The 60,578-nt window shown below is 39.1% G+C and overlaps 5 protein-coding genes across 14 annotated transcripts in view; 3 read left to right on the top strand and 2 right to left on the bottom strand.

Moving 5' to 3' along the window:
* The window catches only part of rab11fip5a (RAB11 family interacting protein 5a (class I)), a 24,890-nt gene extending 13,154 nt beyond the window's left edge, over positions 1-11,736 (bottom strand). The window contains exon 1 of one of the 3 annotated variants that reach the window (XM_027013068.2): positions 10,853-11,736. In XM_027013068.2, the coding sequence (XP_026868869.2) occupies positions 10,853-11,229 (377 nt within the window). In that variant the 5' untranslated portion in view covers positions 11,230-11,736. Of the gene's footprint in view, positions 1-10,848 lie in introns of all 3 variants that reach the window. The other 2 variants (XM_027013070.2, XM_027013069.2) reach the window with 2 other exon arrangements.
* A 19,200-nt stretch (positions 11,737-30,936) lies between these two features.
* mavs (mitochondrial antiviral signaling protein) lies at positions 30,937-37,033 on the top strand. Of its 6 annotated transcripts, none has more exons than XM_027023534.2 (5): positions 30,937-31,191; positions 33,370-33,499; positions 33,653-33,833; positions 34,027-34,706; positions 34,823-37,033. In XM_027023534.2, the coding sequence occupies exons 2-5, from the start codon at positions 33,377-33,379 to the stop codon at positions 35,702-35,704; spliced, it is 1,866 nt and encodes a 621-aa protein (XP_026879335.2). In that variant the 5' UTR covers positions 30,937-31,191; positions 33,370-33,376; the 3' UTR covers positions 35,705-37,033. The 6 variants fall into 6 exon arrangements, with proteins under 6 accessions (XP_026879335.2, XP_026879332.2, XP_026879333.2 ...); XM_027023531.2 differs by having other exon boundaries at positions 31,455-33,499; XM_027023532.2 differs by having other exon boundaries at positions 30,937-32,053; positions 33,192-33,499.
* Positions 37,034-37,716: 683 nt separating this feature from the next.
* On the top strand, positions 37,717-43,122 carry pank2 (pantothenate kinase 2). The gene is made up of 7 exons (XM_027023495.2): positions 37,717-38,549; positions 39,155-39,507; positions 39,608-39,861; positions 40,045-40,221; positions 40,524-40,647; positions 41,487-41,612; positions 41,706-43,122. The coding sequence occupies exons 1-7, from the start codon at positions 38,327-38,329 to the stop codon at positions 41,754-41,756; spliced, it is 1,308 nt and encodes a 435-aa protein (XP_026879296.2). The 5' UTR covers positions 37,717-38,326; the 3' UTR covers positions 41,757-43,122.
* Positions 43,123-43,274: 152 nt separating this feature from the next.
* loxl3b (lysyl oxidase-like 3b) lies at positions 43,275-56,038 on the top strand. Of its 3 annotated transcripts, XM_027023493.2 has the most exons (17): positions 43,275-43,516; positions 45,660-45,980; positions 46,141-46,304; positions 46,903-47,120; positions 48,677-48,733; positions 50,256-50,330; positions 50,651-50,858; positions 51,011-51,191; positions 51,324-51,478; positions 52,236-52,406; positions 52,659-52,814; positions 53,268-53,427; positions 53,999-54,242; positions 54,414-54,529; positions 54,626-54,762; positions 54,859-54,970; positions 55,125-56,038. In XM_027023493.2, exons 2-17 carry the CDS (start codon positions 45,662-45,664, stop codon positions 55,196-55,198), a joined length of 2,547 nt encoding a protein of 848 aa, XP_026879294.2. In that variant the 5' UTR covers positions 43,275-43,516; positions 45,660-45,661; the 3' UTR covers positions 55,199-56,038. The 3 variants fall into 3 exon arrangements, with proteins under 3 accessions (XP_026879294.2, XP_026879292.2, XP_026879293.2); XM_027023491.2 differs by lacking the exons at positions 48,677-48,733; positions 52,659-52,814 and having other exon boundaries at positions 43,276-43,516; XM_027023492.2 differs by lacking the exons at positions 48,677-48,733; positions 50,256-50,330; positions 52,659-52,814 and having other exon boundaries at positions 43,277-43,516.
* A 100-nt stretch (positions 56,039-56,138) lies between these two features.
* LOC113585783 (serine protease HTRA2, mitochondrial) lies at positions 56,139-59,620 on the bottom strand. Its single transcript, XM_027023494.2, has 8 exons — positions 58,967-59,620; positions 58,408-58,612; positions 58,079-58,273; positions 57,822-57,854; positions 57,583-57,691; positions 57,425-57,494; positions 57,226-57,321; positions 56,139-56,844 (listed from the first exon to the last, which is right to left on the bottom strand). Exons 1-8 carry the CDS (start codon positions 59,425-59,427, stop codon positions 56,679-56,681), a joined length of 1,335 nt encoding a protein of 444 aa, XP_026879295.2. The 5' UTR covers positions 59,428-59,620; the 3' UTR covers positions 56,139-56,678.
* Positions 59,621-60,578: the final 958 nt, after the last annotated feature.

The raw sequence follows: 60,578 nt of genomic DNA, 5'->3' as shown, positions 1-60,578 counted from the left end.
TAGGGAGATGATGTTAAGGATGATTGTAGCCATTCTGTCCTTAGTAAATGACACTGGAAACATCTCTCAGTATGAGTCACTTTGAAAGTAATACAATAACATGATTTATGCAGTCAGTAAGGATACTTGGGTCAGTCAGGCTAAAGTACATACTCTTCTCTTGAAAATCAGAGAACAGTACCAATCTTCACACATAGCTTTGGATTCAGTAAGCAAAAATGCCTTAACTAGACAAAAAGATTTCTTAAAATGCATTGCTTAATCAGGCAACTAATACTGAATAACATCTCTAAATACACAAATGTTCATTAAAACACTGACAGATGAATTTACACTTCTACTTAGAAGTGTGAACTTTGGTTCACATGCATGCGTTTCACACCAGTGTAGTGCTAGTGTTGCTTCTATGGGTCATTATGGGTCATTATGGAAAGTAAAACCTACCTGAAAGAAAACAGGTATTTCGGCATAACTTTTAAGTAAATACACAATATTGGAAATGGCCCATTGAAAAAAGTTGTTTTTGAATTTCGATAGCATGTGTTTGTGTTTGATTATTGCTTTTTTGGCTATATTACTCACCTTTGTAGGGTAAAAGTTAAACCTGCTCTAAACTTGGGCACATGGCAAACTCAACAAGACTGCATCAAGGAAAGCTGGTTACCAAAGGTGTTAATGTCTATGAGCCCAGTAACAATGAGCTCTACAGTGATGGCCAGATGTATTGCAGATTTAACAAGGTAATGAGTGGAGATGGTGGATTGAATTCAACTGGTTGAGTGCACACCCAAATAGTTGAGGTAGTTAATTTCACCTGGACTCCTCTCTAATTCTTGGATGTGCTCAACATCTCATTTTTCAAAATTTCACTGCCAACTAAGCAATTCTGGATTTAGCTTTAGTCAGTCAAGTCCTACAAATACAACATCAATAACTGACCCAAAGCTTCAAACCTGTGTAAATACAAAAATTGAATATCCCCGATGTGCTTTCTAGTAAATGATGATATCGGTATGCAGGTGAATGTGATTTCTTCAAGTAGAACATGCTCTTGAATTAACATTCTTTTTGTTGTTCCTGGATCAACATTTTTTACCAAATCACTGCCATGTGACATCATGAAACTGTGCAACTCCTACTCCTCCAACTCCCTAGCGAGATGAAAACCCTCCAAAAATCAAAAGTTGATTTAATTTCAAAAAAGTTTTTTTTAAATACTTTTATTTATTGTAGTTGAGTATTTATATAATTCATCCAATTAAGTACTCTTGATCCCAAAGTAGTTTACTTAGTAGCTACTTTTATGTATAGCTAACTAACCTTTTCCAGAGTCAAAGCAATGTGGCTTCACTAGTCACTAAAAGCATATTAAGCAAAATACAATTTCACTGAAAATATTGAATCTATTTATCATTTATTTAATTTAACTCCCAGTGGTGGCATATCTTTCTAGCCTGCTTAGCTAAATAATTTAGCTAACTAGCTAGAGCAATTCCTATTTAAGATAGCATTAGCTAGCTAATGTCATCAAGTTGGCTGGGGATCATTAGACCAATGAATTAGTTTTATAACAGTATACACACTACTTGGTAGTTTTTAAGATATATAGTTGGCTGAGCTGGGTAGTGTAGTGCCTGTTTTCGGTAATGTTAATTTGCTGGCTAAAGACCATATATTTCTGCTAGTTAGCTTGCTCATATCACTTGCTAAACTAGAGCAGGACAGGTTGTTATGAATAGGTCCCTCTACAGTTCTGGACAGGGCCAGAGTCCACAGTCTACAGTCCTGTTATTCCAGAATCATTGTAACTAGACTCATAAATGGAACATTCCCACCCCTGTTCCTTGTTATTTTGTTTCTTCAACCACTGAATAATAAAAAATGTTGGAACTTAAATTGGTAGAGGCAGTTTTGCAGGTATGTACCTGCAAAACATCATTGCTGAATTTTGAAAATGTATTACCAAGAAGAGGTAAATACTAATCATACATCTTGCATATCCTGACAATGACTTCAAGCATTGTGGTATTATACTTCTGCTACATCTCCCTCCTGGATTACTTCCTGTATCACTTTGTTTTAGTGATGTGGCCAGGCAGATGATCTTTTAACCAATCTCACAACATCATGCTCCTTCCATCTTTTACAAAACATTTATTTGTTAGTTACTGGACAAACATCTAGACATACACACTCCATCCATTTTTCTCAGGCAACTTCTTTACCAATATTTCTTGTATAAAATTTCACGGTGAAAGTACAGGATTGTCTTTTTTCAGCTATGTACATATATGCACATATGTATGCATGAGCATGCAGAACACACAGGCACACAAACTCAAATACATACAAACTATTAAAGCTTTCTGTCCATCAGTAATATCAATATACAATCATGCATGTGTCATCTTAAGTTTTATATATATATATATATATATATATATATATATATATATATATATATATATATATATTTATATATTTATATATATATATATATATATATATATATATATATATATATATATATATATATTTCTATAACAACAAAAAATGTTTGTGTGTCACCTTTTTATATAAACTCTTACACACAGCCACAGGGGTGTGTGTGTAGGACGAATGTCCTAGATCTTTATTCCCACATTGTCATATTGCTATGGTAACAGAGCTGTTGCACCAAATGAAGAGCACACTGGGAATTGTAGTTTAACTACATATGAATTCATGTTTGCTCATGTCTAACAGTTACAATGGGGGGGGGGATGCAACTGAATCTATGAGTATTCATAAACCCTTTGGAAATATTAATTTAATTTATCTAAAAATGGCTACTAAAATGTGATCATCATTTGTCACAGTCACAAATAAAACCAATCTTATTTAACAAAAATCACACATTTTACAGTGCCTTATCTATAATGACTATTGTTAAAGTTTTCCCTATTGTGTTCAAATCTGACCTATTTCTAATGCCATCAACTATTTGGAGCCCATTAGCACCTGTAGCTCCTTGTCCTAGATGCAGTTCACACCTTCTGTCACAGTTTAGTCTATCAAAGTTGGATGTCAGTGGTTAGTGAGGAGAAGATAGATGACCTCATGCCTAACATATATGAGCTGTGCTCTTCATTGGGTTGTCACATCAGCAAATAAAATATTTAATGCATGAATCTGTTTATGTTTACTGTGATGTTCCTATGCAACCTATGAGAGTTGTGTTTTAATAGGTTGGCAAGCCAGCAGCAGTAAGAATATCACTCTTTGGAACAAGGAGTGAAGTCAGATTAAAGATTGAGTACATTCTGAGTTTGCACCACCCATCTTTCGAGGTAAGGGTTAGACATAGACTTCACATCAATTTTTAAAAACTTTTTTTTTTTTTGGATAAATATTTGAATTTTGAAGTCAGACATTTTCCAGCCAAAACTGACCAATAGCTAGTTAGACAAAGTGACACAGGTGGTTTTGACTCCCTTGTAAATGCAGTAATAGCTCATCTTGGATTACCAGTTATGCTGGGGTTTTTGCTGTATGAATGACAGAGAAGTTTGGTTAATTTTAAAGGTTTGCAATTTCTGCAGTGACTATTCTGCGGTTAAATTATTAACAGTGTAGTTAGAATTAACTTCCAACTACAGTTGTATTTGGTCACATGGGTTGTCTATGAGAGTACAGCCATGGTTGCAATGTGGTAAGACCTTTAAAAGTATGTGAGGTCAGGGCCTCGAGTGCAGGACTTTGTGAGGTCAAGAATTATAGTACCAGATTTGCAGAATAGAAAGGATAGCAGAACAAACTGCAGGTTGGGTAATACCTGTAGATATGGGTTGTTATAATGTCTTTGCTTATGGCCCATGTATAGTGAGAATCTGTGGTGGAGGATGACTTTATACAGAGTAATGATGTGAAATAATAATATACATTAATATACATATACAATATGACAATATACAATGCATTGCATAAACCTTCAAATAACTGTGACAACACTTTGGTTCACTTCCCAAGTGTATCCTAGAGTGGTTATGGCTGAATAGACTGAAGTTGGTGCCTGTTGAGGACAGGATACCATTTTGCAAATTTATAGCTTCAGCTCTAAAGTTCACAGTTCTGATCCACTGGATTGTAGTGTTGAACATGTCTTACATTTAAATTCTAGTTAATACATAAATACTTCAGTTGTATGCCAATTTGTTACAAGTCTATTGCATTAAATACAGACTTAGAAAACACATGGCATGACATAGCTACATACAAGCCTACATCTAGACTACTGAAGTTGCAGCTGTCATATCAATAAATGACACACAGACTCACAAAGAGGGAGCATGTTACCGTTTCATTTTTTTTTGTAAATGGGAGCAGATTCGCAAGTTGTGTGATGGAAACACAAGACGGTGAGCTTGCTAGAGGTGGCCATTTAGTTGGTCACTAAAGGCTCATGCATATAATCCAAACCAGTTGGATTATATGCAATAGCTCAGTCTTGAAAAATTAGGGCAGACTATGGTACCAATAGTTACACTGACTCATTATACCTCTTGAGTGGTGTTTCACACTGTCTAAATTTATAGGCAAGCAGAGGTTTCCTGTCTACAATACAAAAGGAATGGTGCACAATTCACACCACGCAATTCATCTACTAAAATAAATGGTATAAAGTCCATAACAAAGGCATGGACCCCCTCACAGTAGATACAAGGTGGGTGACTCAGGGAATGTTAATTTGGAGAGACAGTAATTATGTGGAGCCAGGAGAGACAGTAATACTGTAAACAGACAGTAATACTGTAAAGTTTATTAATGGGTACTATGTATAACTCTATGTATAACTCTATAGATCATGATGGACCAAGATAAATGGTCGGACAGACATGGTAACGATGGTAAGGGAAATTCTATTTATATGGCACACTTGGAACCAATATGCTTTACAATTGATGGTAAGAAAAAATTCCAACGATGAAGTCATGAGACTCCATGAAATCAGTCTCATTTACACATAAAACTGCATACCATACCAATTAATTCAACATTTAATAAAAGCCAATTGGGAAAAATGTGCTTTGAGCTTGGATTTAAAAATTCACTAAGGATGCCTGTCGGACATCTATTGGCTATTGGCTGTTCTAGTTGGCTGTTTCAAAACCTTGGCCTAGCAAGAGCAAAAGCATGATCTCATTTTAGTCTAAGCACAGACCACGAGAGTCATGCATAATTGAGAAGACGACCTTAACAATCTTGAAGAAGAGCATACCAAGAGAGCATGTCCATATGCTCTCTTGTCCATTCAGGAGCAAGGCCATGTACTGCTTTAAAAACAAAAATCACTTTTATACTTAAGTCTGTAATGAACCGAGAGCCAATTAAAATATGCTTCAACTGGAGTAATGTGATCTCTTTTTACTGTATTTAGTTAATAATCAGGATGCAGCATTTGGACCTAGCTGTAAATGAACAAGAGATATTTAATTGACCGCAAGATATAGCAAATTACAGCAATCCAGTCAAGATGCAACAAATGCATTAATTATTTTTTCCATATAAGAACCTACCTCCTCAATGCCTAACTGATGAGCAGAAGTTATACTGAGATTTGGAAAGCATTTCTATAAACAGCTGCAAACTGGGTGGATGAAGAGGTGCTAAGAGACTGAGTGAAGTGTTCTGACATTTTAATAGGCACATATTGCGTAGCTAGAAATAAACTAAAGATAACAGATTGATCTAGAAATGTTGTTTATTTGATTTCAGCATTGTTTACTATAAATCCAACCAAAAAGAGACTCCAATAATTGGTTAAACTCACTGACCACAGGCTTATCAAGACTACAAATGTGAATATTAAAAATCAGATAGAATCGAAATTCTATCAACAATTACAGATATAGATTACAAAGTCAGAAATTTCTTTAATAATATGGTTTGATTTATGCGTAGATAAGGACACAGGACCAAATACACAGATTCCAGTTTTAAAATAATCCAAAGCCAAAAAACCTTTCAACAGCAAGAGCAAAGCATTTGTATTAATTCCAAAAATGACTGCAACCCCTCAACCTTGTCTGGGAGTCTGCTGAGAGTAAAGAAGCTACAGCGAATAGAACATAATCCTGAGATTGTACTTGTACTATCAACATGCAACCACGTTTCTGTTAGAAATACAAAATCCAGCTTGTGAGCCATAAAGTGTCATTTAAAAGAAAAGACTTCATATAGATTGATGTCACATTAGAGAGGACCAAAAAACTGAAACTCCAGCACTGTGTTCTAGTATCCAAAGAATACACTGTAAGAGCAAACTAGCAAAAACACAAATACACGAGACAGGTAACCTAACCCTAAAATACCCACAAATCCACAAGACAGGGAGCAGTTGAGCAGATAAGACCCAACGGCATGCCAACAAACACACTGGCACCATCTTGGCGGCACCTGAAGCTAAAGACTAACGACTGATTATGCTTACAGTGGAGTTCTCTAGGTAACAGGAGTCAGCACCGAGGTTCCAAATAGAATGCAATTGCTTACAGAATGAAAAAGCTTATATTTGGTAATTAGTGTTACATAATACTTTCTGCAGAAGCTAGTCTGTCCTGCCTAATGCTTGGGAGGTATTTTGGCCCATTGTTCTACACAAAACTGTTTCTGATCATGCTTGTTTTTGTGATGATTTGCATGAATATCATGGAATTATCTGCTTCAGCTCACACCATAACATTGTAATGTGACCGCAGTCGGGAAATACCCATTCTAAAATACATCTGAGCCAATTTATTGTTGTCTTAGCCCCATATTCTGTTGCAAACAGGGTAAGTCTTTTATCCTGACATGTCCCTCTCCTGAGGCAGAAATGTTTTTCTTGTAGTAAACTCATACAGATGTTATTAAGTACAAGTGAGGGTTGCAGATCCTCCCCTACATTCTCTGTCATTTGTTTAAGGGTTCTAAGGTATGCCCTTGTGCTGATCTTTGTAGAAATCCCACTTTTAAGAATAGTATTTAGCCAGATTTCCTTCATTTGTAAACTATCTGCCTGGGGCCCCAATTCTTTTAATAAATCATTTTATCCCAGAGATTATTATCATAGACGTTCACACACAATGACTGTTTACATAATTTTTTCAGTAATGATATAGCAATATAAAATCTGTGATGTTTCTTAAGCCTGTCATTATTATGACTTGAAGGAAGCCCATGACTGTACATAAAAAGTAATTAGCAAGTGTATTATTACCTACTAGTGTACCTTCTACTTCCTGAAGAATAGTGTGGCTTTTTCTCTTTGCTCTTCAGTTGTCCTCACTGACTCATTTATCTCATGTCAGATTTAGCAGTCAAGTGATGTTACTCCAGCTTTTTTTCTGTAATTTCCTTCACTGACACAATGTGCACACACAAAGGACAAAGGTTTTGGTCGTCAAAGGTAAAGACTTAAAATACACACCCATTCACCCCACCACACCTGTGAGGATATCAAAGACCTCCAAACATTACCCACCCAAAGACCTATAGGCATAAATAGGGTTGGGGGTACATATTTGGCAGATATACATGTTCTCCGTTCGGTATTAAAACAGGCTCAGAATAGAGGAAAAATTCCATTGTAACACGTCAACAGAAGCTAACAAAACAAAGCAAGATATCATGGTTTTCTTTTCAGCCTTAAAGGCAAAATATAAGCCCATGAAAAGACAAATATAGTTACTTGCTTGACGGGATTGTGCACCCTTTGTCCTATATATGTTTAAAACATGCTAAGATTTTGTAAGGGTAATACATAAGATTTTAATGTTATTTTTAATGATGGTCCTTGAAGGCATCAATACAATTTCTCAGCCAGTGGATGAGATATCCTTTACCCCTGAGAAGTGAGCTGAAACACCAAAGCAAGCCGAATCATTGCAAAGGCAACGATGAGTGTCACTGCACAAAATATTTATGTTGTCTTGTCTATAGGGATTAAACTTAAATATGAACTTATAGAGATAAGTATTAGGATAACATGAGTGGGGTCAGCATATGCATTTTTTTCTGGTTAATTATGATGAGGGAAAGAAGTCCAAATTTTACATACAGATAAAAATGTGCTGCAGACAATTCATAGCACAAGAACATTAGCAGCCAATGCAAGGAAAGGCCCAACAAGCATTGAAGAACGGCAATCTTAGTGATGCACAGGACTGGCAGGATTTCACATATACTTGAAGTAAATGCTGAACAACACACAGAGTAGCAGATAAAAATGAAAGGGTGAGACAGGGGCTCTCACTGTGATTGCCTCTCCATCCCCCATGTCTGTTTCTGATTTACTGTGTGCTGCTGTGTGTTTAATAATATTCACTTTATTTCCACTTCAAAGTTAAGCCACACCATTCCATGCAGTGTGGTTAGACCTTTTGACCTTTTTTCTAAGAAACAACATGGCTATGACTCACTAAAATAGGCCTGCCTTCTGAAACAAGTGTGAACGCGAGAAAGACGACAAATACTGTCCTCCACCCCCACAACAGCCTGGACAACAACAAAAAAATAATAAAAAAAAAAAAAACAAACAATCCAAGATATTCATATTAGTGCAAATAGTTAGTTGCTACTCTACCTATTTAAGATGCCAGAATAAAATGTCTTGCATACCGTCAGAAATAGTCATCTGTGGCCTCTGGACCCCATCTACATCTTCACAAGAAGAAGAAATGCCAATACAATTCAAAAATTAAGCAATCTCTAACAGTGAGTCATGCAGAGTGAAAACAGGGCAACAAAAATAAATAACATGATAAAACAAATTACCATATACAGCTGACAAGTGAGCAGACCTGCTCCCACCTTCATCTGCTCCAATCACGGAGCTATTGTGACTAAAAGGTTGACCATGACCTATTGTATTTTCTCCTTGGCTACTGCATAAATCCAGACTGAGAAGCATTCAACTCTAGAACATTGCAACATCACATTTCTGAGTCCTGATGTTCTACAAGGTTGTATTTTTGCCCTTTCAAAAGTAATAAGGTCAGCAATTAGGTTTTAAAAGTCAGCATCAATACAAAAATATGTTTACACAGCTGTGACAGTCACCAACCAAACTGATTTCCTGTTTCCTGGATATACAAAGGAAGTGGGCAGGATGAACATTTGTCTCAGTAATTATACTCATCCCTGCCACATAGGCAGTCATATTCATGCACAAACGCACACACATTTAATGTGTGTATTTAATTCAGCTCTGTACAACTCACTAACTGAAAATTATTTTTAACTGGGATGTAAATGCCAAGGAGAATTTACCTGATCTATTCTGAGCTAGCAAGACACTCACCAAACACACCTGTGTTTGACCACTGGCTGCAAACACATCTGCTCACACAATATGACAGTAGCCAACAGGTACCAAATATTACACGAACATAAAATATTACATTGCAATATCACATTTCCATATTCTGTGTTTGTGAAAACATTGTTATTACATAATGCTTATGCTGTGAGTGTTAAAGAATGGTTACATGATTTTAGTCTATTTGACAAGTTTATGATTCATCAGAACATTTGAGAACATCTGTAATGGACAGTTTGTTCACAGAGCAAACAATGGAAACATCTGTCATTTGATATAAAGTTGATCTGGTGGATATAGTTCACTGCTAACCAGGTTTTTAAAAAAAAATTACAGTTTACTGTTTTAGCACATGTTGTGGTCTAAAGTGTTACAGGTTCAATTCAATGGAAATCAAACAAAGAAACCATAACACCCTTTGCTCTTATGCTGCTAAAATAAAGCTTATAGCAAAACTATTCATCATAACATAAGAAAAAACTTTGAGAACTCTTGTTAGAGATATTGTTCTTTTCCAGGCTAGATACAACAAAAGCAGGCTTTCACTGGAGATGTTCACATACAAACATTCATTATTAGCTAAATGACAGGCTGAAACAGTTGAACAAGAACAAATATGACTCAGAAGCACCAGATTCAAGCATTCTGTCAACCAAGTTGCTGCCATCTTTTGCAAAAGCCAACACTGCAGTATCTATATAAAAAAATAAAAAATAAAAAAACAAGATGTATATGAAATGTTCAGTACAACCAATCAGCAAATTAGCCAAACCCTGTACGTGTTCTCGGTAGGTTGTTAACACTGCACATCATGCAGGTCAGTGAATATGAAGAGACATCAAAAATGTTAAAAGGGTCAAACTTAATCACACACAGAACTAAATTAGGATTTATAAGCAGCCCAACACTACTTATTTAAAGCTGTTTATCAACAGAGCTGAAGGCCTGTGATTTAGAAAGCAAGTATGATTGTGGACTGAGCTGAATACAGCAGCATTATGAAGATTATGAAGAAGCCAGATGAGAATTGTTTTATCCCTGCATATACATTATTATATAATCCAAAATCAGAACCCGTGGAAAATAAGATCTGGAAAAATAGGTTGCCTGTCATCTTCACAGCTGCAACGAGAAATTTTGGCGTCACTCCACACTCTGCTATTTACGCTATGACCTTGAGGCAGATTTGTATTCACTTGAAAGCAAATGGTTATATACATATATACACCACGCACTCAGTGTCAGTGTCCTCCTTTAACAATTCTCTATAGCAAGCTGAAACGAGGAGGGCGTGACTGCGGAAGAGTGGATTGCAGCACTCCCAGCAAGCGCTAAGAGATCCCACACGAAGAGTGCTCACAGATCAGAAACCCAGCGAACGCGATGGCTAGATTGCTAATCATGACTTGCTCTTACGACAACCCTTCACGATTCCTGTGATTCTGTGCAAGAGCTCGGGGCATTGACACTACCGTTAATAAGCAAAGCAAATAACTAATGAAATGACAAACCTACTCGTTTTTCATGCATGTCCTGTCGTTGAATGCCTTATCCAACGGTATAACGGCCTGGCCCAGGAACACATCTAGCCCGATAAGAGCTCGATGCATCACGGTGAGGGTCAAATCACAGTTCCCTGGAGGACATACATCGCGGCCTCCTTCCTCCAGGATTCCCGGCAACAGCTCGAACGAGCATTCCTCTCCCCATTCCGGCTCTGTGGTTTTCTCCATAACGCACGTGGAGTATTTCTCCTTGCCCACTTGGATAAGGGTGTATACATCGCTCGTGCCATGTTTGCCTTTGGCGCGTAACCCACGAGCCCGTACTACTAATACCTGCACGTGAGTTGGCACCCATCTCTGCTCCTCATTCTTGTTCACCGAGGACATGGCCACGCACGCTTGAAACTCGGAGACATAGACGGCGAATGGACAGCGGCGGGGATAGTCTGTCGGAGCTATGTGAACCCCCTAGTGCGGCGCTGCAGAGTTTATCACCAGCCTAAACCTGTGATTCCTAGCAAAGCATTTTCATCAATCGTCACTGGCTGTTGTCGCTATTTTAGCCTGCTACAACGCAGTATCAAGTGAATGAACTGTGCTCTCCCGGCGTCTCCGCGTTCGTTCTTCAGGTCGGTCGAAGGTTTCCTTCGTGGCGCTGTTACCACCAAACCAATCCGCCGACGTCACGATTTCATCCTCTCCACAGGACAAGGAAGTGCCTAAAAGCGTGTTGCATCGGATTGTAGTTTTCTAGCGATAATCTAAAATATTTAGAATACTTTAAATCACTTGTCTACAGTTCAACTCAAACCTTTTCCTTATCACGGAGCATTAAAACTTTTATTTTGTTGTCCTTTTATCCTTATTATACCTGGCATTTCCTAAATTCTTAGAAGACCCGTAACTAGTGGCGACGTCTTATACGAGAATTCTTCTGCCGGGTGATGACATAATGTTGCAGACGCGTTCACTGCCTCTAAATACATACATTAATATTTTACATAGATGATTTTTCCAGTCTGCAGCTCAGCTGAAACATATGACAAGGCAATATCACGTACAATAACTTAATTACTTAGAAGTAAATAAACTATAATTCACTCTAAATAATTCTAGAAAATTTCTTCTTTATCTCGAGCAGAGTATATCATGTATTGAATATGCATCATTATCATACAGATGTTGAGTTTGCCCTTATCTTCATCAATATCAGTAAAAGATATAGAGCCCTTTAAGTGATAATAGGATTTCTTTCTTACTTACATAGCGTGTTTTGGATACAAAGCTTTTGAAGTGTTCATGGAAGAAGTGACAGAGAAATTACTGGAACTCACAGACGAAACTGAAATTTTACAAGAGTGTTTTTTTTTTTAGCATACAGCCGAATTTGCATGGAAGAAAAATAAAAATGTAACAATTTTGAAAATAAAGAAATTTATTTTAAAGTTTTGATATGGCACATCCTGCAGTATTATAGCAAGTAGAAGGGTCAGAAAATATATACAGAGGCAACAGCAATGTCCTTAGGTTAATCTCAGTCACTCTTTTTGACTCTATAATGGTCTTAAATTAAGAAAAAGAAAATGAATTGGGTCCCCAATGAATCTCCAATGAGTCCCCTTAATTTCATCCCAATTAACAGAAGCTATTCTTAGAGAGTAGATGTCTGTCTTTTCTCATCAGCCACTCATTATCTCTGATCCATATCAGGAGCTGAGGACAATGGCTACAGCTGATACATAATCATCTCTATTTAAATCCTGAGTGAAGCACATACTCTCTCTCTCTCTCTCTCTCTCTCTCTCTTACTTACTTACTTACTTATCCATCCGTCATTCAATAACCCATGCAGTCACATGTCCATTACTTGTTTTATACTCATGTTTCATCAGGAAATATACTTGCAGTGCAGTCCTTCATGTGCATTCTACTCAAAACCATCCAATGTACTCTGTAAATTCCAAAGGACAGGCAGCAGGTGGAAGCTGTCATTTATAAGCACATTATTTGAACTAAGAGAAATATAGACAACCCGGGCAGATTGCACTACACAGAACATTCATTCACTCATATACATACTCTAATCCAGGCAGGATTCAGTTCCAGCATCAAAGTGGAACTAGACCACTTACAGTCTAAACTGGGTAATTAGATCCCTAATCAGGGATCAGAACCATAGTGCAGCACTACTTAATGAAATTTCACACTCTTGCTCTTGCACAAAAACTCATACACATAACCTGACCTAATCAGTTCTTATTCACTCATCTTTGAACAGCTGTCACTAATATGATTCCTGTCATTCAAGCACACACACATAAAGGGATAGGACAAAATAAGGGAAGCATTGAATACATTTCAAATAAAGAATATATTCAGCTTCATAACAGCTTCAATGATTCTTGAAATGCTTTTCATACAAGTCCCAAACTGTGCAGTATGATACTGGACCATTCTTTAAGGAAAATGTGTTCTTGTTTTGGTTTGTTTGTTTATTTGTTTGTTTTGGTTTGTTTGGGGGTTGTGTGTGCCCCAAAATGTTAAATATAGGTTTTCTGGATCTGATTACTGAAGAGGCCATGTATGTCATTCCTCCTGGTGTTCATGAAACCACTCTTGGATTTGCTTAGCACTGTGTACATCATCAGCATTGTCCTGGGATATGGGAAGAGTGTTTGTCATATGATGCCCCTGGTTCTGTATAATGGCTATTATACAGCCATGCAGCACATTGAGTCCTACAAGATGGCTGACCATACCATTATGGATCCACCACTGTGTTTAAGAGCTAGCAAAAGATATAGGTTGAAGGCCTCCTTTGGCATAAACATGGATTGCACACAAACACAGACATATCTGTACACAGATACAGACACGTCTGTACACAAACACGTTTGTACACAAACATGCCTGTTCACAAACACGTCTGTACACAAACATGCCTGTGCACAAACATGCCTGTACACAAACATGCCTGTATACAAACATGTCTGTACACAAACATGCCTGTACACAGCCATTCCTGTACACAAACACGTCTGTACACAAACACGTCTGTACACAGACACGCCTGTACACAAACATGCCTGTACACAGACACGCCTGTACACAAACATGCCTGTACACAACACGCCTGTACACAAACATGCCTGTGCACAGACACAGACGTGTTTGGATGAAAGAAGAAAAGAAAATGACCAAATCATGCAATTTTATTCTATTCAGGTGTCCAGGTTGTGTGCTCCAGGTTTTGTTCTTTTTGTATATTTGTCTTAGTTACAAACAGTTTATTAACAGCAGCTTCGGCTTTGTAATGCTTTTGTTTATGCTTATATAAATGCATTTCATTATTTTATTGATCCTCCCTCACAGATGTGCTGGTTGGGTTCTGTGATGATTTTGCCTTTTGTTTTTTTTGAGGGGGTGGCTGTAGGTTTTGGTGAAGCTCAAACATATGTGATTGAATGTGACCACTTGTCCAACACCACTAATGTGGTCAGTCTATCTTTGGCATTAAGCTTTTAAAGTTTAAAAAAAACCCACTACCTTATTAAATATTGTGACTGATGCTTCTCCATCTTGAGCGTTGAGTTTGACTTCTAAAGAACTCTGTTGGTTGCCTCGTGTTACTTTGAAAACTCACATATCAAAGTGCTGATTGTAAGCACTTCTGATATAGCTGATACTGGTAATGGCATTCAGTCCAGTGTAACTGTGTCTGTAATAGTAGCCTCAAATTCTTTATGTTTTTTAGTTACTTTAACGTTAAATATTTAAAGGTTTCATTACACTGCCTGTAGGCTATATGCTAAGTAACTTCCAGTGTTGAATGAGAATGGGAGAATACTGCTTTTCAATGAGTTTTCAACAAATTCCTCAGCAATACATATTTTATTAAAACTGGAAGGTGAACCACTTGCACATAATTCAGTTCAATTCAAGACTCAGAAGGGTTATTCAGAAAGGAAGCAGTCCTCCTCTGGACAGCCCCACATAAAACCAATTTACTTCTATAATTTCTTGGAATCATGTTTTAAAATGGTCAGGTCAATGATTAGTTTGTAAAAATGTGACAACACACCAAGCCTACAGCACAGCACCTACTTCTTCATTCATGAATTCATTAATTCATTCGTTTGTTTATTCTGATTATTGGTTGGTTGGTTGTTCTTCCTTAGGCTATTTCCAAAGTGACCTGCGTTTGTGTACATTAAGGTATGTCTGTGAATTTGGGGTTTTACTGTGGTGTATAAATGGTGTTTGTCACATAAAGAGTCTTAAATAGCCAGTCCATTTATAACGTATGTAGAATACAAATTCAGGTAGGCTACTTTGCTATAGGTTACACTACGCACATATATTACGGGAATACAGGTTTTTTTGTCCTCTCACTGACTGGTGAGAGGAAAACCTAAATTAAGACGCCTGATATCGTGCTGCGCTTTCCCTTTGTTAGTAGACGGATTTTACCTTGTAAAAACAGCTCCCAGATTACAGACACGCCTCACGGCCGCGCCCTACTGAATCCTAGCTTCGCGAGCCGTATCGCAAGGGCCATAATTGCTCTGTGCCAGCGCACATTTGTTTGACGCAGCTGACCACATGCTGCGCGTCTCTCTGTTTCAGGGCTTATTGGTGGTGTCGATTTACGTGCTTGGGCCCGCGAAATTCTCTTTGAACGGTTTAACTCGATTTAGATTTTAATTATCCGCTAAACTGCGCGCGGAAGCCATTTGTGGGAACAAGCAGTGGCCTGGCAACCTCTCACGTCAATCACCCGATAAAATAGGCCCCCCCATCAAAACCCACACCACCCCCTTAAGCTTTCAATAACGGACTTTATGGAGCATCTCATTATCCCTATGAATGACAAACAAAGAGGTATTAAGTTAATTTTTGATTTAAAATTTCAATGTGAATTCCGATTAAAATAATGTCGAGTGGATTCAGTTAAAATTATTATCTAAGGCTTTTTAAGCAGCCTATTACAATCTATGGTGTGACATGAAACTGGCAAATAAACATTGTTTTATTATATTATATTATATTATATTATATTATATTATATTATATTATATTATATTATATTATATTATATTATATTATATTATATTATATTATATTATATTACATAGCCTAGTATTGTTGGGCCCTTTTGAGAGGAGCAGGTACTATGTAGGACATCATGTGCTAAAGGCATTATTTTCCTTCTCTAGTCGCAAACGTCTGAGAGAGGGAAGTGAGAAGGAAGTATGCTACAGCTCATTCAGTTACAGTCATTTGTTTCATTGCTTATGAGTGCATATTCATTGCTTCCTTACATTAGGTTATGCATTTTGGTTTTCTCTTTTTTAGCAAGGTCACACATACACACACACACACACACACAGAGAGAGAGAGAGAGAGACATATATATATATATATATATATATATATATATATATATATATATATATATATATATATATATATATATATATATAAAAATCATCCTAATCATAATTAGCATCAAATTTACTTTTATCCTTAAATCTCGATGAAGGTTTTTTCTGGACCTCTTTTGTAAAACATATGTTATCACTTTTCTGTATTTGGCAGATTCAAATGGCAGTACTCAAACTGTATACAGCATACGGACTGAAACTCGTTACTATGTCGCGAATTCAGCAAACTGTAACAGACAGTTTCACTGACATAGCTCATTTGTCAGAAAGGTCTGTAGGCAGTTTGTAGTGCCAAATATTATAATAGGTGCGTGTCGCCCCCCTCAGGCTGACTCTCACACTGTGAGAGAGATTTGAGGACTCCAACAAAAAAGGGATTGTTTGCGATTCAGGCTTCTTGAGTGTATAATAACACTGTTAAAAATGTATAACCTTCTCCTATTTGTAACACAATTCAATTTAATAATTTATTTTGATGGATTTTAAAACTGCTACAGTCTCATTTTATTTTAGCTATTATTTTATTAATTGGCATATCATTTTGCCCTGTGATGCTTAAACTTAAACCCACACAACATATGCTCAGATACAACAAATGTTAATTGTTTCATTTTATGCTAGAAAACATCATGTGACACAGTAGTCATGCGGTACCTTTGCCGTTGACATACCCCTGTGTAGCCTCATCCTCCAGCCAGCCTAGTGACTGGTTATACTGAAACGAGTAGTGATATGGTTTTCAATTGTAACTACTTCCTTCACTCCCTTCACTCTTTTGTGACTACATGCTCAAAAACTGCAAACAGATGTATCATTAATATAGTCTTACATAGTTGCCATGAAACAATCACCTCATGAATAACAGACAATAAAACCTACAGATTACATTTACTTTGGTTGTTCTTGTTTGATTTTGACTGAAGGAAAGATGAGGCTATACAATGCGTCTCCAGTGTTAGAATGATAATGGTCCAATCTGCCAGTGAGGATGCACTGTTTATCCACCAGCTTAGACATAGCAGACAGACTCCTGCGCTTGATCCTAAAATCCATTATGATTGGCTCTGGCTAGAGCAGACCTATTTGGTAAGGTGAAAGGTCAGAGTGTGGCGATCACAGGGTCTGTGGTCATGATCGGGGGGAGGAATTCTGTCTCCTGTTAACATCACAAGACCAAATACTTGTCTTTTTAAAAGATTTGTGTGTGTGTATGTTTGCACAAATGTATGTGCTTTGTTAGCAATATTATGTTTAATGCATGCACACACACGCACACACACATGCACACGCACACACACACACACACACACACACACACACGTACACCTTTACCCTCTTCAGTGCTTCTAGTTAGAGGTTTAATGCCATGGTCACTACCAGGTCAAGGGGACTGAGCTCAGACAGAACCTTTTTCTGCCCTTGAAGTTATGGGTTTTGTTAACACCTATACAAAAGGAAGGTAGCTACAACTAAACAAAGGTGTGTTGATGCATGTAAAAATTATGAAAATATCATTAAGATTTTAGATCTAGAGCTTAATGATTTCAACTAAACTGTTAGAATCCATGGACACTCATGAACACTTTAGAGGGGTTCAGGAAAAATATTCCATTAGAATCATAAGTCAACTCTCCCTCACAGGTCCATAACTGAGGTTGAAACAGAATCCAATCACATCTTTAATTTAGTTCCAAGCCTTTCAGTAAAAACAATTATGAGCCCAAAGTCAGTTTCAACATTAACAAAAGACCAATTTTTGATGCAAGGTCATGATGAGCTTGAATATCGCTACTTCCAGTCATATTGTTTGAGCATTCTCTATAATAACAGTATTAAATTGTCTTTCTGCTTAGCATGTTAAATGTTGTGCTGAGGCCTGATTGACTCACCTGGCTTTGGCCCCAGGGCAAGCATAATTAGATTGAGAAACAACTAAATAAATTGATAAGGTAAATTAAAGACCTCCAGTTAATTTGTTATTTTCACCTTCATTTGTCTGAATGGGAAAGTTTTTCCCATGCTCTTCTTCCTGTCTTTCATTGTCTGTGCTCTTTGTCAAGTTATAGAGATAGTTTTACTGAATAATATCCTCAAATTAAAGATGATGAAAAAATATCAAGACAATTTTGCAATTACTAGAGTAATATGTACATGCCTTACAGTGTGTTGTAACTTAATGACTGACTATTTAATAAGCAATAGTCATTTGAATTACAAAGATATAAAATGTTAAGAAAAATGCTTAAGATGAGTGTGGTGTGTGTGTGTGTGTGTGTGTGTGTGTGTGTGTGTGTGTGTGTGTTTACTGAGAGAAATGAACATCCACCGGGTTTTGATATGGATTCTTCTAGCAATGTTATATTTTCACAGTTACCAGGCTTAAGTCATTAGACCAATAAGACTGCAGTTGCCTATGTCAGTGATAGGTTACCCCACCCTTTTTCTATTATACCTGGCATTTAAAAGTTCATAGTATCCAACATATGTGACATTGCTCTTTGACCTTGCACCAGCGACAAAACGAGTATCTCATGTGTTATGGCTGATCAAACAACGTCTGCAGAAGTAGCAACATTTGTTTAGTGAAAGCTCATTATGACCAACAACCTGCCAAGATCTACACACAGAGTCAAAGGCAACCCTCAGTGTGCATTAATCATCGGGATTTTAGAAGATCGTTTATAAAGACGTGCACTCAGGCCTAACGTTTCAACACAGAGCCGTTCTAATCTGTCTTGACCACTCTCTCAGCCACCACCCTTCATTTCTAATTGATTTGTGTTCAAACAAGTCTTGCCTTAACCCTGAGTGCTCTTTGAATGTCAAACGTGTCAAAATCCTCCAAACATCGTTCGATTTTTAACAGCACATTATCCTATGATGTTAGGCATATAGGAATACACAATGTCATGACAGTGACAGTTTACGTAAGAAAAATTGTTTTATATAATTTTATCACAGGAAACCTCCATGTTCTAATATTTATACCCTCAAAACCCCTCAATCTACATCAGAGAGATTAGAAAAGGTATGAATGGCCCTTTTTAACAAAAGACCTAAGTGAGAACAAGGTCCATCTTCATCTGAGAGTAGACAAAAGATTTTGCCTGGATGTTTTGCCTGGAATTGCTTAAGCAACACTTGCATTTATTGTAACTGACTGACTATTGTGTATAAATACATAGCTTTGTTTCTATAACCACAACAGGGTCATAGAAAAGGTGGATGTTAGCCATTGTGGGCTGAAATTTAGCACAGGTAAAAGTGAGATCAGAGAACGTTTAAGAATTTCCAGTGAATGTTTATAGAACGCTTAGGGGTTGAAAACATCAGTGAGGGATTAACAGAGCAGAGCACACGAAATGACATTTAACTTGTTAATATTTTCTATCGTAAAATCAATGATAAGTTGTCCATTATTTTTTTCTTAAAAGCAATAGATAAGACACAGGTTTGGCCCAGGGGGCGGGCTCCACTATATGCAAAGTGACAACCAATTATAAAGACAGAATTATGGTAACGATGTCGTGGCTTTCAGCGCCCAGTTTAGCGTAATGACTTTTCAGTGAATCTACTGATTGAAATGTAACTTGCTTGGCCGCAGGCTTAGAGCAAGAAATGGATATAACATTCTCGAAGACAATCAGTAGCTATAAAACCAAGTATTTCCCCTTCACCCCTAGCATTCTATCCATGCTGCCATTCTGTCTATAGAGGTGGTAACCTATGATGTAAACCGCTGAGGTGGAAATATATGCATATACTGATGAAAAAATTATTAAACCAGGAACCGCTTCCAGCAAATACATATTAGCATATTCAGAGTAAATATGCAGACCATTTGTGATAATAAGGGGTGGATTATTCAATTCAATGAATGTTAAATAGATGAGGAAATTGTGTGCGTTATCTGCAGTGGCTTCTATTTATTTTCATCTCTTCTCACTTAGACCCCTCATCCGTTTCTCTTTTTTTTTTGTCGTTCCATTTCCGCTCTCCTTTGGAGGCTTCCTGGTGTCGGGAACCAGGGCTACGCGACACGTGCGTTGAGTTGCTTTTCACCTATTCTGGCAGCAATCTACTGTCTGGAGCTATACGTGGCGCGCCCTGCGGCCAACGTGCGGGATAAGCGCTTTTCATTATATACCACCAGAGATAACGGCCGAGATTAGCATGCAGTCAGTATGCATAAAAGTGAAAAAGTGGATAACTTAAGATGGCATTCGCGCTTATGCATTTTCACTGTACCGCCATATTCTCCTTCTTCTCCTTCTCCTAACTTTTCCACTTTCAAGTTTCACTTCACAATATGTTGTTTTCCCCAATTTTGACTTTTGATTAAGTATTTTAATGGCAAATTTAATTCAGCTTCCCATATCTTAAACTGGGCAAGCATCTCAAACTTTGCCTTATGCAACAAAACAACATTAACCAGCAACATTAAATACTTAACTAATGTTCTGCTTAGTCATGATTCTTATAGACGTTATGGAGTTGCCTCAACTTAGTGTATATTCTCTGCCAAATGTACAGTTGTTTTATTCAAAAAGCTTTGGCTTATCATAGTGTAACTGCACCTCTGCACTTACACCTCTGCACCTCGATAACTCATTTAAAATACTTTTTTTCTATTAAAATACAGCAACTTATTCCATAACTGTGGACTGTGCTGCCCTCTCGTGGATAAATCACACAGTGTTCTTACAGACTTCGGAGACCCTCATAATTAATGAATACAACAAAAAAACACAAAATTTAATATTGTCTTATTGGGTTTTTTTGTGTGCGTGTGTTTGTAAGTTCCTGATCCTGCCTCGAAAAGAAAAAGGTATTTATTAGCCTCATAACCTTGCCTTATACACATTAAGGTAGTTTGTGGCACCAAGTAGAAGTCTTGTCCTCTAGAGCAGTGAATAAACCCCTTTTTTAACAGGTGAAATAAATTTCACAGCCATGCTGCATTATTAAACATACACTTAATATGTTTCCTGTTCAGAATAGCATTGCTAGTTACACCATTCGTAATTATTGCATAAAATCAGTCAGTGTCAGTTATGAGATGGGGGATAGAGTGGTGCAGGTAAATATTCATAATATTGTATTAATCTCATAATGAATTATTAAAGCTCCAACAAATGCCAGTTGTACCTCTTTAACCAGGAACCCATAGTGACTGCCGGTTAATGTGTGTTAATATCCATTGTTGGCTAAAGGAGTTATGCCCCAGAAAAAGGTTTGAAGCAGAAAGAAAGAAAGAAAGAAAGAAAGAAAGAAAGAAAGAAAGAAAGAAAGAAAGAAAGAAATATATAAACAATAGCATTAATGACAACTTTGTATATATGACACCTTTGACCCATTTAAAATGCAGTTCAGTCTCAGAACACTTTCTGGAACAAAGTATGGTTCTCTCATAAAAGAAATCAAATTGATATGAAATAATTAAGAGAAAGCATAAGAAAGTGCTAGAAATATAAAGTTGTAAAAATCAAGCAAGTTAAAATAAATAACGACAAGAAGAAAAGTATTTTATGGTTTTAATACTTGTAACAAAATACTGAGTGGAAAATGTTAAACTGTAGTTTGACATAATTGTAATATACAAATATTACTTCTGTAAATGATTACTCCTCACTGATTTCTCTCTCTCTTGCACAGTCTTCCACAGGAGGTACCTGGTCCACTGCTCCTCACGAGTATGGTAGAAGGAGGCGCAGATTTTGTGGCGGAAGCGACGGGCAAACACCTCCCCCATCAGCATGAAGAAACTAATGATCAGGGAGACACAGACAGAGATCACAGTGGAGCTTTCTGGTGCAGAGATTGTGTGAACACACTCCTGTGGCAGCATTGGCACAGTATATGGATAATGTTGAGTTACTTTTTTTATTGTTATTAAATACCAGTGATTGTAGTTTTTGTCTGCAAATAAGATGAACAAAAATTACATTTATAAACATTCTTAACAATCTTGCAATTATCAGCAGGGAATTTTCACTGAAAACTGTATAAGAATTAGACTTCCTCTTTCTGGAAAACTGAACATAAATGGGTTCATTTTGAGACATATGAGACATTGTGAGAAAAAAAAAATATTGTTTTTTTTTAATTTGAGATATGCTAATGAAAGTCAGGTCTAGGCTTCAGTTGTCAGGGTGAGGATGTGCATCTAGGTGTGCACTACTACAACAGCAGAGATCATAGTTCCTCTCTTCTCAAGTCATCTCCCACAGGGTGAATGCTATGTGTTTGCAACCTAGTAATGCACTGGTTGTTTTACAGAAGTTTCCTTCTCAGCTCAAACCTGTTCTATGTCACTACAATTGGCCGTGTGAAGTAAGAGGGTTGTTTTGCCCACCGTTATGTTCAAGTTTACAGCAAAGTCCACAGCAGACATGTCTAAGGTCTGTGAAAGCATCATCTGCAGTGTGCTATATACAAAATAGTCCAGACACAGCACCATCCCACACATGAGTGTGTAAAACAGTTTGACCAGCAACCCCCAGAGGCTGCACTGCATTTCGTGCCTGTTCATGCACACCCCCAATGTCTTCATCAGCTTCTTGCAGTAGGTATCTGGCAGCGTGTCATCTCCACTCACCCTTTTCAGAGCCTCCAGCAGCTGCAGTGAGAAGTAAATGTTATCGTGCATGATGTGCGTCAGATAGCCATTCACATACACCATGGAGCTGCCGGTTAGTAACAGGACGGACAAGAAGGCAAACAGTTTCTTGGAAACCAGGCATGTAAGACCTATACTGTGGTGCAGCATGGTCATCTTTGCTCTCATACTCTCAGCTACCTTAGAAAGGTTACTCTTGAAGCTCAGCATGTCCACTTTGCTGTCCAGCTTCAGTGTAGTGCTGATATGATAAATGGAGGCCAGATTGTACAGATAATTGTTAATGTCTACCATGGCTGTGTAGCGCACACTGCTGGATCCAGCACACTCAGGGTGGCATTGCCCATGCCGCATTCAAGCATATGGAGGATGCTGACGACATTGCTGGTCATGTTGGGTACGCACGCAGACAGAGATGGCACAGAACAGCGCCGCAGACAGGAAGATCTTGCGGCCCTCCTTGGTACCCAGTGATGGCACAGTCACAGTCACCACACAGCGCACGGGAAGAACCAGGATGAGCAGTGCCGACACGACACACGCGCACACGCCAGCAATGGCCACCACCACAGAGGACCTTTAATGTAATTTCACTTCTGCTTACAGCCCCAGAATCTGATATCATGTATCAAACTTAGGCTCTTTTATGTTATATATGGCAGAACAAGACTGAAATCACAGATACACACAGACCCAGGCACACGCACACACACACGCACACACACACGCTTATTCACATACACACACACATGCTCACTCGTGCACACACACACACACACACACACACACACACACACACACACACACACACACACACGCAGAGCCTCATTCAGATTGCAGGATCCGCTGCAACAGAGAGGCTTGAATTACTCCTCTTTGGCCGGTACAACAGACAATAAGGACTTCAAAGGATAAACAATGCAGCAAGTCTTTCTTGCATTTCAGTGATAATGAATGCAATATTTTTTTAATTCACAATTAGTAAACATGGAACCTTATTTAACTGTACAGAAATAAAATCCATATGGATGATATTCCAGTTATTTTTATCTTTAATTTTCTGAAACTAGTTGAGTATAAAGCTAATTTAGTGCCAAGCATATTCTTAACATATTTTGTGAATTCTTGCTATTTGCATACACACACAGTACAGTGTAAAAATACAAAACATAACTATATTATACACATTGACCTGTGCAAATACAAAACATAACTATATAATGTATACAGTGTGCTGTGCAAATACAAAATGCCATTATTGACAATACAAATGTGACTTTCAAATACAGAGCTGCTTTTTAATACATTAAACTTAGGCTAACAAACATATATACCATTTTACAAATATAACAAAATGTTAGCTAAGAAAAAAAGCATGGTCTTCAAATAGTCCCATGTCATGATTTGCAAACAAATAGAACCTGTTCTACAAATGATGATCTCATTTTAAACGAGACGTTGCACACTGCTCCAATTGTGAGTCACATGACATTTGGCACAATTTGTTCAAAAATTGGCTCACAAATACGTTGGCTGTGTTAGAAATAGCCATACTATTCATGGACTCATTGGGCCCCAAATTGCTCTGCATAGTCTGTATGCAGTATGTGACAAATATGAATTTTTCCAGTACGGAAAAGATACTTGGATGTCATACTACTCTGGTCAAATATTCCAGTATGCAAACAGAGATATCTTCATCGTGTACTACAGCCTGTCATGCAAATGTGACAAAAAATATTGCACAAGTGGGCGGAACCTTCATACATTCATGTGACACCATAATATAGTTTGCGTATGTCACATACTGAATGTTTATTTTATAGAGCTAGCATCTCCATTTGAGGATGCAGTGGATGAAGCTTTTGAAAGGAAAAAGCTGAAGTACGCAGACTTGGTGACTGAGGTGAGAGAACGCGGGTGGAAGGCACATATAAGACCAGTAGAGATAGTTGTTAGGGGATTAGTAGCAAAGTCATTGCTTGTGCACTTCGGCATTAGAGGCCATAATTTAAGAGTAGCTGTGAAGGAGTTATCAGAGGTGACTGAAAGGGCTAGCCAGTGGTTGTGGATTAGGAGGGCCAAGACTGGTTAGGGTAAATCACAATAAAGGTGGAGTGGTTAAGGTTCTGTCATTGGGTAAAGTAATAGGTCCAGATAGAACCAGTGGCATGGAGCAGGCATTAATGGTGCCGGCTTTAGTCACTCGGGAGGCCAGGATGGTTCTGATATAATTGGGTAAATCCATGTGGAACTGGTGGCACTGAGGACACATTAATGGTGCCAGTGGGGCTGGGTACAGCCTTATTCGCTGGAAACGCCATCATGAATATTATTTGGGTTTGTTAGTTTAGCAATTGGAGGGGGGTGATGCTGGGACATCAGACCTCACTGTTGAGCCTCCTGGAGGAGTTGTGGCCTTAATTCAAAGATACAGGTGAAACGGGGAGGTGCCTATCTGATGACCCCTGAGAAGAACTTTTGATGTTGCGGTTGCTGGAGTGAAGAGCATAAGCAGGTTCCGATGTGAAGCTCTAATGGTGTTCTAATGGCAAAGGAACCCTGCAGTATACAGTATATACTGAGTACAGTATACAATATGTAGTAACTCCAGAAATCCTTGATATGAATATACTATAACTTAAAGTTAACCTAACCTAACGCCATAACTTAAAGTTAACCTAAGATAGCCGTTAGCTAACTAACCATTAATAAATAACTATATTTATAAATAACTATAGTTTAGGCTAAACTAGTTTTCGGCTAAAGTTGATTCAGAGGTACATTCTAACTCATAACCTATCTAATTGTAACTTATCTAATAGACTATGTAACGTTCAGTTTCTACAAAGAGTGCACCGCAAAGTAGGATGTTGTTAGCCGGGTGCAGGAAAAAAAACTGCTACAGTTGAAAAAACAAGAAGATGTGAAGAATATTTGAAGAAGTTCATGTCAGATCAAAACTGTGTGCTGTAAACTTTATTTGCCAAAATGTGGCAATTGATAGTGTGAATATATACTTACAATACAAGTTTTTAAATAGTTAAATAGGGCTGGAGCTTGTGGGAAAGAGGTTATAACACTGAGTTATCAGAGCTTCTTCCTAATGGTTGGTTTGTAGTAACTGTCTGTAGCCTATTGTTTCCCAGTCCTCAAGATTCAACACAAGTATAAAATGTGCTAAGCATGGGGCACCAGGGACTGATTTTGGGAGCAACTACTGTAGCCTATCTGCTTCTGCACAATTTATCCACCTGCCCATCCCATTCATCAGTGGTAAGGGACCACCATAGAACCATCACTGATCAAATATTATTTGGTTAGTGGGCCATTCGCAGCATATACATAGTGTGTAATGCATTGCTGAGTGTAGGAGGCACAGCAGCGTTATTGTGCCCATGAATGTGGTAGAGCAGGGCTAATACACTATACAGTCACATATGGGCTATAGTCTCCCAACTGTAAACATGCAAAATGAACTTTTAGGTGCCATTACCAGATAAAATGGCCAATAATTGTAGGTTAAAAATGTATGTGTATTCTTAAATGTGTTATATACCTTCTTGCAATTAATACAGAAGTATAGCGAATGTTACTGTCTTTTTTATTACCTTTACATCAGTTGCTCTTTTTGTCCCAGGAAAGGCTAAAATGCACCATGTTGAATTGGCTTCATGCATGCATCGTGATGTTCTCAGTCAAAAGCCCATGGACATGGATTATCTAGAAGTGAGACTGTTCTCTTTGGAGCATTCTCTGATCAAATTAGTGTCTCAAAGCCTATTGTTGATGTTCTCACAGAGTTACACAAGATAGTAAAGGCAAGGAAAGGAAAGGCAAAATGAACTCATAAGTATTCGTTCATGCCCACTGTGCACCAAGTATATGCTGCCAGCATTCGCTTCTGACTGAATCAGTTCTCAGCCCAATGTTACTTATACACATACATGCCAACCACAAACTAATCTGTTAAGTGCAGTGTGATGTATTAAAATATTCTGTAATGATCTGTGCTCTAAAATGGCTGACAAACTACATAATTGCAGCTTCCTAAGTATTAATTAAGTTAATGAACAGTATTAACGAACAGTATTAATATAGTAACATATTTGTCACGTGATATATGATAACCGTATGTATGCATGCACACTGATGAGCCAAAACATTATGATCAGCTGCCTTAATATGCTGTGGGTTCTCCATATATCACCAAAAAAGATCCTTCCACAAGTCCTTTGAAGGTAGTAAGGCAATATAAAGAGTGTTTACAGGGAAAAGAGGCTTAACATTGCATTAGACATATTAATAGCATATGGGTATTCTCCGGAGGGTGCCTCAATAATGTTTGTTAATGTTAACCTGCAATAAAGGACGTGACAAGCTATTCTCTTCTAGTAATTCTGAAGTCTGCATCTTTATTTTATATTTGAATGTTTAACTAGTTGACTGGGGATTTAGGAATGACAGTAGTGTCTGTGGTACCTGGTACCAAGCCATTCCAACAGACCCTTAAGTCATGTAAGTTGTGAGCCCAAGCCAGTGTGGGTTTTTTGAGCTGTTATAGAACCTCATAAACTGCACCCATAAACTGCACCCAACTGTACCCAGCTATCCATGTGATATAAAAACAAACAGGACTCATCTGACCAGGCCACCTTCTTCCATTGCTCTGAGGTCCAGTCACTGATGGCCACATATCCATTAAAGGTGCTTTTGATGGTAGACTGGGGCCAGCACGGGCACTATGAGTGGTCTGTGTAATCAAGCATCAGGACACAGGTAAGTGTGGATCCAAATACAAGAGCTTATTTTTAATATGGGCAGGAAGGAGTTGTGAGGAGAATTAGAAGGGTCGTCATAAACGGGAGGGGAATGACAAAGAGGAGAGTAGAGAGCACAGTCCAATGTAAAAACCAGTAGGCAGAATCCAAGGTCATCCGAAGGGCTAAGAATAATGCATTGGCAATGAGGAAAGCAGAGGTCAAAATCCAGGAAACACGACAGGAACAAGGAACGCTCGGTATGCATGAGAATACAATACTTCGCGAGTACGCTATGGGACCTGGGAGGTTATAAAACAAACTGAAATGAGAGACAGGTGTAAACAATCAGTATTCAGGTGAGGGTGATATATGTCTGGGCAGAGAAAGGCTAGTGGGCAGGACTGACGCTGTTACTGTCTGTCTGTGGCTATGCATCCCCATATGCAGCAAGTGGTGTTGCACTGTGCACATTGCACAGCATATGTTGTTTTGACATAGATTTCTACAGAACAGTACCTTCTCCTAGCTAAACTGCTCATGATACTGATGGTAGCAACTTAGATAAACAGATACACAGCAACTTTTATAGCTAAAGTTTAACCTAGTACTCAATGAATAAAAAATGTTTTTTCTTACCTTATTTATTTAGGTAGATAAATGCACCGAAGGAAATGGAATTCAGTACAAAATGTTCAAAATGTTCTGTCTGTTTCATGTATATTTCCACCAGAGAAGTTGCCAGTTCCCCAAAACTACATAGTGCAGCTTTAAAATGTGTTTAACATTTGTACAAGAGATTTGTATTTGCTTGTGAATCATGACACAGGAATATTTGAAGACCATACTTTATTTCCTTGTTAAGATTTTGTTGGATTTGTTAAACAAGTTACATTTGTTAAGTGTGATGTATTAACACATTTGTATTGGCAGTAATTGCATTTTATACATAGCATACAGCATACAGTGTGCATTATATAGTCCTATTTTGTGCATTATATAATCATGTTTTGCATTTCCACAGCACACTGTATGTATTATATAATCACGTTTTGTATTTTCACAGCACACTGTGTGCATTATATAATCATGTTTTGTATTTGTATACCATGTTGTGTGTGTTGGCAAATAGGGCATTCACAAAATATGTTCTGTTTGATTCTAAGATTTGGTACTAAATTAACTCAGAGTGAATGCATAGACAACGGGTCAGCTGAGCAATGTAGTCCTGTCTAGTTCAACAATGACATCTACTGGTCATAACAAGAAGAAATATATTCATAACTTTTGTATTTTCCAAATAATAGTCCATGAGGAAATTAACAGGCTTTTTAAATGTATATTTATGTTAGCACAAATATAATATAATAATAATGATAATAATGTTACGACCTAAGTTAAGGCACATGCACTGGTCTAGGGAAAGGCCAAAGACCACAATATAAACACAAGTGAGACCAAACCGAGTAACTTTTCTCTTTTTTAATAGAGCTCATTTAAACATACAATGCATTAACTCACAAACAATTTAAAACAAATAAGGTGGCACTATATGTTGGAGTGGGCAATCCCGCCAACACAACAAAGGAACCCCAAACTCCACGCTAAGCACTAACTTCTCTAGTCATAAAAATAAAATACACTAACCTAAGTACTTAATGGAGCAATAAGCAATTTTTCCAACGATTCTTTTTCACTTTATGAATCAGCCATTATACTGACACATAGTAGCCTGTATAATGTTTGTTTAATTGTTTGTGTGAGTTAATTTATTGTATGTTTAAATGAGATCTTGTTTTATTCTCACTTGTGTTTATATTTTGGTGTTTGGCCTTTCCCTAGACCAGTGCATTTGGTTTAACTTACACAAGATGTAGCATTTTTATCATTATTATTATATTACACTGCCTGGCCAAAAAAAAAAAAAGGTCACACACTCTAATATTTCATTGGACTGCCTTTATCTTTGATTACGGCACGCATTCGTTTCCACAAGCTTCTGCAGTGCCACAACATTTATTTCTGTCCAGAGTTGCAATAAATTTTCCCCAAGATCTTATATTCATGATGGGAGATTTGCACCACTGTTGCAGAGTCTTCTCCAGCACATTCCAAAGATTCTCAATGGGGTTCAGGTCTGGAATCTGTGGTGGCCAATCCATGTGTGAAAATGATGTCTCATGATCCCTGAACCACTCTTTCACAATTTGAGCCCAATGAATCCTGGCATTGTCATCTTGGAATATGCCCGTGCCATCAGGGAAGAAAAAATCCATTGATGGAATAACCTGGTCGTTCAGTATATTCAGGTAGTCAGGTGACCTCATTCTTTGGGCACATAACATTGCTGAGCCTAGACCTGACCAACTGCAGCAACCCCAGATCATAGTACATAGTACTCTTACCTATTTGCTTAGTTAAATCCAGGTGGTGACGGGGTTTTTGTGTGCGTTTTTTTTTTTTGGCCAGGCAGTGTATATTTGAGCTAACATAAATACAAATAGCCTGCTATAAACCATGGTCCAAAGGTCTATTGTAACAGTTAGTAGTAGAGGTTAGATGATTCATAGATTATGTAAACTATTTTAAACATGGCCACTTCCTCTCTATGGAGCATAAACTAGTTAATTTGAAACTGCTTCATACATTTGTTTCTTCGTTTCATGTGAGCTGTACTTTTTAGAAAATAAATTCTAAAAATAAATAATCTCAAAAATCTAAAAAGCATCACTTTCATAAATATTGTATTTTTTGGTGGTAAAGATGACCTATGCGCATTTAAACAACAGAAACAGAAAATATGAACTACACTACTACAAGCCTCCAACAAAAAAAGAAAGGTAAGAAACTACACACAATAAAGTTTCAAACTGCATGTTATCAGAGTAGCTCCACAGTCTCAACATACACAGGAGAAGTAGCTCTCAGTAAACTCTTTAACAATTATGCAACTGATAATAACAAAATTCATATTTGAATCTGTTATCTGAATTGCGGAAAGCATCATTCGGGTGTACTTTTATAGAGTGTCTCCCTCACCGTTGTGCTCTGTTGGTACTTCAGCCAGACTGGTTTAATGGCTTGCCATCGAAAAATGACTATGATATCGAAAAATGACTGTAACACGTCATGTGAAGGTGCTATGCATGAGGTAGGCTGTTTTGAACATAGTCCTCCTCTCTACAAATTCTCTGAGACCATCTTACTCAGGAGCCAATCCAGAAGTGGAACGTCCTCTAGTTACGTCGTTGCATAGCTACTATGGAGTATCCGATTATCGAGACAGACTTACACAGAATCAGAGCAATCATACATTAGGAATATATATATATATATTGTTTGTTTTTTTATTAAACAAATACAGTCCCAGACTGTATATGATCTATAACTCTGACCTCCAATGAAAATTACCAAGAATGAAACGACGAAAGCAGTGGGAGGGTTTTAAAGACGCAGCAGCGGAACACCGCCTAGCGAAAGTAAACGTTTTGGACGAGACTTGTCTTGCCTGATTTGCTTTTTGAAGGTACGTTAAAAACTGACTTTATTTGCAGCAGACCAGCTTTACTTTTTATTGCCATCAGCATATTGCCATCTGCTATTCTAGTTTTCTTGGTTTAGTCTCAGCGCGAAAACCACCAGCACTGGCTTTTTGTGGCAGACGTAATAACATTAAGTTTAACCGTGACAAACAACTGTTCACTTTTAGATATAGAGAAGACCTTATTTAAATACGTTAGCGTGCGCAAATTTAATAATTATGTGTTTTGTATGTTCTCTGGGTTGCAGCCAACAGGTTCAGCAGCTTCCATTTTCTTCCTGCTTTAGAAATCCTCGACACATTTGACAATATGGCCATGCAGGTTCTTCTGTACGCAACCTTTACAGTTTCTGTCGCAAAGTTTATAGGAAAATCCGTTTCTGCCCATATTTCGACTTTTGTGTCTTAAGGTATTTTGTGAATACAGAAAGTGATCTATGTTACGACCTATGTTACGTTTAGAGGACATGAGTTTGGCAGCTCTGTCCTTGCCTGTTTCCTTGAGCTCCAAATTACATACGCAGCCTGTCTGACATTGAACTGGTAAGTTTCTTATAACCATTTGCCAACGACTTAAGGTCTGTGATCACTCAAAGTTTGGACGTGCTAAAAAGATGGTCTTGGGAGACGAGTATCGGTGTGGTACTTTCCCAGGATTGTGTGAGTTCAAGAAGAAAGAATGAATGTGCCTGCATTTCTTCTACAAGATGGGTGTGATAAGTATTTATGTTTACTGGAGGCTGCACTTTGTTGTCTAACCTCAGAGTGACCTTTATGAAGTCCTATTTAGTGTGAGTGGTGATGAAGGGCAGTGAGGTCAAAAGGCCCAAGCAACCTGTTTCAGAGGGTGAGAGCTATTCCATCTGACAGTCACAACAGATTACAGTAGCTGAGCTGTTAGTGTAGATAGTAGGTTGTAGGTGTGTTAGACATTTATTAGTTGTGCAGACTGTATTTCAGTTTGGTTACCAGCTGGTTAATGACCACGTTCTTACAGCTCAGGTCATGAGTGGATGAAAATATTGAAATATACCAAAATATTAAAATATACCAAAGCTGGCTGCTCACTTTCAAAGGTGCTAAATATCACTGTTTTGTTGATGTATGCTTATACTATAAACATTATTTTATTGGATGCTCATAACATATATTCAGTAGTTATTTGAAATATTCTGAATCTCCTGAAGATGTAAAAGAAAATAATGTAGCAGTTTAAAAAAACATGGGCTGAATGTCAAAATAAGGATAGTTTAAACAGTACATAAAGGTGTATAGATAGTAGATATAAGTGTGTTACGATACAGTAGGATAAAGAAAGGCATACATGTAGCCAGTAACTATATTTATTGTTAACAGAGAGAAGCTTATAGGCCTTCACCATTTTATGAAAAGTTCTTAAAGCAAATTAATTTTCAGAGGAATGAAGGAATTTGTTCATGTGATAAACGCGACTAGGTTATTACAAAAAGACTTCCTTTACTTCTTGAAGGAAGTTGTTTTTTTTTATCAGTTTCATTTTTGAGAACATAGGGTGAGTAGCATTGTGCAATAATCAGATGGATTTCAGTTTTTTAATATAATGGTCATAATATTATCTCACAGTAAATCAATAACATAAACTAGTGTACCAGATTTTCCAAGAGTCCCCCAGCAGGAAGATTCTCCTAGCAAGACTGATGCTGAAGAAGCAGACATCCTAGTGCAAGGCTATGGTTCCATTATATCTTACTAAAAAGCTGCTTATAGGATATTATTGTAGTATTAACATAGGCCAGGAGCTGCCACTCTTGCTACTGAAATGTGAAGCTTTAAGCTCACAATAAGAACAGGAATGAATGCATAAGATTTCACTAGTTAATACTGCAGTAATTTTCTGTGAGCAGTATTTCCATAGGCCATGAACAGCCACTCTTGAAATCTGGAGCATTATTAAAGATTTTTTGCATTCACATTTCGTGTTAATTTTCTTTTGCTTTTCTTTCCAGTGCTTATTTTGATCTTAAACCTCAGGAATAAAACAGTAAAAGCCTTTCAAAAAGTTTGAAATAAAGACATCTGACAAGTTCAAGAAGGTTTTGATTGCAAATACACAATTGAGTGAAAATGCTTATGTTTACATCACTACCTCAATGCATGGACTATATCTGTCTCTCTGTCCGTTAGTGTGAAGATGGCATATGTTAGTGACAGGCTGTATAGAGACGTCATAGTGAAAATGATGGCTCGCTTGGCCTCAATCGTCAAAGTGAGAGAAATCATGCCTCACTTGACATGCCTCACATTTACAGATAAGGTAATGGTCCTTTTCCAACACTACAGTACATTAGAGAGATTTGGGTTGCAGCTATCCTTATAAGAGAAGTCTTTTTGGTGAAAAGTAGAGCTTTTTTATACAGGTTGTAATAGTATATAACACTGCTGAACAATGTCCTAATTGTCTATGCAGGAAGAGATAGAGGCTAAAAGAGAAACAGCAGGAAACTACAATGCCATGGTGCTGCTGTTGGATTACCTCCGTAGGCGAGAGAATTGGCCTGAGGAGTTCATCCATGCACTGCACGCTTGTGAATACTGGGCTCTGGCTGATGAAATCAGTAATGCTTATGAGCAAATAAGGGGAATCAACAGTAAGTTATTCACCTCTCTATCTACTTACGGTAGGAACAATTACTACATTTATTGTATTGCAGAACATGGCTATGTTATAGCTATAAAGTGTATGCTTAGTGATCTGCTAGAGGGGCTGCAACAATCTTCACACACCTACTTTCCCCAACTTTGGTTCACTATTATATTTAATGTAAATGTTTTTATCTTCAGGCCGGGCTTCTGCCGCTTCAGGAACTGATCCACCTGCATACACTCTCACCCAGATGCCTTCAACTGTCCCTGCCCCCTGCACCACAGCTACTGCTCCAGTTCCAGTGGCAACCTCAACAACAGTAACCACAGCAACAACCCATAATGTACCACAATCCTCTCCTTTGCCACCTCCAAAGGGACCCCCTACACCCATAGCCCAGGCCACACCCTATGGCTCAGTGCTAGCCCCTGAGACTCCAGAAACCCTTCCTACAGGACTAGCCCACACCGCTGACCCTCAAATGCCAATCTCAGATCCTCAGGAAAGGACCTCTTCTCCTGTATTAGCTTCTGAGGAGGTTCACTCTCTGGAGCCAAGCGAGGCCTCAGTGAGTCCTGGAGCAACACCTGCTTTAGGGAACCTTTCTGGACCACCCTCAGATGCTGCTCCTTGCCTTTCTACTAAGCTATTAACCACTCCCTTAGGTCTATCCAACATTCCTTCCACCACTTTGCAGCCCTTAGGTCTATCCAACATTCCTTCCACCACTTTGCAGCCTTCTGCTGGACCTGAGATGAGTCAAGAGCCAGTGGTAGCCACAGGCAGCCCCAGTTCATTAAAACACCCCATCCAAGACAGCAACCCTCCTGGGAAAGTCCCGAAATCAAAGACCCAGAACAGTTCAAATGTTAATCAGGTAATGCACTTACATACCCATAACCTGAAGTTTGTTTTTTTTTCATGTGGATTCATTGTTGGCAAATAAGGATTTATACTCTGCATTTAATAGCATTTTGCATATTTTCTGTGCAGCTTCTGGATAGGGCATTATCCCTCGGAACAGCACGAGTCTCAACTTCAGCATCTATTGTTAGCCAGTTGGACCACACTGCTGAAGAAGATGAGAACTTAAGCAAGCCTGGTGTTCTAGCAGAGGAGCCCCCCTCAGTCAGCTCAGATGATTTGGAGATCAGTCATGCCACCACAGGGACAGACATCTCACCAGAGCAACCAGCACCTGTGTCCAGTTTCCCACAGTCTGTGGAACATTTACAGGAGCTCTGTTCAACAACTTCTGCAGATCTTATGATCAGCAGCACAACAGAGACCATAGACTCTTCACCAGTGCATAGAGAGGACCTTCCTGTTGAAACTAGTTTCCATGAAGTAGTCTGTGCCATGCAAACAGAGACAGTCCCTGTCTTTAATCCTGTAGCTTCTGTACATTTAATTTCAAACTCTAATCATGAGGCATACACCCACCTGGAAAATGGCAATCCAGTAGTTCCTTCCTCTAATCAGCCAGTGGAGGATCATTATGAGTCACAGCCTGCAACAGTGGTAAATACTCTCCATTTCTCTGAGAATCCCTCCATCCTAAATCTTGATGGTTGTTCTTCAAGGATGCAAGATAATCTAATTGACACAAATGACAAGATAGTACATCCAAACCACAATACCCACATTGGGAGTGTCATTCCACCTGTCATCTGTGAACATAAGTCTGCTCTAAACAACCAGGGCAGTTCAGGACCAAATGCTGCAACAGTAATTAATACCCCTATGTCAGAGCAGAGAGAAGATGGTTTGCTGGCTCAACTTCAGTCTGACCCACGAATTATTGCAGCTGCAGCTGCAGCTGTCATTGGTGTGACTGCTGTATTTTTGGCCTGGAAGCTCAAGTACAAATACTAGAGCAAGAACTATAACCATTAACCAGCACTGATGCCTTGAAAGATCACCAAAGTATCTTAACATAAAAACCCATACACATAACAGTCTTGATTGTTTTATTACCCATGATCAATTTTGTGATAGGTCATTCATTTTCTGAAAATCTGTGCCTGTGAAAATCTGGTGATGATGCTTATTAACAAATAACCCGGCCCACCTAGCATTTAGAATTCCAGATTCAGGCTCAGTAAGAGCTGGCTGGCCACATCAGCATCACAGTCTGTTAAAATAATGGTAGTAATCTTGGCCACAACTTCTTAAAGTTTATTTAAGAATCAGTAATGCTTACTACCTACTGCTTCACAAAACGTTCACTTGCTGTGCCTCCTGCACTAGACAGAACTTTCCTGACTATCTGAAATGCTGCTGGGCTTAGAGTATGAAGATGTATAGTAGATTCATGGGGTTAATATATCATGCAGCCCTTTCGCACATAACTGAATTTCACTGAGGACATTTGGACTTTTCTCAACACTGTGATTCTGCATTGAGGAATCTAACTACTGCAACCTTCTGTGTGATGTTCTGGAATTCTTTAAATATTATAGTTACTCTGACTTAATGGTTTTAATGGTATTCCACATCACATATGATGCCAAGTATAATTTGGCAACCTTTCTCCAAAACAGCATGGTTTTAATTAACATGTAATGGGTCATTTGGTTTATATTTGTGTTTTCACCAAAAACATAAACTTGGATCTAAGGATACATATTGCAATATATGCCTTGCACCAACTTAAAGACATTGGTGAACTTTGTTCTGATATAATTACATTTGTTATGGTTAAATTATGTTATCTGTCATACCTGTGATTAGCTATGATATTCTGTGCACTAAAAAGTATTGTCATTTGTTAGAGAGCTAATTTGCAATATAACCGTACATCATTTTTGCAAAGGCATACACTGGAATAAAGATTAACCAACAATATGTTTTATACTCCAATTTACACCACAAGCCTCAATGATAAAAACCTTTAATAATTAGTGAGGATGTCATGAAGTGATTCTTTTAGAAACCGTTAACTAGCACTGTTGAATGCACACAGTGGTTGTGTATATATTTCTTTTTACCCCAGATCATTGTCACAATCTGATTATTTCTTATGTAAATATATTCACATGAGCACTTTAAAGTGGGAATCTTAACTTTTTCTTTAGATAAAGTCATGGCTGAGCTTATGTTTTATTCTTGTCAAAAAGCTGTGTGATATGTATGGCCTACTCTTTCTGAAGCACTTGTAAGCAAAGGAAAAGGTTTGAATTAAATAAAATTGTATTTTGTAAATTATCGTATGTGAGTAAATAAATAAATAAACACAAAACATTGTGTACCATTTATAGATCTAAAACATTCCAACGGTATGGCGTATGGGCATACTTATTTATGTTGTCCATAAACTACTGGCTTGAGTGGGTTTTTTTAACTGGCATAGGAATATGATAGCCTAGCGTTAAATCTACGGGTTTTGCAGGGTTGAACATTTTCACCTTGATTTCTTTTACTTTTTAAGTCTGTTAAATGTATTTGTGTGATTGTTTTGGTCATTTTAAAAACGCAGCTTATGGCTACCTGCACACTGTTCAATTACAATTTTTTGCTCAGCTCGGATTTACCTATTTTTAAGGTTCACGTTCATAACTGCAAGCGGCATCTGTCTTGTTAACGCCTATGTCCTCCGAAACGGCACGCATGCGCACATTAATGCATTTTTGCAAACGTTACCCACGTCACCAACAAAAAAGTCAAATTTGTGAAATGACTCGTGGTATTTAAACCGCAAAATTGATGCGCTAGTAGTTCATGTTGGCATCGTATTTGGCTCTGGAGGATGGCAAACCTTTAGTCAGCTGCAGCCTACATGATCAGCTCTAGAAGGCGAGGAAAAAGCCAGACAACTAGCTTTTGTTTCCGCCATTGTTTTGATGACGACACTGCTAAGCGCGTACTATACCAAAATAGCTACGTTAGTTCCATCGGACTGTTCTCATTTAGGTCGTATGGCAACCAATCGGCTACGAATCCAATATAGGATCCGATGTAAAACCGCATATGAAATTGATTCAAACCTGATTTGAAAAGTTCGGATTAGTCTGTCCACATATCCCTGAGGGGAAAAATGGATTTGCGTCACTTTTTTTTGGTAATGTAAACGTAGTCTATTTAAATTTAAGTAGGCATACCCTAAAAGTATAGGCTATACAAGTCTTAAGATTGGCAGATTCTACTGCGCTTTTATTTGTTAGAATTGTTGTGGGGTTAAGTTTTTAATCAAGTTATTTTTTATGAAAGGTCTGTAGGCTGAAATAACTAGTTTTAACAATGATTCTGAATTTGGGAACTGAATGGCTAGGAAGCTAATTGGTCCAGGCAAATAAATTTGGCATGACTGACAGCTCGAACAGCAAATCAGGTTCCTGATGTTTTCGTTGTAAATACGGAGTCGTAAACATATCCAGTGACGCGCTTTGTTAATGATTATGACCAACATTCAGGTAAAATATGTTCGGTTTTGTCAGCATTTAGCTAGTACACTGATTGTAATTATAAAACCTCGAAAAAGCACTGCGGACATCTGTTATGGAGCTGAATGGCTACCACTGTGACGGTGAGGCTTGTCCGGAAACCGAAGATGAGGATACGACTGTGTCAAAGCAATGCTGGGTCGATGCGCCATGTAGCAATATTGAGAGCGCGAATATGGAGAATACCACGACCAGTGGAACAGTCCACCGAGAGCGGCGAGTGTCTAACTCGACCTCGTCGAGACAAAGGATCGATTCGCTGAAGAAAAACAGGCCGCGTAGGTGTTCCATTTTACGGCGCCAACGTTACTGAGCTACCTTACGAACTGGCTGTTAAATCTCGCATCTAAGCTACAGGAACATGTTGGCCAGCTAATTATTTGACACCTCATGTATAGAGAACTAAAATTAGTTACGTTTTTTATTTTTATAATAAGCGAAAATTGTATTTTCGTAATGTCTAGCTGATTTATTGCATTGGTAATCTATCTTGATTGATAGCTATTTAACGAACACGCATATGCATCCGATAGCTAGTTGGCTAACTAGCTGTACTAACTAGTTATGTTAAATAATCAGCTATGTCTTGCTTTGAAGGTTTGATTAATTAGTCAATAAAATAAGGACAATTTGAGATCCTAGCTAGGTTAAATAAATTAAAGATAGTTCGTTTGATTTCTACCGCCGTTCAGCAACGTTTTTGTTGTTGTTTAACGTGAATGTTAATTGCCAAGCCATTTAATCTGTCTGCAGATAATCACTTTGTTAGTCGTCGTAACTAACATAAAATTGCATTTTAAAATGTAAGATAATCATGAGGTCCACCTTTTACACAACATACCCAATACTCAATACACCATTTTTTATGGTGTTGGCTCCACAGCTTTCCCATGGTTTGGCATGGATATTGGTGGTACATTGGTGAAGCTGGTCTACTTTGAGCCCAAAGATATCACTGCAGAGGAGGAGCAGGAGGAGGTCGAAAGTCTGAAAAGTATCCGTCATTACCTCACCTCCCACACAGCTTATGGCAAAACGGGTATCAGAGACGTGCACCTGGAACTTCCAGACCTTATGCTGTGGGGCCGCAAGGGCAGCCTGCACTTTATTCGTTTCCCCACACAGGAGCTCCCGGCATTTCTGCAGATGGGTCGGGAAAAACACTTCTCCAGTCTTCACACCACACTATGTGCCACCGGTGGTGGTGCGTACAAGTTTGAGGCCGACTTCCGCACGGTGTGTACGCACATGCAGATTTGCACTGCTGTCCAGATTGTAGCTGAGCGAAGAAGCTTGCTTTATTAAATGGCAACTTGCCCTGCTTCTTCTTTCTAAGATGGCGGACCTGCAGCTTCTGAAGCTGGATGAGTTGGACTGTCTGATTAAGGGTGTCCTTTACATTGATTCGGTGGTCTCAAGTGGGCCTTCTGAGTGCTACTACTATGAAAACCCCACAGATACAGAGCACTGCCAACAGAAAGCCTATAACCTTGAGAATCCTTACCCTCTGCTACTGGTCAACATTGGCTCAGGGGTCAGTATACTGGCTGTCTACTCCAAAGACGACTACAAACGTGTTACCGGCACCAGGTCAGTCAGGGCATGCAGACGAGGTACACAATTTAGTTAATTACATAGTAATGAGAACATAGTGTTATCCAATCACTGGGCACAATGTAATCAATGAGTTACCAAAGCTACAGGTTGTAAGACACTGGTACTCTGAGCAGAAGCTGTCAAAGCAGCATGTTGGATTGATTGCTGTCTTTGTAGCTTGGGTGGTGGTACCTTCCTGGGACTCTGTTGCTTGCTGACTGGCTGCTCTACCTTTGAAGAGGCACTGGAGATGGCTGCAAGGGGGGAAAGCGCTCGTGTGGATAAACTGGTCCGTGATATCTATGGGGGTGACTATGAGAGATTTGGTTTGCCAGGGTGGGCTGTTGCCTCCAGGTATGCACCTAGGTTCTCATGAATGTACAAACTCACAACACAATGTCTGTGACCGTTCCTTATATCAGGCCTTAAAAATATGTTACAAAACTATGGTTTTGGCTTTATGTCATGCTGTATCTCACATTTAGCTTTAAATGAAAAAAAGGAGTCCAAAATCCCTTCATTTAAGAACTAAGCCACAATAGGTTAATCAGTGATTCAAGTGTTGTTGTATTGCAGTGAACCCAATGTGTTCATCTATATCAGACATGTTCTTTACATGCACTGTATGGGTAATGTGAATTTTTGTGTGTTTCCAGTTTTGGGAACATGATGTGCAAAGAGAAGAGAGATTCTGTCTCAAAAGAGGACTTAGCTAGATCTACACTCATCACCATCACAAACAACATTGGTTCTATCACACGCATGTGTGCACTCAACGAGGTACAGCATACACCACCACACTAACAGCTTTTGTGCTTTGCACGTGTGCATTTGCCATTGCCCTTGTCTCTCAGCCTCTATACGGTGCTGCCTTGTAAAATCTGGATCAAGCAGCATTGTACAGGGCTATGAGCAACCAGGGACTAAGCAGCTGGGACCATAGACCAACAGTTCTACCATGCTGAAACTGGATCAGTACTGCTTTATGTAGATGATAACTCTTTGTCCTATATGTAGGGCCCTATTAATGGGAAAAATTGTTAATTTTACTTACCTAGTTCATCAAAAATGACTAGTTACATTTTGTCACATTTTTTAAAATCATCTAGAAGTCATAGCTAGCTAGGATAATAACTTGGCTATGTCATGCTAGTCTGCCAGGAGACAGTGTTAGGCTTCATTCTCTCATACTGAGATGAAAGTACTTGTGTTTTGACACAGTTGTTTCTTGTCAGTAGCCAACACCATGTTGCTAATATGCTGGAGCTTCACACAACTTCAAAAACATAACAGCAATGTTTGTAAAGTCAGTGAAATTTTTTTGTCAGAACCAGATATATCGGTGTTAAGTTTAAATCCACATCGGAAATCAAAAGGTGTTCTTGCATCTACTTTAAGTCGGCACTGTTTTTCTGATTAAAAAAAAAAACTTTGTATATTTTTTTTGTTTTTTTGTTTTTCCTGTATTTCACAAAAAGTCAGATTTTTCATGGGAAAAAATTATTTCACATTCTGTCAGGCAATTTTAATTCTTGTGACTTTGCCTATGTCATGTATAATCTGTATTATTAATGGAACATTGTTCAGAAACAGTTTTTTAATTAGTGTTTCATATTTAGAACATTGAGAGAGTGGTGTTTGTTGGGAACTTCTTGCGGGTAAACACGCTGTCCATGAAGTTGCTGGCTTATGCTTTGGACTACTGGAGTAAAGGACAGCTCAAAGCCCTATTTCTCAGACACGAGGTAGGTGTGTGTGTGTATGTGTAGTAAGGATAACCCTATTAGCAAAGATTATAGACACCTAAGGTATGCGTGACATTTCTGTATATGTTTCAGGGTTATTTTTGTGCTGTTGGGGCGTTATTGGAACTGTTGAACTCATCCTGATCATCTCTGATCATCATTTAATACCTAAGGTCATGACTGCCAGTAGCTTTGGAGATTTAACACTTGCCTGATCTGATACGGACATTAAATCTCTGCCATTGTCATCCATTCTGCTTGCTCCAGTTACTAGTAAAAGTCAGATTTACCTTATAGCCTTTGCCCGAGTCTGGACAAGTGCGATCATCTACCTACATTGTGTAGGTAAAGATTTACTTAACAGCCTTTAGCCTTTTATCCATGAACAGCATGTAATGGCATTCATCATGACATTTGAATTATTCTGACTTGTTTGTAAAGCTATAAGCTACAATTTGTGTAAGATCTCACATACCTTAAGGAACAAATGCTGACTTTCAGTAGTCACTTGTTAGAGTGGGTGATATTCATTACACAGTTATAACACATTATCTTTGTGTGTCGGATCAACATTATTATGGTATGTAGATTTGTGATGCACCAAGCTGGTCAGTACTTATGTAATTTTTTATAAGATGAAATGGCATTCATATGGACCCTTTAGTATTTTCTCCTCTTTAACTTTTGTTATAATTTATATTATGAGTTTGAGAACTTAGTAGATTACTTGTAATGTTATTGACGCAACTGTTTACACATGCTGTTTTCACTGAAATATCACAATTTCACCGTTATATCCACAGTATACAGCCACTGTATATTTGTTATTTTTGCTTGAACAGGGCATGTTATACAGTAATCACATTGTACACAGTAGGCAGGAAATGGATTTATGTTGAAATTTATTTCCAGAGCCTATAATTGGTAGCAAGTCCTGAACTCTTAGTGGAGCACATTTCACATTTTTTTCTCACTAGGTGTGTGTGATCATTTGAATTTAACTGGTTTTTTGGGGGGTTTTTTGGGGTTTTTTGTTTGTTTGTTTTAAAACTAATGATTGATTTTCCTCATATCTGCTTTAAGTTGTTTTCTCAGTCTTAAACTGTTCTGTCAACACACTCCCAAAATAGTAGAATTTTGAGGGATTGCATTTCTGTTTGGTTCAACTTTCCACATTTACCTCTGTGCTAACCAACCTACTGTTGGCAGTACTTATTTTCTTCCCATATCTTTTAAAAGGTTACTTTTTGTTGAATTTTATGCTGGAAGAGATCATGAACTGCAATACACAGACTATATAATTGCATACCAGTGATTATTAGGTAGTAATTTAATATGAAAAGTGCCTAAGTAAAAGTGCCTTGCCAATGGGTGGCTTTTGTTACAGTGGGTGTATTGTTTAAACCAGAAACCAGACTTTTTACTTTGTTTCTGAATATAGTTTTTTTTTTATGTAAATATGCAAAAGACTCATATTTGCACATTATTAAAGACATGTACACGTGACTGACTCAATGTTCGTGCATATCTTATTCCATACATTTCATAATATACTATATACCATATGTCGCAGATTTAAAGGTACCCTGGTACTTACTTTTATAACTCGGATTAAACAGTTTGAAGAGCTATTTAAGAATGTGAGTTCTGTCACGCAAATGGAACTACGGGGAAAAAAAGTTTTTCCTAACGGTGAAAGAGCTAGTGTGTGTGTTCTCGAAAGAAAATCCTGCCCCTTTCCAGTTGTGCAAAGTCGGCTCCGAGTCGCTCCTCCTCCGAATCTCTCCATCGTTCTCACAGCTCTGCTCTGCCTCTGGCAAGGCTTGCCTTTAAGGTCAGAGTACTTATTGGGCGTTATTGGGAGACTCACCCTTCGTCATAAATAACCCTAGGTTTTGCAACAGGTATGTCTGGGCCGTATCTTTTCGTGTTTCGTGTCTGTTAAAAAGAAAACGCCTATGCGTCAAGGAATTTGACCAAAACTGGAAAAAAAGGTCGATGAGTTTAAACTTCTGAGGTAGGACGCAATTGTTAGCTATGATTTGTTCTATTTAGATTTTTTTTGGGGGGGGGGGGTTCGCTCGTTAATGTGCTACTCTTCTCATTTGCAAAAACGGAGTCTGAATATTTTGGAGTAACGGTTTCGTTATATCGTGATCACGTAAGCTGTGATAACCGGGGGTGGGCGACACGTAGACTTCAATACGAATGATGTATTTGCCATTAAATATACCTTGTCTAGTGTAGCATAGCCTATGTGGTTGTTAAAGTCATGTACTGAGTTTACTGAGATGATGTGAATGAAAACCACGCTTTCACCTGAGTTTTTTTTTCTTCTTCTTTTTTATTGTATTGGATTCAATTTGGCAAAGCTGACCTTAATAACCTGAAGAAATGTCGTCTTATAGGTTGTGTATTTGGACTAGCCTGTTGTCATTATACTTAAAATGTTAATGGTTACACTTTTTATGACAGTTACAAGTCAGACAAATGACTCCATGCGCCTGCTGGATGATCTCTGTCTCTTAAATATGGCTACCTGAAAATAATCAGTTTTATGAATCATTTTATATATCAGGATGCGATAATTTTCCTGTCTAGTACCATACCACAATTGTCATAAAGCAAAGTACAAGAATAGTATTAAGGGACGTTATTAGAAAGCCCAGGTAGATTTTCCAGAATTTTGCATAGTCCAAACCAACCAAGCTCTTGTAAGTACGCTATCTAGGTAGTCTGGGTTTGACTTCCTTTTCTACGCCGTAGGGGCTGTAATGCCTTTTCAGTCTAACGTAGCGTTGCTTCATATGGAAATTCCGTTATGCATTAGAAAGATCTTCTGACAGCTATCTTTAATGCCCGCTGCTGAAGTTCAGAATTTTGTACGTACTTCTTTGCAGACATGGTTTAAAGTATTTTAAGTTCAACTTTACCAGATGTTACAATACTGAGGCTGGTGGTAAGGGTCTTGAAATAGTATACCAGGTGCAGCTAGATCCTCTAGAGTTTTACTCATGCTTATGCAATTAATAATAAGTTAATTTAACTCAGGCTTCTTAGTCCTGCTTGTTAAAATCAGCCACACATGAATTCTGCATACATCCAGATTTACACATTCAACACCCAATGTACTCACTGTATGCACACTGAGTGCATTTGTAATCCTGAAATAGGCAATATGTTAAACTTGGCTGTTGGTACACTCATATCCCCCAAAGCACAAAGACTGCTGCCATATACTTATGTATAAGAGCACATGAAGATATATTGCAGTCTATAAATATTTATTCTCCAACATATTCAGTATGACGTTAACCAATGATTTTGAAGTGTAGAATGGTTAACACTGATTTGAAATTAGTCACATCTATATTTACAGATACACTGGCTGAATTATATATGAATCTGTGAAGCCTTATTTATATTATAGGCTAAACTAAAGGTTTAGAATTCACTTGAGTTGTGGAATTTGCATCTGGAGATTGCTGTTTCAGCATGAGAACCAAAGTTAATTAAAACCAGTATATAAATACTATAGGTGTGTGTAAAAGAGATAGTAAAAGAGAAAGCATGAGAGACACCTATGTCTGTATAACTATAAAGGTGTACTTACAGAAGAAAAGATAGTCATTTCATGAGTGAATGTGGAACTTTGGGCACATTGTTTCCTCATGTTTCCTCAAGTGGTGAAAAATACCCCTTTGTTCTTATACTGTGTCCAAAACTTACTTGGTCACACAGGTGAAAGGTCAAGGAAATGCCTGAGAAAATGGGACTTCAATGTGATGCATAATTTTGCATAATTTGCTCATCTAAATGGATGGTCATGAAAGCACACTCACATGGTACACATCGTGCATTTTTTGTTAGTTCCATAGTGCCAGTAGTTCATCCCTTTATGTTTCCAAACGCAATCTGTTTGCTTTTCTAAACTCTAGACAGCTGGTTCACATCAGGCGTCCACAAAGACACAGATTCACACACATAGACAGGTATACTCTGCTTCTGTTCAGGACTCTATCAAAGGATTTCTCTCTGCAAACCTAGATATGGACCAGTCTCGGTGGTGCAGACATATAGTCTTCCTCTTCCTGGCTGTTTGCCTTCCATCTTGCCTCGCCCAGACAATACCCTCTGTACACCCAAGTCCCACAGCAACACCCCACACACCTGAGCGTCTGAAGTTCCGCCTGGCTGGTCACCCACGGAAACACAATGAGGGACGAATTGAAGTGTTTTATAAAGGCGAATGGGGAACTATATGTGATGATGACTTCTCTTTGGCCAATGCCCAAGTGCTCTGTCATCAGCTGGGATTCGTCTCTGCCACAGGCTGGGCGCACAGCGCTAAATACGGCAAAGGAACAGGTACCATCCACAGCACACACCAAAATCATTTCACCACTTAAAAGGTTAGAATATCATTTTACCAGTCAAAGCCCATTTCATTTGTCGATGTCTCTGTGATTTTGGAAATAGACAACCCCCCAAGTGCATTCTGCACTGCTTGTGTGGTTGTGTGTTTCAGGGAAGATCTGGCTGGATAATGTGCAGTGTAGTGGCAGTGAGAGAAGTATATCAGTGTGTAAGTCGCGCGGATGGGGCAACAGTGACTGCACTCACGATGAAGACGCTGGGGTGATCTGTAAGGATGAGAAGCTTCCAGGATATGTTGATGCCAACATTATAGAGGTACAAAGTGTCCTATATGCATGGGGCATTTCCCATGAACAGAACCTCTTTCACAGTTTATTGACAGCATAAATCAAATGAAATGCATGTTAGTGCTATCTTTCACATATTGTGCCATCTAAACAGGACCAGAACCTGAGATATAGTAGTCAATGTATATAAACCAAAAATAGAGCATACACAAGTTAAAAACAGAAATCTGTGACAAATTGTCTGTGAAAAGGGAGCTCTTATTCTACACAGCAGTGAAATTTCTACAAGTTAACCACACTCAAAAACCAACATGGTATGGGAGGCCTTTCTAGTTCCACTTCTGAACTCACATTAAGTTTTTCTTATTAGCTGATGTCTGCTACAGACTTTTTCCCTTGACCCCTTGCTGATCCACAGCTGAGAAAGATTAGCTTGAAGGGATCTTTATCTCTCTGCCTTTTCTGTGCTCTCACTAGCTCTCTTTCTCTCTCTCTCTCTCTCTCTCTCTCTCTCTGTTTCTGTCTCTGTCTCTCTTGCTCTATGTCCATCTCTCTCTATGTCTCTCTCTGTCCCCCTTTCACTCACTCTCTCTATCTGTGGTGGCCTGTTTGTGCATGTCCCCCAGGTACAGGTGGATGAAAGTAAAGTGGAGGAGGTGCGTCTGCGGCCAGTGGTGTCCATGGCAAGCAAGCGGCTACCTGTGATTGAGGGGGTGGTGGAGGTGAGGTATAAGGACGGTTGGGCTCAGATCTGCGATAACGGCTGGACGGCCAAAAATTCACGGGTCATCTGTGGCATGATGGGCTTCCCACATGAGAGGAAGGTCAACAAGAACTTTTACAAGTGAGTATGCACTTGTGTTACATGTACCTGTTTTCTGTGACAACCTTTAAGAGATTTTTAGGGTAAATGTGCCTTTTATTCAGATTCACAAATAACAGTCTTTGCCCATGCACATGCAGAGTGCTGGAAATGCAGGATCACCTGTAACATTTTGTGGGTGTGTGGTTAGTTGGTTGGCCAGAGATTCCTACTGTCCTGTGGCAGATATTTTTCCAGTATGGCAGGAAGTGCAATGTAGTTTCACAGTTGTACATGAAATAAGGCCCATCTAAAACACACACACACACACACACACACACACACACACACACACACACACACACACACACACACACACACACACACACACACATACAAACAAATACCAACACAGAGAAGTAAACTGTCAAACAAACATAATGCAGACATATCTTACATTCATGCAGTACTTGGACTTACTCACATGCAGTTGGTTCCTTGATGCCTGCCCTGAAACACTGGGAACTGTATGTTAGTGCACTGGTTTAACACTGAAATGACCGCTGTATCAATAGTCTACTGTGGTGGCTGTGGAAAAAATCTCGGCTTAAGCGTGTACATTGACATAACATCATGATTATACAACTAGGCATAAACACTATGCTGATCTGTTTGCCTACATGGTTAATTAGGTTCTGGTTCATAAGGAGAATTCTCTGCATTCCGTTTTTCATTTTCTACAGTCTGCATTAGTTCCTCATGTTTGTGTCAAAAGATATGAAGCCTGCAGTGGATGGGAGGAAGAAGAGATGGATGTGTTAGGAAAGAAGGGAAGCAGTGTAGGAGGGGGGTCTTTCCCGAAAACCCACAGAATGTCAGAGGAATGTCACACTTTAAACAATCAGCATCTCACAAAAGCTTGAGCTTCCAACCACTAGAACCCACCTCAGCACAACACACACGCACACACACACACACGCACAGGCGCGCACACACACACATACCAGTGATGCTTAAATAGCATAGTGTGATTTAGTCTGTGGTCTGATGAGGCTTGGTAAAGGAAATCTGTCTGTTTGCATTACTTTCCTGTTGGGCTGACCTCAAGACCACTCCACATAACTTAAACCCTGATAAATGGTGTCTGATAATGTTTCCACTGCCCCACTTTTTGGACTATTTTACCAGAACCAGTAAATGTAACACTTTGTTGAGGCTCTGTTATGTCTCATATTAGAAAATCATGTGAGCATATGAATAAAACTCATTATTTTATATTTTAATTTGTGCAATAAAAGAAATCAGACCATTTTGTACATTAATAACGTTAGAACAAATCATAGTTAAACTTTATAGCACTGCACCACACGTGCCCCTTTCTTAGGTATTCAAGGGCATTGGGTATTAAAGTAACATTACCTGGCCTTGCCCCTGTTCAGAACTATGTGTGTACATGTTTGTCTGTGTTTAACTGTGTCAGTGCATATTTGTGTTAGCCTGCATTTAAATGTCTGTGTGTATATCTGTTTCTGCCCATGACAATCTAAGTCTGTGTGCATAAGCTCACATGTGTAACAAAATGTCCTCATCTCCCGTAGGCATCTCAAAAAAAGGTCCACGGAGCAAAAAGTCAAAGTTAGAGTTACAGCAGACAGGTACCATCTGAGAGGGAGAGACAAGCAGTGCTCTTCCCCTAGAGTTCTGCAGTATATCTTGTAGAGGCTTTTATGTAGTTACAGCAATGATGTCTATAGTTGTAATAGTGCCAACTAACACCTAACTTCTCTTCAGGGCAAGCATAGATTTCTATGCATTGCTCAATTATCCTTCAGATAATTGAGGCACTCTTATTTATTAACTGTCCTTCACCTTAGCCAGTTTTAATGTAGAATTACTATTTCTATTTATGCATTTTGTTATTTTATATGCTGTAAGAAAAGAATGAGCCTCTTCCCTGACTCTTCACAGAAGTTAGAGGGAGGGAGACTCTCCACTGTGAGAATGTTGACAATGATGAGTCAGAAGACTGCATGATATTCAGATTCTCAGTGTTTAGTTGCACATGTAGAGTCATGTCAGATCAGTTTTCCAGAATGATGGAGTTCGTCTAACATCAGGCAGTCAGTCTAACTACACAGGAGAGATCCTTAGGCAGAAGGAGAGGTGAGGGGGTATAGATACAGAAGGGGTGGATAAGACCTTGGAGGCCTCAGCTTGGAGCATGTGCTGACCTTCTGACCTTGGGGCCTGCTTTCACAGAGGCACATTGTGCACATCGCACCATGGCACAGAAGACAGCCACAGCAACATTCAGAAGAAATATAGAAGCACTTAGTATTTAGTACTAACACCAAAGTGCTTAATTCTTAAGTGTTAATATGTCAAACATAATATAAAACAATAATAAATCATCACAAATGCAACAAGCATGTAAGATATATAAAGTGGAAATATGAATTCCTTCAGCTGACTGGAGCTCAAGCCAGAGGGCATGGATGAGGCCCGGGGGTAGACCAGGAGCGGCAGTGGTCGGATGACAGGGAGATAGAGGAGGAAAGGTGGGAACGACATAGGGAATGCTGTACCACGTGGAACACTGGCCACATGAAACCCATTGCCATCTGTTGGTCTTATTACCATAGTTTAGAGTGAACTGCAATTGAACAGAGTAATATTGGAGAGAGAGAGAAAGGAGGAGATGGGAGAGAACATTTTCAGATATTCCTGACAATCCTATTTCAGTCATGTTATACTAACACATACTTCTAATACCCATTCACAGCATGTTTTACCACTGTGACTGACCATTTATAATAATTTTAAATCATGAATAATATAATTAGTGCATTTATATATTAATATAAATATATTATATATTAATTATATATTAATATAATTAATATAATATAATTGGTGCAATAACTGTGGCAAGCATGGGAAAGTTGAAAGCTTTCTCATTTTTGTCTGTCTACATATTTTTTACATTTACATATTTTCCAAGTGCCTACATTCCTAAATCTTAATAGTTTCTGCACAGATACTGAGATAGTGACCATGTAGTTATCATTTACCACCTTCCCCATGTAACCATTACCTGCTTTTGTGACTGCATGTGCGTGCTGGATTTGTGGTGGAAATGTGATTGTTTGTCAGACTTAATGAGTGTTTGCATTGCAGGCAGGATGGCAAAGCTAAAGCTATCACTAAAGCTAGCTCTAAGTCTAAACCTGGCCACGCAGCTGCAGCCAAAAGGTAACCTGGGTAAAAGTGGGACAATCTGACTATAGTCAGCCCTGCCCAGAAATAGGAAATGTGTGCATTTGTTTGGATTTTGGTTTCTATCACATATTATAATAGTGTGTGCGTGCTATTATACGGGGGGGGGGCTCTAAAAATAATGACATAAGCACATTGTCATTTAAACTGTACGGTATTCTCACTCAGACACACCCTGTTCTTCATTTATAGGGTTCTGTTTGTTTCATACTTAATAAAGGAAAAGTCCTCATTTGAATAAGTTTGTAAACAGTACTTGCACTCTGTCCATCTCTCTTTGTCCATCTGTCTCTTAGATTGTATGCAGAACGGCAGAAGAATCACTTCCTGGTTCACTCTGTGGCATGTTTAGGCACAGAGGTGCACCTGGCTGCCTGTCCTTTGGACTTTAACAAGGACAACGCCACAGAGACCTGTCCTGGGGGCATGCCCGCTGTGGTCAGCTGTGTGCCTGGACTGGAATATGCTCACAAGCAGGCCATGAAGAAACAACTCAAGCCATTGGTAATATGTATGTTGGTGTATGACTAAGGACTGTTATGTTTTATTTGCAGGGGTGTTCTGATTGGTTGTCGTGTTTCTCCGTCTGTCTGTGTCTTTTTGCCTGACTGCTCCCTCTGCTCCCCTCCCTGGCTTTGTCCTCTTGCCTGCTGAAGAGTGTAGTGCGTCTGAAAGGTGGCGCGAGGCCAGGGGAGGGCCGTGTGGAGGTGCTGAAGGGCACCGAGTGGGGCGCGGTGTGCGATGACCGCTGGAACTTGCAGTCTGCTAGTGTGGTGTGCAGAGAGCTGGGATATGGCTCTGCTAAAGAAGCCCTCACTGGAGCCCGCATGGGCCAAGGTGAGGCAGAGGGTTAGACAGAGAGAATGAGCAGGGAATACCTCCCTCAAAATGTAGTTGATTTTGTTGAATTTAAGCCTGTCCTATACATATATTTGCAGCATGTATATGTGTGTGTGTCTGATGTCACAGGCATGGGACCAATCTATATGAACGAGGTCCAGTGCACAGGCTTTGAACGTTCTCTGTGGAACTGTCACTTTAAGAACATCACTGCTGAAGACTGCAAGCACACAGAGGATGCTGCAGTCCGCTGTAACGTCCCCTATATGGGCTTTGAGAAAACGGTCCGAGCAACCCCTGTTCTTCACCCATTAACACATTTCTGAAAGCATATTAAGCCCAACGTTTTTCCCATTACATTTGCTATTAGATGCCTATAGGATTCACCGTTTTAATTTCATCAACTGATTTTTACAAGAATCATTGACTTTTTACTCTCCCTCACAGGAACTTTATTTGGCAGTGGCAGTGCAGCTCATTTGTGGTTACTACACCTTTTTTTCTGAGGCTACTTTTAAATGTTATATGAATGTAGAGGGATTCTATTTGCAAGTCACTTAGTGATACTTTAATACAGTAAATAGTTTTAATGTGGTCAGAGAGGTATTCCATGATGAGAGAGGTATTCCATAATGTTGTAACAAAAAGAAAATTTCTTTACTAACTACACAGCACAACTATGTTCTTAAGTTTAACTTGAAACAAAGTGAACTTAAGATATTATCTGGGTGAGTTGCAAATGTGCAGCGGAAGCATTGCAGAGCGACAATGTTTCAGGCAAAGTAGACTGAGAGAATGTTCAAAAGGATACTCACTTGACTGTGTTTTGATTAATGACAGAAAATGCTTGAGTACATAGTCTGCTTTAATAGAGAACCAAATGCTTTGTATTCAGTTTTCTATCTTTTGGCATGCATTACCCGAATTGCACCCCTGCATTTCAAAAATGCTTTCCTAACCTTCCTTCCTGTATGGCCATGTGGGTATAGAGGAAGTTGATCCCTACTGCCTTGCTTCCCTCACGGCCTGTGCCCTGCTCAGGTGCGTATCACAGGTGGACGTTCGCCCTTTGAGGGCCGCGTGGAAGTGCTGCGAGCCGATGCCAACGGAAACCAGCACTGGGGGCTGATCTGTGGAGAAGGCTGGGGCACCAAAGAGGCCATGGTGGCCTGCAGACAGCTGGGTCTTGGATACGCCAACCACGGTCTGCAAGTAGGACACTAACGCTATCGGCAGCACCAGCGTTTGCTTTGCCTAAAGCCTTCTTCACGTCTGTCAGTTGCTGCATGCTTCACACGTTACAATATTACACTCATGCTCATGCATGGAAAATCTCTTAGTGCAGCAGTGGAGGACAGAAGGACAGTCCATAAGAGTAGAGCAGGGGGGTCGGCGGAGAGGTTGCACGACAGTGTGATCTAGGTGAGAGTGTGTGTACTGATGTGCAGCAGGCTGTGTGTACAGGTGCGACTGGTGGGCGGGCGGTCGGAGTACGAGGGGCGAGTGGAGATTCAGGTGAGGCAGCGTTGGGGCAGTGTTTGCAGTGAGGGCTGGACCACCAAAGAGGCCATGGTAGTCTGCAGACAGCTAGGGCTCGGTTACAGCATGCATGCTATTACTGTGAGTATACACAAACACAATTACAAACAGTAGATACATGTTCATGAATTGAATAATAGAACATAATAGAAGTATATGTAGGAGGCTGCTTTGATACCAGAATTAACTAACCAGATCAAGCATTTCATGAGCTGTGTCAGGTGTGCGGGAGTTAGAAAAATATGTAGATGTGCAGTAGATTGGATCAGGAGTACTGAAACTAAAAACCAGTGTTCTATGGTCTTCCATGCTACTGTAACCACAGTCAGCAGAGTTTAATGATGCAAGAGAGAGGGAGAGGGGAGTATAACAACATTCCCGTGGGAGAGGGGAGTACAACATTCCTATGCAAACTGATGTTCTTCCTCATTGTTTTCTAACAACTGCCTCTGAGCACAAACATCAAAATGGAATTTTACAAAACATTCAAGCAATCAGAAGTGCAGTCTTTGTGTTTGTGTGGTGGTTACTAAGGAAACGTGGTACTGGGACAGCAGCAATGTGACGGAGATGGTGATGAGCGGGGTGAAGTGTACTGGAGACGAGCTGTCTCTCGGCCATTGCCAGCACCACAAAACGGTCAGCTGCCAGAAAGTAGCCGCACGATTCGCCGCCGGCGTCATCTGCTCAGAGAGTGAGTGGGCCGCACAGATACACACGCGGCACTCTGAGACACATGCACACGAGCACAAGACCAGGTTTGGCTGAGTTATAGAGATACCTTGGGACTCGAGAGCTCCATCCCAAGCTAGCAAAAGCAGTGGAGTCCTTACATTCTGTCCAAAAGCAGCAGTCAAAGCTCAGCAAATGAAGAGAAGACCTGGCCTTTTTTTCTGGCCTCTGCAGACCTGAAATTTGCAGCCCTTACATTAAAAAAGTAGGACATGACACAGGCTGGCTTACAGAAGCAAAACTGACAGATTATGTCTAAAACTGCAGAAAAATTAAAGCTACATACATCAAACTTCACCAATATATCAATATACTGCACACAGCTCAGAATGCATCAGTCCCATTCTAATGATGTAATTTTGTACTCCCCAGTACCTGTAGCTATATTTTATACATGCAAAACTCTTTGCTTTGTATGAGTGAACAAAACAATGTGTCAAGTTTTAGTTACTATGGTAACTAAATATTTTGACATGACAGTTCATCAGTCAGGATTTTGTATGTGCAGCTGTGTGTCTGTTCTCTTTTCCCAGCTACATCTGATCTAGTGCTGAATGCTGCCCTGGTGCAGCAGACCGTGTACATCGAGGATCGCCCACTGCACATGCTCTACTGCGCCGCTGAGGAGAACTGCCTGGCCAAAAGTGCCGCCAAGGCCAACTGGCCCTACGGCCACCGTCGCCTGCTGCGTTTCTCCTCCGAGATCCTCAACATCGGCCGTGCCGACTTCAGGCCCAAAGCGGGACGCCACTCCTGGGTGTGGCATGCATGCCATGGGTAATAGCGGTGTCCCTTGGCATTATAGGATTAGGGTGATGTGATACAATGATTGTGTTTGCTGTGATGAGGTGTATAAATGAAACAGTTAATGTCCCCCAAGGGACATGAGTATAGATGTGCAGCATAGAGGAAAAAATAAATAATGTGTGATTTTGTGCTGCTTTGTAGGCATTATCACAGTATGGATATCTTCACACACTATGACCTGCTGTCTCTCAATGGTACCAAGGTAGCAGATGGACATAAAGCCAGTTTCTGTTTGGAGGACAGCCAGTGTCAGGAGGGTAAGAGAGGCAGACAGACTCCCACAAGCACATTGTCACTGCTTGAATGAGCATAAAATAAATATTATGTTTGACTGTTTCATGTTTGTGTCGAAGGTGTCGCCAAGAGATACGAATGTGCAAATTTTGGAGAGCAGGGCATCACAGTGGGATGTGTGGACCTGTACCGGCATGACATTGACTGCCAGTGGATTGACATCACAGATGTTAAACCTGGAAACTACATCCTACAGGTCATTTGTCCTATAGAAGTACAGATTCTAATACAGTGTTTATAGTTCAAGTGAAAAAGTGAGTGAAGTTCATTTCATGTTTTGTGGTTATTTCAGATCATTATCAACCCTAACTATGAAGTATCTGAGAGTGACTTTACAAATAATGCTATGAAATGCAACTGCAAATATGACGGGCACAGGATCTGGCTTCACAACTGCCATATTGGTAAGAACACCTTGCCTGCATATGTCTGTGTACACACATTCCAGTTCTGAATGTGATGTAAATCTGTTATATACTGAAATTACCTGGAAGCAGATGTTTTTAATGATTGAGAAATAGTGTTCAGTCTGCATGCTCTGTATCTGTTCTTTTCCAGGTGATGCCTTTAGTGAGGAGGCAGAGAAGAAGTTTGAGAAATACCCAGGACAGCTCAACAACCAGATCTCCTAATCCACCAAATTGCTGTTATGTTTTACATATTAATACAGTAGGGCCATATACAATATATAATCCAGATTACATGTCTTCATCCAAAAACATAATCCAGGTATCATACATGTACCTCATTGCCAACCACAACACAGGAATCAAAAATCCTCTGTGGACACTGAAAGGCAATCAGTACAACATGGGCATTAGTCTACTGTCTGCAATCCATCAATGCACTTTCAGTGTTTAACATGGACATGTCCTTTATTCTGTCCAGTCATTTATGTTTATGGTGTAATTTGTTACCTGCAAAAAAAGTGAAACTTCAAAAAAAAAAAAAAAAGACCATTATCATATGGGACACTATGGCAGTTGCCTTCTACTTGAATGACATTTTTAGAACACAGGGCCATTAACTTAACTACATCAGTGTGCATGAATGTTTGTTTTCCATGCATCATAGCATTGTATCAGTGAATAGGATTTTATAAAACATATGGCATGATAGGTATTTCTGAAGCACTGGTGATAGATATTCTTAAAAGAACTGTTAACTTTTCTTACCTTTGACCTGGTTTTGTTAATGTTTTCAGGGCATTTTTCTGAGTCTACGTCTTGCCTACTCTTCTCTGGACATTATTCAAATGAACCATTTTTTAAGCTAAACTAAATAAACATTTATTTATACTTCAAACTATATGAACCACAAAAAAAAAAACAGTCAAACCTTTTGAGTTATTGCCATAGCTAAATAAAATTACTTTTTAAACTGTCATGCCTTGCTGATGCCAATAGAGCAATCACATTATTTGGTCTTGTGTATAAGGACCAGGCCTGTAAGGATACTTCACTGTATAGGGAACAGGCCAATGCTGGATAGGGAAACAGGCTTGTGAGGATACTATGCTGTACAGGGATCATGTATGGAAAAGTATTTGCTACAAAACAGATGTTAAGGCACTTTAGTTGTCACAAGACCAGAAGTGATTTTTTTTTTAATGAAAAAATGGTCTCAAATGTAATGGTTTCAGCTGAAATATTGTGAATAATCAAGCTATTGGAGATGCCCAACACTAAAAGCAGAGGGCAGCAGTAAAATACTTGTTCACGTATACAGAGGTAGACAAAATTGAAATGCCACTACCTTCAGTGTTATACATATTGTAACTGGAGGTTGGACCATTGAACAAACAATGTCAAACAAGAAGACCACATGGGTTGAATCCTTGCTTCGGTTTTCTTATGCTCCTCCTTTTCCACTGGTACAGTACTTTGATTTTGTGAGCATCACAGCACGTTTTATGCCATCAGTGACTTTACATACAAGTAGTCTCTTAACAGAAGGCCCTCCATAGATATCAGCTTTGTTAATATATTCAGCTTTGCGGAAGCAACAAACTATTTCTATAATCAAATGCCACAATCCCTATCTTTGGCCACTTAATTTTTCCCTTTTGTAAATTTCTCTCCTGCAACTACCCAATGCTGAGTCATCTTGATGTTACTCTGTGAACTCAGGGATCATATGCAGCATCAGAAGATCTTGACCCCTGCGGACCACCATGTTGATGCTGTCACTTGTCCGAACAGCATTGTAGATCTCTTCAGATGTGTTTACCTTCACCCCGTTGACCTCTACAACAATGTCCCCAGGCTTTAGACCTGCCCTGAAATGCACAAAAGCACGTCAGTGAGCCACATTTAGGAGCCACTTCCCAATTGTGATTTTGGACAAAAAGTTGTTTTTTCTAATGAATACTTGTATTTTGGGGGGTTTTCTGCTGAGAAAAGCAGTGCACACATATCTGTTATCAGAATCCACTGAACCAGACAGTGTGCAGTCAAACTACTCTGGATTCTGTATGATATTCATAAGATCGTGGATCATAAAGGTATCCGCAGGATATTCATTGTTCAGAAAACTGCAACAATTCTGATTGAGTATATTCAAGATTACTAGATTACAGAAGAATGTAAATTGCAGTAAATCTCTAACTATTTGCTTATGGTGTAAAATGTCTTCAGTGCACCATCTTGCTCCTGCTCACCTTTTAGCTGGGGAGCCGGTGATCACACGATGAATGAGGATTCCGTGAGTTACATCCGGGAACAAGGGGTCCCGCATCTTCAGCTCAGTGATTATACTGAAGGAGCATAAGAAACAGGGTACACTCTGCTTGGTTCCTGTCTCTTTTTCACTCACTGGTGCATTGGTATTTAGCAACACTCAATATACTATTTTGGCACCTGGGTGTGAGAGTCAACATCATCACTCCTATGTAGCGCCGTTTGGTGTCAGATTCACTGAACCAGGACTCTGAAAGCAAAATTAAAGCAAGAGCAATGAGAGCTCTGAAGTCAATATCACTAATGAAACAGGCAATAAGGACCAGAATCTCTCTCACTCTTTTTATCTGCTGCATGCTCGAGGAAGAGCCGAAGTCTGTCAGAGGGTATGGCAAAGGAAATCCCAGCAGTCACCTTCATGGTGTTAACGCCAATGACCTCACCATCCTAAAGATCACAAAGGTCAGAAATGTAAGTAAGGAAATGCATTTAATTATTCCATGTCTATGTGTGTGTGTATACTCATGTATAACATCCTTAATGAGTGGTTGTTTATCCTCAAAATGGAAGAACTCACCAAATTAATAAGAGGACCACCCGAGTTCCCAAACTGTGACAAGACAGAAATCATTAGACACATCAGAAAGACCTTTTTCATGACTTTAGGTTACACATAACACATTAAGAGGTCACTACACATATGGCAGACTGTTGCAACAAAACGTCTGCATACACAATGATAATATTACTGGATTCAACTGCTCTGTCTGCAGTTGCATGGTAAAAAAAAAAAAGGGTATCTGTTCTGGAGTAGATGATTCAGTGTATGCTCACATCTATGGCTGCATCAGTCTGTATGTAGTCCATGTTGCCATTGGCCAGGCCCAATTCTTTACTGCCTCTATGAGCAGAACTAACTATGCCAGATGTGATAGTATTCCGCAGGGCAAATGGGCTCCCCATGGCAACCACAAATTCTCCCTGACGGACATCTGATGACCGGCCAAGATGCAATGTCGGTAAAGAATTCTTGAAATGAACACAGAAATACCAAACATGAGTGACAGAAATGCAGAGGGCATAGTCAAGGCAGAAATGGGAGCTGCTATCCAGCACATTTGTTCCCCTTCCAAGCACATCAAGTACAGAATCATCACAGTTACCTTGGCATTTATTTTAATAGTTGCAATATCTGCAGCCTGGTCCACTGCCTGTACAGTGGCATTGTAGGTCTCCCCATTGGCAAGTTTGACACGGACGCCTCTCTTGTTGGCTACTACATGGGCATTGGTCACTATTAGGCCATCACTACTGATGATGAAGCCAGAGCCATTAGAGATGGCAATCTCTCGGCCAGAGTATAGATGCCTGTTGAGGAACAATTCACAATATGGAGCAACATACATGTTAATACTACCTAAAGTTACTTATAGCAGATAATATTCTGAATGCAATATTTGTTATTTCAAAATAATTTAATCAATTGTCTGCTTAATCAAAAACATACATAGGCGATATAAGTTAGCTAGTATAGGCTAACTGCTAGTTTGGCCCACTGTGAGATGTATTCACATGTAGCTTACAGGATAAACAATTACTTACCACAGTCTCTAAAAGGGTCTTTGTGATGAATAAGAAGAAACATCATTAAATCTACAAAAAAAATCTAGCTAATGAAAATCGTGGCTTTGGGATGCAATACTTTTCTTAGTTTCAACGTACCGTCCTATGATTTCGATGTACACTACAGCAGGTGCTGACTTCTCCACGACATCTGCAATAAAGTTGTATTTATACCTTGGACTGTCAGGCTTCAACGGGGACGCACAGTGGGCTGTAGGCACGATGTGATCGAGGAAAGTGTCTCTGACAACACATGCTCTCTGAAAAACGTCATTGTGCTCGTCTTTTATTCCGTACAAGAGTGCTCCAACTCCCAGTCCCAAAGCTATTGTTCCGAGGCAACTAGTCCGAACTGAACTGCCACTAGTATTGCCTCCTGTACTTCCATTTGGCACCGTACCTTGAAGTACATGTGCGTTTACGTTTGTTCGTTTCTCAGAAGTGGCATTGGAAAAATGTCGCACAAGCCTCAGATTCGACAAGTCTGGTTGCTGACCAGTCTCGATGCGATTCCTTGTGAGTATCCGTTTGAGACTACAAGTCAGACGTATTGTTGCCATATTGCATCAGATTCTAGCAAAATAACTCCTTATGAATCTGCATAAGTCTTCATCAACCGCTGTACTTTATATGATCCTAAACTTTCTACAAAGGAAAAATATTCACCCCAACCATAAAATTATAGTCATAAACGACTAAGGTTTTTAAAAGAGCACATATTACTTCACGGAGCGTGGATATTCCGGAAGTGCAGTTTAGATTTTGCAAAGTGCGCATGTCAGGATATGTTCGAACGACGCTGTTTTACAACGTCATTAGATGAAACGGATGACGAGACCGTCCAGCATATATTTTATATATACACACCTCCCTGATTCTGCACATTTTATTGTAGATAATCCTCGCTGTAGCCATTTCTGTCTTCTCCGTAAAATTCATAAGGTCATTAATCCTGGACGTCCTATTGTATCTGCGTGTTCCTGCCCAACCTAAATAAAACCCCAGTTTCTGAATGACATTTTTCAACCAATTGTTCAGTCCTTACCGACATATGTTAACGACTCTTTACACTTTCTACAAATCATTGAATGCCTGAAAGAACAAATGCTACCTGGCCAAGTCCTTGCTTTTTTCTATGGGCATAAAAAGCTTGTACACAATGGTTTGAGAGCCTTAAAACATTTTGTTGATGCAAAATCCTCCTATAGAGATTCTCTTAAGACTATTGGAACTTGTGTTAACTCGGAACTGCTTCACCTTTGACTCCAACTGCTCACAAATAAGAGTTAGTGTGGGTACAAAAACAGGACCATCCTATGCAAACCCCTTTGCTGGATTCATTGAGAAACTTTTTTTTGAGTAATATATTGGACATGTACCCTTACAATTTGAGATACATTGATGACATTTTTGGTATTGCTAAATGCACATTAGTAGACCTCCAACTGTTCATTTCTTCATTCTCCGAGTTCCACCCAGCTCTTGAATATATATATGGAGTATAGCACATCCTGGCATGAAGATGGCCTTTTTGGATGTTTCAGTGAAGTTTGCCAATTCTTGTGTAAATACCACCATCTATTATAAACACATTGACTCTCATTCCTAGTTGCAGTACAACTCTTCACCTCCCAAGGCCTGTAAAAACTCCATCTCTTACTCCCAGATACTTAGACTTAAATGCATTTGCAGTGAGATTGAAGACTTCCAC

Source organism: Electrophorus electricus, chromosome 11, assembly GCF_013358815.1.
Source record: "Electrophorus electricus isolate fEleEle1 chromosome 11, fEleEle1.pri, whole genome shotgun sequence".
In the NCBI taxonomy this organism is placed as follows: Eukaryota; Metazoa; Chordata; class Actinopteri; order Gymnotiformes; family Gymnotidae; genus Electrophorus; species Electrophorus electricus.
The sequence above is the reverse complement of the archived record's forward strand: the minus strand, read 5'-3'. Positions and strand labels throughout refer to the sequence as shown.

Bases quoted from the DNA above. Each gene is read 5' to 3' on its own strand.
- mavs (XM_027023534.2), top strand. From the start codon at position 33,377: ATGGCATATGTTAGTGACAGGCTGTATAGAGACGTCATAGTGAAAATG. The intron at 33,500-33,652 runs GTAATGGTCCTT...TTGTCTATGCAG, and splicing joins GCCTCACATTTACAGATAAG to GAAGAGATAGAGGCTAAAAG. The intron at 33,834-34,026 runs GTAAGTTATTCA...TTTTATCTTCAG, and splicing joins GCAAATAAGGGGAATCAACA to GCCGGGCTTCTGCCGCTTCA.
- pank2 (XM_027023495.2), top strand. From the start codon at position 38,327: ATGGAGCTGAATGGCTACCACTGTGACGGTGAGGCTTGTCCGGAAACC. The intron at 38,550-39,154 runs GTAGGTGTTCCA...TTGGCTCCACAG, and splicing joins GCTGAAGAAAAACAGGCCGC to CTTTCCCATGGTTTGGCATG. The intron at 39,508-39,607 runs GTGTGTACGCAC...CTTCTTTCTAAG, and splicing joins TTGAGGCCGACTTCCGCACG to ATGGCGGACCTGCAGCTTCT.
- LOC113585783 (XM_027023494.2), bottom strand. From the start codon at position 59,427: ATGGCAACAATACGTCTGACTTGTAGTCTCAAACGGATACTCACAAGG. The intron at 58,613-58,966 runs GTACGTTGAAAC...GTTCCTCAACAG, and splicing joins TACATCGAAATCATAGGACG to GCATCTATACTCTGGCCGAG. The intron at 58,274-58,407 runs GTAACTGTGATG...GTTCATTTCAAG, and splicing joins CTATTAAAATAAATGCCAAG to AATTCTTTACCGACATTGCA.
- loxl3b (XM_027023493.2), top strand. From the start codon at position 45,662: ATGGACCAGTCTCGGTGGTGCAGACATATAGTCTTCCTCTTCCTGGCT. The intron at 51,192-51,323 runs GTGAGGCAGAGG...CTGATGTCACAG, and splicing joins TGGAGCCCGCATGGGCCAAG to GCATGGGACCAATCTATATG. The intron at 54,763-54,858 runs GTCATTTGTCCT...TGGTTATTTCAG, and splicing joins CTGGAAACTACATCCTACAG to ATCATTATCAACCCTAACTA.